Source organism: Synchiropus splendidus, unplaced genomic scaffold (genome assembly GCF_027744825.2).
Source record: "Synchiropus splendidus isolate RoL2022-P1 unplaced genomic scaffold, RoL_Sspl_1.0 HiC_scaffold_21, whole genome shotgun sequence".
Taxonomy (NCBI): Eukaryota; Metazoa; Chordata; class Actinopteri; order Syngnathiformes; family Callionymidae; genus Synchiropus; species Synchiropus splendidus.
In genome coordinates this window covers 768448-840536 of record NW_026527055.1, presented here as the reverse complement: position 1 = coordinate 840536, position 72089 = coordinate 768448, and the positions used below count along the sequence as shown (strand labels likewise).

Below are 72089 nucleotides of genomic sequence, written 5' to 3'. Positions count from 1 at the left end.
TGGCTAATTGTGGTCATCCATTTAGGGGTGCCACACACGCCCCAACAACAAAAGTGGCTCCCGACACAAACAATATCTAAACTTCAGGGAAACACTGGACTCAACACAAGACACAAACTACAATAACTGTATTTTAGGCATCCCTTAACTCAGCAAAGGGACTATGGAAAGTAAGAATAGAGTGTATGTGGTGTGTAAGGGAATGATGTATGGTATGACAGTGGGAATCTGGGATCACAGTATGGGCTGAGATGAGCACTAACAGCATTTACAGAGGGGTAAGGCTGATACATCGGTGTGCCAAGCGAGGGATTAGGTGAATGTCTCAGCCGGCCTTTTCTCTCTAGTGGACCTTCGCAGTGAGTTGTCAGTTGTCTAAAGTACCACCACTTTCTTGTGGGCATGACACTTCTAACTCCTTTCCAACCACATTCCCAATGTTTTCCCCTTCCAACTCGTTTTGACCATTGCCTCGCCCAACATTTTCATCAAACTCCATTTGCTCAGACTCTCCAAGATCTAACTCTGACTGTATTTCAACTGGTAATAGTCTCGCTTTCGGAGCATCTGGATTGAAATAGGATTGTCTGGCTTGGTGTTGTACCCCTACAGCGGCTCCTAAACTTGGACAGGATCTTTCCTCCACTTGGCCTATCCTGCCTGCTTGATGTCGCTGTTGATTCAATCCATTTGAAGTCTGGAATAACACAGGGGTTATAGAAGTAGGTACACTTATTGACCTCTTTAACCAATATCCCCTTGGTCTCTCATCATTTGACTCAGATGTGTCAGCGTTATCCACTTGCGTTATGACAGAGTCTGTTTCTCTGTCACCATGTTTTCGCTTGTGATGTCTTTGCTGTGTCGGTGGCTGAACTGCAATTGGAAGATCATTCACTAGTAAAAGCAAGTTCCTGTGCAGCGTCTTGGTTTTTCCTGAGGCATTATTCTCTGGTTGTATCACATATACTGGGTTATCTGTCAGTTTTCTCTTCACCATATAAATTGTCTTTTCCCAATAAAAGCGCAGTTTTCCAGGCCCTCCACGTTCTCCGACATTCTTAACTAAAACTCTGTCACCTGGTTTTAGTACAACCCCTCTCATTTTCTGATCATAATAGGACTTTCCCTTAGCACTCGAAGCAAAACTGTTTTTGCTAGCAATATGGTATGCTTCAGTCATTCTTCTCTTCCATTTTTCAACATACCCGTTTTGAGTCTCATTTTCTGTCTTTTCTGATAATTGAAACAATAGATCCAAATGATATAAGAGAAAATGTGGAGAGTAACCTGTGGCTTCGTGGCGCGTACAGTTATATGCATGTACTACCTTTGCAAGGTGTTCTTTCCATGATTCTTTCTCTTTGTCTGTCAATGTACGAAGCATCTGAATAAGCGTTCGGTTCAATCGCTCAGCAGGGTTCCCTTGTGGGTGGTAGGGAGATGTTCGGGAATGTCCCACTCCAGTCAGCTGTCCCAGGGTCCTAAACAGCTCGTTTTCAAACTCCTGCCCCTGATCATGATGGAGTTTGTTAGGGAATCCAAAATGGGGAATTTTTGTATATCCTTTCCGCTGCAGTGCGACCAGCCTTATTTTTCGTCGGGTACGCTTGTGCAAATCTTGTGAAATGATCGACTATGACTAATATGTACTCATAACCCCCCTTGCTCTTCTCAAGGTGTAGGTAATCTATATAAATTAGTTCCAATGGTGAGTTGCTCATGGGGGCACGTATATGGGTCAACACAGCTTTTCTTTGAATCAGTTTAGCAACTGCTCTGCGCTTGGCACAAATTGACATGTCAGGCTGTTCATAGCTTTTGGTTTGCTTCTCAACAAAGGAGTCAGTTAGCGGAGGAGGTGATTGACATCCTGGTTGATGGTGATCCGTCTGGGGCATTCCTTGACTTCCGATCACTGGTTCCCCTGTTGCAGTGTCCGGCTCTCGTTTCCCTGGTTCTTTTGCCTTTTGAGACAACCAACGGCTCTGTGACCCTCCTCTCCACACACAAAGCAGTGATTACAGTCCCGTCTGTTACGTTCACGACATGTCTGGCAGTCGACCTCTCTCTCTCTCTCTCTCTCTCTCTCTGGCGTTGTTCTGGGGTTGGCGATTCACAGTGGTCGGCTGGGATAATGCTTGTGGTTGTTGAGACTTTACCAGGTTCGTCAGTTCTTCCACCTTAGCCGTTAGCTCTTTAACAGGATGTGGTTTTGTTTTGACTTCTTGTCAGCTTGGCTGTGTTACTGCGAGAAGACCCTATTCTCCTCTGTCGTTCACTTTCTTCACTGGTGATCTGTGTTACTAGGCGCAAAATTGCCTCATCACTGACATCACAGTTTGTCAGGAGGGGTTTCAACTCAGAATGTAGGCTGCTGTGTTTCGCTCCTAGACCCTGATAAACCGTGTGTAGGAACACATCCTGAACTGTGGCAGCGGTGTATTTAATGCCTGCATCTGACAACTTGGACGTAAATAAGACCCTCTGTTTCAACCCAATGACTCTATAGAGAAATTGTTGAGGCGCTTCACCATCTTCTTGTTTAGCACACATTAACTCTTGAAATAATTCAGTACTGTTTTCCTCCCTCAGGTGTGCTTGCAGGAACCCCTTCAGCTCCACTACAGTCAAGTCATCCTTATCAATAAGCATGTCTTTGAAAATCCCTGGTTTCACTATTCGCAGTACCCCGCGAACGTTTCTCTGTATCAGAAAACCCTTCTTTTACTCCTTCCTCAATCTGTTTACAAATGTTATTGTAACTAATATCAGAGGAATGGTCTCCAAATTGACCACCTTGAATCTTGAACTCTTTTCTTTGAAAGTATGCCATGTCTCGAAGGGAGAAGCTTCCCTCACACCCTGGTTGAGGAGCAGATGGGGTTTGTGGCCCATTAAAGCCAGGCTCACAAGTCTGTGCTGATGACATAATAGTCTCTCTCAACCTCTGTCCCAGTTGCTCATAATTATTTATCATGTTCACCAACTCGTACCATCAGGCACACCCACTGTGACAGGACTAGCTCCGGCAACACCACTGTGAATGCTGGACATGGTCAAGCTAGTTGGTATAGTATTGTCTGTAGCCAGCATCATATGAGATTCCTTCGCATTTACATTTACAATAACATTTCCTTGGTTCTGAGTAAGAGTCACACAAGATGTCTCAGAATCATTCCTTCCACTCTTAAGGGCATCAATAGTATCATTGAGTATCAACAATTTGACCATCCCGCTATCTTCTAAGTCAAGTAATTGCTTACTGTGCAAATATGAACTGATGAAGTCCAAACACCCTTCATGATCAGTCGACGAGAGTTCGGGTTGGTCCTGTCCCACCTCCGTACTGACGTCCTTGGCAATATGGAACAGCTCCTGTGCCGAGAGGGTGAGAAGACTTTTCCCAATGTCCCACAATAGGCTCTTCCTCTCGTTCTGCGACATCATAGCAACTCTTCCACTCTTGAAATGGGTCACAGCTTCAGCAATGACAACTCAACAGCCCACAACAGCTCACCGCTCCAACCACAGCAATTTTCTGGCAGTGTCTTGTCTTGCTCCCAGGTATGATGAATGGATCCGCAATACCGCCTCTGGTTAGGAGATGGCGCTAGATTCCGGACGAGCCCCCAAGATTTGTTACGGGTCCCAGGACGGTCAACCGTCGCAAATACTGTGTGCAGATGAAAGAAGACAACACGATATAAACAGGTGTCTCGTATGGAGTCCAAGTAGCGTCTGATGAAACGTGTTCCCAGAGCGCAGTAACACTTTGTGTCCCCCTCGCAACTCCGACCCCAGATAATAGTTCCGCTTCACCGTCTTATATCAGTAATTAAAAAAAAAAACACTCGCAAAACTCCAAGAGAACACAATAGCCAAATGATCAACATAAATAACATATTACATTTTTGGCAGATTGTGGTCATCCATTTAGGGATGCCACATTGACGGGATACATTGTACGACTGAACAATTTATATCCCACTAGTACGCATTATTGTTAATTATGGGGGTATTGTGAGTTGTATTTGTTGGCAATATAGGAATATTGCAGTTGCATAACATTTTGTGAAAAAAGAAATGATCGTGAATACTTTCCAGATCTTTCATTCATCATCATCATAGTTTTTTTGGAATTGCAGTTATGAACATGATGGCAGCTGACGTGTGTAGCCACGTCAAGGTGGTGGTACGAGTAAGGCCTGCCACTGAAAATGAGAAACGCCGGAACGTGATCCAGGTCGTCGATAACCACATGCTCGTATTTGACCCCAAAGAAGAGTACCAGTCATGCTTTGGCACACAAAGAGTCCGAAACAGGAATATTAACAAGAGGGCTAACAAAGACCTCAAGTTTGTTTTTGACAATATTTTTGATGAGTACTCGACACAACAAGATCATTTTGAGAATACTGCCAAAGGTGTTCTAGATGGTGTGATGAACGGCTTCAACTGCACAGGTAGTTAAATGACTCTTAGTCAACCGTGGTACTCTGATGGATTTTGTCTTCCATTGACATATAGCTTTAAGTATATGTTGATACATATTCATTGTGGAAGATTTTTTTAGTAATTTCAAAATAGGTTAAATATCTTCGTTTATCATATGAATCCAGCTGTGCATTAAATGGTTTTAAAACACAAATACACTGTGCTGTTTCCATGAGAGCTGCTCATCTATACTGAAATTTCACCTCTGACCCTCGATCTGATCTCTTTCCATGAATTGTCAAGGACAAGTTAGCATCCATTTCAATAGAAAACACCATTGGATTTTTTTTATTTTCAACATTTATTTTAAGTAATATATTATATGTATAATCTTAATGCATTATGATGGCGGAAATGGGATTGAATAAGTATAACGCTGGTTAATAGCCGACCATTCTGACTGAAAAGTTTCAGTTGGAATTTTTCTTCAAACTAACAAGTGAAACATCAGTTTCTTACTCGATATCAGGAAACGATGGCTCGCGAGCCGGATGTGGCTCTTTTGACAACCGCATCCAACTTGTAAATGGGAATAGCACGAGGTGTCATCACTCTAAAGCTCAGTGAGAACTTCCTATGATGTTGTTTTTCTTGAAAAAATCTCCAGGGTAGAATATCCTGGAATAAAAGGCCAAGTTGTGTTGTCAAGGAAGGCGGCCCTAGGCAAGGCCCTATTTCAGGGTTTCTTGGACATTTAAGTTTTCTAGGCGTGTTTGGGACGTTTAGGATGAGGAGAGTGACGCCACGTGAAGACATGCTGTTGTCTGGCGTGCTCGGCAGTAAGTCGAGCGGAAGTAACATCACGCCATACCTCTGGGCGACGGAGTGCTGTTGCTACATGACCTTTTCTTTGCTTTGCCATCTGCACCTATGGACAGTGGATTAGCAAAACAAAAACACAACACCAAAATGTCCAAATAAGTGCACAGTCACTGCAGGGCAAATTCTCGTGGTCCATGAGACGAGAAAAAGATAGGAGCGGTGCCAGATCCATGACACTCCCACCTCCTCTACTGTCATCCAAGTTCCTTGGTCTGTCACATGTCATGTCAGCATCCCGTTCCTCCCACTGGTCGGCGCCAGCCACCTCTGTCATGTGCAGGACCATTTTCTTCAGCTCCTGGTGCTCCAGCTCCTCCACTGCTCTCAGGGACCCGGCATCATGCTCTGATGTGAATCGCTGAGTGTAAGTATGCAGCAAGATGTTGACCATTCTGGTGGGGCAAAGGGCGGTTCGTTGAATCAAACACACACACACACACACACACACACACACACACACACACACACACACACACACACACACACACACACACACACACACACGACCGCACAGCAGAATGTGAAATCCTCAAGGCAACACACTTTTGCTTGCGCTTGTTCTCCTGGTCCTGCAGCGTGGTGGGTCGGATCGTGGATGGGTCGGGAAACTGAAACTCACTGACTGCCCAAAATTAATCCATGGTTCAATTCAAAGGCTCAATATAAAGAATATAAATAGTATCTTATTGTGAGCCAATCAGAGGAAAGTCATGTGTCATTAAAAAGTAGAATTCTGTTCTTTTTGGATAATGGAAAATGTGTTAACTGCCTTTCCAGTATTTTCGTTGGCACACAAATATTGGATGTGCATTCTGTCGTCCTCGCAGTAGCGCTGGCACAGCTCCGTCTCCTTCAGCTGTCTCTCTAGTTGCAGATGCTCTCTCCTGATTTGGGCACGGCATGAGAATATTTCATGCAGAGCCTCTGCAGCGGTAACATCACACGGTTAATATCCAAAAAGGATATGACGGCAAAACTGAGACAAACAAAATGCGTTTAACAACTGACCACTAGAGAACACGAGCCATGTTTCACTTGCTGGTGGTGGTGGTGGGGATGGCGTAGCTTTCAGTCAGATTCTGTGCAACCTGACTCTGTTTTAAAATCATTGTTAAATATGCATTCAGAGACAAGACATTTGCACTTAACATTGCTATTGGTAGCTTGAAAGGACTTGTGATGTCATTTCCTCAAAGCAAATCAAACTGATCCTGCATTTGAGGACTAAAATCAGGACAGCGCAAAGGTGAGCGGAGCCTGAAGCAACACACTTGCGTCATCACAATCCACACCACCACTCATACTGTATTAGGGCTGCAACTGGGGACCATTTGGATAGTTATTTGGAGCAACCGCCAAGATCTAAAAAAAGCAGCTTGCTTTTTTTAGATTCACACGTCTACTGACTTCTGGTACGTCTCACCGTTTTATCTCTGCTTGTTGCTGAGATGGGAGGGTGTTGGCGGTGCAAGGTACAGTTCCCCTCTCTTCATACTGTTTAAGTTTCTGCTTTAATTGCACAATCTGGAAGACCAAATTCAAAGTTAAAAGAATAGACATGCGAGACATTTGTGACAAATGCATCTGTGAGTTTCACTAGATAAAGAGAGTAATAAAACATTTTTATTATTTTAACTATTAACACTCGTGAAAAATTACAGAGAAGTAGCCCAGTAAAAGCTTGGGAAACAACATCAGGAATTAGCACAAGAAATCACTTTAAAAAAATAAAAATAAAATCGAGATTTTGACATCACGCCATTTACCTCTTGCCACTGCTTCTCACATATCACTGCGCACTGGCCGATGTGACTGTCCAGACTCGTAACATTCCTCTTAAGCTGCTGGATGAAAGGGTGACGAGAGAGAGAGAAGAAGGAAACTCCAAAATGTCAAACCTGTATTGATTTATGGCCCCCTGGAGGTAATAAAACCCCCTCCCCTTCCGGAGGTAATAAAACCCCCTTGCCCCCTTTTTTATGTGAACAAGAAATTAAAATAATAACCCTCCCCTTTTTTTATATCAACAGGAAATTAAAATAATAACCATCCCCCTTGTTTTATGATAGGAAGGGAAATAATTAACCTTATCCTCCCTTGTTTTATAACAGGAAGGAAAATAACGAAGGGAGGGGTTCGGATAGCTGTATAAACATCACCCTGTGTGTATATATATGTACCCTTCAGACTGTTGCAAGCAGCAAGGAACCGTCGAACACAAGCAACTTGCAATGTTTGTCCCGACACTGAAGCGTGGATCACCAGTGATCAGCGACACGGCTGTGACTGTTATCAAGGACCCGTGGATGGGTGCTGGGGCTCCCTGTAAATCTATAATGTACCTACGGCGTACGCAGGCACCACCCGGGGAATCATTGCAGAATGAGTGGTCTCTAGAGCCTTACAGACGCCGAGGGAGATGGGGGTACACGTTCAAGTATGAAACAGCTGAAATGTACATTTATCAGTTGGGCGATGACGAAACCTTGAATGCCTATACGGAGATGGCTGTTATCGTCTAACGACTGGGGTGTGCTGAGCCGGAAAATCTTCCAAGGGCTGAAGAAGAACAACAACAACAACGTCAGAAGCCTGGAGCCGTGACTAACAAACCTGATCGAATGGAGAGCAAGCCGTCCTTCATGGCTATATGGCTGGCTAAAATCTCAGGATCAGGATGATGGTCCTTCAGGGCCATCCATAAAGTATCAACAGGAGTCACGGGTGAAGAAGAAGATTTCGTCCTGGAGTATTTTAATTCTGATTGCGGTGTATTTCGTACTCCGTTAGCAACACCGATGGATGCTTGGAGTAATAAAATTCAGGAGATTTCTCCGAAAATCGACGGCCTCTTCGACCATAGCCGCTTATGGAATGATGCCCTTGTGCTGAAAAAAGCACTGACCTTTTAGTCCTGCCCCCTTTGGACCGCCTACTCGCTGATGGCTGCTATAGAGAGGATTTTTTCCAGAGCGACACCCTGCAGATGTACCCTTTGGAACAAGCACGTCCAAGACAACAATGAGGACAGAAGGTATTATGAGACGTATCGCCAATATCTTCCTCGGAGCTGCTACAGGCGGCACTGGGTACGGAATGAACAACTCCTCGACGACCCCTCTATTTACTGTGGAACACGTTACGGGTGATGGTCATGAGTACGTCGGTTCTAACAACGACACGACAGCCGGAGCCTGACCTTCGTTGACCATCAAAGACGACACAGACGACTCTGATGCAACTGAAATGGATGAAGTGGGTGATGAGGAGGAACCTGTAGGGAGAGCAACAACCTCCTACCCCAAGAACGAAACTGTCGGCGTGTATCCGCCTGCTTCATCCTCAGCTTCTCAAGACCAAGAACCAGCAGCTCATGATGAAACGGATGGCTGGAAAAGCGGTTTCTTCCTGAAAGCTGTAAAGACAGTTGTATTTCATCTACTAGGTAAAACCATGCGCAGGTATTGGAGGGAGATCTGCTGCGGTTGCCAAGTAGATCATCCCAGCCAACTACAACACAGCTGTCTTGAAGAGGTGGAGGATGTTTTCTACAGTCTTAACTTCCACCCGTTGATGAAGAGACTCTGTAACAAGAACTTTCTGCCTGCTATACAACACTACTTGACCCTGAATGACATACAACCGGAGAAAATGAGAACCAAGGCTACGGCTGAGACAGTCATGCTCGAAATGAGGTCTCCAAAGTCAAGTGTCTGGAATGAATACATCAAACATGAGCCAGAGGATCCTCTAATTGAACGTCTGGAATCAACAAGTAGAATCTGGAATAGAACGCCGGTCCTGGTCCATGTCACAAACACGAGATTCCCTCGTATGTGATACTTTTTTTTTTTCTCTTTGTATAACATTACGTTTGAATCCTGACATAACCTGTTTAATAAAAAACATTAAGAGGCATATTCGGATCTCAGCTCTTTCATTTCTCGTTTAACATGTCGGTGAAACACATCATTAAAGAGTTTCTTACAATCCTCTTCACCCCGGGAGCTATGGAGGTGTGGATCGCCTTCGTGGAGGGGTGCAGGTTGAGACTGGAAAACCAGTCAGTTCTAAATCTATTAAAGTTTTTTATCAAAACAGGATGCTTTGCATAACACCTTGCATAAACCAGCGAGAGTAAACTTTCCGAGAAACAGAGTATTTGTTCACAGGCCTCTTCAACAATTCCAGGCCGACCTATGCAACATGCAGGCATTGGCTAGATATAACGTCGATCAAAATTACTTCGATTGAGATTGAGACAGTGAAGGCGTTTGAATCAGTGCTGGAGGAGAGCTGGACGCCTGCAAAGCTACAGAGGATGACGGGAAATAATTTTTCAACAAGAGTCTCCGGGCTTTGATGGAAAGGATGGGTATTAATCATTTTTCAACAGCGAGTGACGTTACGGCCTCTGTGGTTGAGAGATTTAACCGCACTCTAAAAAATCGGATGTGGAGATATTTTACAGTTAAAAACACCCTACGTTACATCAAGGTTTTACAGGATATAGCAAAGAGTTATAATCACAGCTATCACAGTAGTATAAAAATGACACCGATGGAAGTAACTAAAGAAAATACTCTGTTTGACAATCTTTACAAGCCAAAATTTAAGGAGGGCGATCATGTTAGGATATCAAAACTACGAGGTGTATTTGACAAAAAGTATGAGCAGATTTTTACAGACGAGATATTTACGATAACTGAACATATTCACTGCAACCCGCCTGTGTATAAATTGAAAGATTTCGATCACAAACCCATCCAAGTATTTCACGTTGAAAAGATTCTCAAGGAACCCGTCGTTAAAGGAGGTGACAGAACTGGCCTGAAAAATTCAACAGCTGGGTAAAAGCTTCAGATATAAAAAATATATAAGACGATCGTTCTTTACACCAGGCATCATATCATTATGTACGGCTCAAAGAACGCTGGCTTCTATGTGACTTTACCATCAAACGCCAGTGCAAGAGTTTTTAAAGACAACTCGATTGGTACTTTCCGTGTTGATTTCGCATAACATATCGATTTAAACGGAAAATGGGAGGTTGCTTTGACGGAGATTACATGCCCTCACACATGGCATAATATTCCAGAGGATGCGGCGTCATTTTACTGGACACCGAACCCTGGAGGACCTGATTCCAACACAAACACGGTTCCCACGAGAGGTTCAGATTTAGATGCTAACACGTCGCCGCGGCATAAAGATGAATTTCATACAGCCATGGCGAGACTTAGGGCTCCGGATCCTGACGCCAGCGCCTCAGCTCAGAGGAAAAAAGACAAATCGCGAGGGGTTGATTGACATTTCAAAACTGCGGGAACAGATATTTCCAAACTGAAGTTCAAGGGTGGATATTACAGCTCGGTCAGAACCTAGTGCTTTTTAACTCTCCTTTGGCTTACATGCTAGGTGTAGAGCCTGGTAACTGGATCCATTTTTGCGAGTTCAGAGCGCCCCGTCCAGTTGATTTAAAAGCGGGGTTTTACCATCTCTTCTGTTACAGCGACGTTGTAAAGAGACGCCCTCCAGGACGACGTGTAACACAGAGCTCTAATAAACGTACAAACAAAAAAAGAAAGAAGTCAGTTGACAGAAGCAAACGGGCCAAGAGGAAGTCCAGAGGGAGCTCTGATATATTTTAAAAAACCTTATATACAGTAACATGGCACTCATACACCAGAAATCTGCTGAATGCACATTGGCAGAACTGGATTTATTCACGCCGCCGGTGACGCAGCTTTCCATCGAGGACAAAGTTTACACTGAAATTGCTCCAGTAGCCGCTATCAGCGATGGAGGACCGATTGAGTTTTTTATATCGGGAGACGGCGAAAAGTATCTAGACCTAAATGACACCCTTCTGCACGTGCGTGCAAGATTTACTAACGCCGATGGCACACCGCTGGCTAATGACGCAGCAGTCAGTCTCATCAATTACCCTCTAAACACAATCTTTGAGCAGTGCGAATGATTTCGCAGTCCAGTTCCACTCACTCATACAGAGCTATGATCGAAACACTCAACTTTTCAGGCGATACTCTTAAAACACAGTTTAGCGCCGGTCTTTTTTACCAAGACACACTTGGGTCAGTTGACTTGATCATCACTGTAAACGGTCCCAACACTGGCCTTAATAAAGGGCCAGAATTCACGAGAAGATCCAGAGAAGTACATCTTCTCGGTCCTCTCCACAGCGACATATTTTTCTGTGAGAGACTGTTATTAAACTCGGTCGATTTAAGAATTAAACTCACCAGGGCGAATGATGCCTTCTGCCTGACCGGACCCCGCGATTCCAACTTTCTTCTGAAAATCCTCGGCGCCTCTCTGTTTGTGAAGAAAGTCACTGTTTCACCAGCTGTGGGAATAGGTCATGCAGCGGGTTTGTTAAAAGGAAATGCTCTCTACCTTCTCTCACGAGTCAATGTAAAAACATACTCCATTCCAGAAAACTCAAGAATATGCACCCAGGATAATTTATTTCTGGGTTCAATACCTAAATACATGGTTTTAGGGATGGTGCATCATGAGGCATTTAACGGTAGGAAGATCTCTCCCCGTTTTTCATCATTACGATACTGAATATCTAGCACTCTGTCAGGATGGCCGACTGATCCCCGCAAAAGCTTTTCAACCTCAGTTTAATAACAGTATAGCGGTCAGAGAGTTTTATAACATGATTGTAGCTACAGGAAGAAATTTGAAGGATCTACCCTTAAGCACTGACCGCAAAGGTTTTAACGGTGGTTATTCACTGTTTGCATTTAATCTCAATCCAGCCGACGGCAACGACGCTCTCTCCCCTGTGTCAAATGGGAATTTAATACTGGAGATGAGATTCAGAGTACCCTTACCAAACACCCTAACACAAAATGTGTACGCTTGTTATGATTCCATTCTGGAGATTGATGCGAAAAGACAAGTGCTGGTGGACTACTATTAAAAAATTATGGATAGTCTCCAGTTACAGAGGCTGCTGAGAGGTCTTTTGGGCGACACATTTTATGGTGTATGACCGTCGGATAAGTTGCCTCAATTGACACACCCCCTCAGACTGCCTGCATATTTCATTGTCAACACACATCCGGCACATAAACCAGGAGAGCAGTGGCTGGCTTTAAGTCTCGAAGAAGACGGTAGAACAACTTTCTTTGACTCATTTGGAATGGGACCCTACTTTGCACATTACCCTGAAAATATTTTAAAGTTTCTCAAGAAACATTCAGGCGACATCAAGTACAACAATGGTCAACTACAGCACCCTCTATCGTTTGTATGTGGTCATCATTGCGTCTTCTACCTCTGTTATCGTGCTTGAGGGCTGTCTATCGAAGAAGTATTATGTCTTTACAGTGACGATACCAAAATGACCTCTTGGTAAACAACTTTGTGAAAGGACATCAACAATGTCTAAAAAGATGTGCACACTTTCCGTGGAAACAACAAAACTGTTCTCTTCTGTATTTTAAAGACTATTGTAACGTGTGACTAATCTTATTTTGTTTGTGCGTGTGTTTAAAAAAAAATCTGTAATCTCATAGTAATTCAATAAAACATTTTATTGATGAAAAGACAATAACTGTGTACAAGACAATTATTCAGGAAACCCATCGATGTGTTAGAGACAATTTCTTCCCTTTGGTCATTACTCGCATCAAGCGTCGTTGAGGTGTCACTTTAGGGTCCTTTGGGTCGGGAGACCAGCTCTCAGCTATACTTTTCTTTCGCGAGATAGACTTCGATTTAAGTCTCTGATATTGAGCCCTCGCTTCAGGATTGGACAGCAGTGTGAGAGGGATGTTTAGCTTTAATAATGAGATGAGAAACTTGGACCATCCCTCAGGTAATGATGAACTTGTTTTCTTATACGGTTGGGAAAGGTACTTGAATATATCACACGAGACCCTTTTACAGCATTTCCTTCATACATAAATTGGCCATTCATATTCCAACCATCACCGTTTTTGGATATCCTCAGGATAATGTAATGTATATGATAACGCATATATACTTTTGACGGAAGGCTATTTAGAATATCCTTACCCAAGTCATCTGTAACAGAGGGTGTTTTTAGAACACTTTCGACACGACTGTCAGAGTCGTGGGGATGATCGCTGACTCCGTCTCGTTTTAAAGTCAGAGTTACTCTCCTTTGGTCTCTCTGATCCTGTTTTGTAAAGGTTAAATATCTCTGCAATAGAGCATCATACTTTTTAATCTTCTCATACGAGTTTAACTGAGAATCATTTAGAATGGTCCTCATCTTCTCATTCAGTTCGTCTTCGGCAGTTTCACGGATGTGGGAGGTTGGAGGTTGGTGATAACTGGTTAATTTGCTGAGGAGAGACGAGATACATTTTCTGGATAGTCTTCATAGTGTTTTACTTCTTTACAAGTCCTCCTATTAGATTCCCAATGATTGGAACGGCAGCCGATAGCAACGGCAACAGGGATCCTCCCGATTGCTTTTTAAGAATCCTTCATTTACGCTTCACGCACGCCTTTTTATTAGCCAAGAGTCTGATGTTTTTCTTCTGTTTTTTTCAGTTTTTTGAACTGAGCCTGCGACAACGGTAAAAAAGAAAAAAAAAAAAAAAAAATCTGTCAAATCTGCCGAGGCCTGCCTCCAATTATCCGCCCACCACGCTGGAATCCCAGGCAGCCTTAGTCCAGCCGAGCATTTGATGTTGCCACTCAACATTTGATGGAGAACAGGGTGGCTTTGAAAATTGAGTGTAAACTTGCCTGCCAAGTTTGACGTGAAGAAGGAGGGGACGGCGCTGGTGGGGAAGAGGAAAAGTGGGGAGACAAGGAAAAAGCCGCTGGATGGAAAGCAGCTGCTGACGGCTGGAAAACATCATTTTAAACGGACCCAAATGTGGCACTGGAAACCGGTGCCAAGTAGTCAGCGTTTCATTTTGCTGATGCATAGTAGAGCTGGAGACGATGTTTAGAAGAAGGCATAAACCTCCATTATTCTGAGGAAATAACCTGGAGTCTCCCTCAAACGTGACTCAGTTAAGCTTTCTTCATTCACACTGGAGCTGAGGCAGTGGGCAAAATCATGCTATCAGTCCTGTAGCTGTGAGGACCGACAACAGAGAGGATTCTGACAAACATGACGAATGAGTTCCTGCACTCGGCTTCTCCTCGCTCGCGAGAACCATGAAGCAGCCACACTGTACTGGCGCCTTGCGTCATTATTCAAAGGCAACATGATGGAATGCGTCAACTTTTTACCCTCATGTTGGCTTCTGACAAGTTCTGACAACTTAAATTAGGGTTTGCTTGTTATTCTACACTTTGAGTCGCTGAAAATCTAAGCAAAAAGCTGAAACATCAGAAGGTACAACAGGAATGTACGCGATTGCTTGTCAGTCTACCTGTGTCCTGCGTGTCATTTTGCAGTAACTAAGGTACACAGCTACAGCAAATCCTGCTGCCTTTGATCTTTGGCGTATGTTTCTGTTTAGCCCAGAATTTCATTCAAAAATTAAGAAGTGCAAGAGGGAGCAGCTGAGCTTGAAGCTTGGGAATCTAAACACACTCTGAAGGCATTAAATAGTAACCATGCAGCTCGAGGTGACACTGAAGTCAGCATGTCCCGTGGCACATCCTGATGTCCTGAGCACTGTGTCATGTGGAGGAAGATGGAGGTTGAGGCTATGCCATGGGGTGGCACTTTAAGTCTAAATACTCTCATGTCACCAGGACTTTGTGATGTGTTTAAGTCTTGAGGAGATATTTGAGTAAAGAGAGAACCAGGTCTCAAGACTCAATCAAAATAAAGTAATCAATCACTCGTCCATACTCTTCCATTTCAGCATCAGAACCTTGGGATAGTAGTGGGATAAGTCACTCACCACCCCATTATTTAAAACAGCGGAGAAGTTTATGAATCCAAAGTATTTTGAATGAAAGACAGAACAAAGTGAGAAGCCTATTCATCAGCCCCTATTTACCTCTGAGTCATATTCATGAATATACTACTTGTTATTTAGAAACAATACAATACAAGGGACCTGCCATGATGTATGGTTGAGAGACTGCTACACAGGCAGACAAGCAGAGTCACATGTGTCTGAATTGATGGCCTGGTTTTCATAGGCGGAGTGAGCATCTAAGATCAAGATGGAGGTCGCCGATTTGTGATGGCTACTAGTGAGGAACAGATAAAATGTCATACATTGAAGATTTTGCAAGCTACTCACAAACATTCAACATAAATATTTGCCTGCATTCACCACCCCATTATTTAAAACAGCGGAGAAGTTTATGAATCCAAAGTATTTTGAATGAAAGACAGAACAAAGTGAGAAGCCTATTCATCAGCCCCTATTTACATCTGAGTCATATTCATGAAAAGCAATGACCTCACTCCTTGTTGGCTCAGGCAACAGGTAAGTGAAGAGGCTGAACCGGTCGTGTTCAAACTAATGACTGCTGAGGGCAGACCGATGACGGTAAAGTGAAACTTTTTTTTCAAAACATTCAGGGTGATCTCACCGAGAGCTTGAATAAAGTCTAAAGTTAAGGAGAACTATGCATCAAAATGTCTTTACGTTTCTTTGATGGAGCATGGTATTATTCCTTCAGTAAACCTGCGTTTCTTTTTTTACGCGCTGACATAACTTAAGCAGACGTTTTTGGTATGTACACAGTGTGACGTTGATGAGGAAGTATCCCAGTCCTTAGTCTGTAGCGTTCTGGACATGAGGGTGTTAGATCAACAATTAAGTGCCTGTGAGCGCCAGCTGTAGTGTCTTCAATGCTTTCTAGAAAGAAAGCTCTTTGAGACGGTTAAACCTGTTGAGCAAGAACTTTCATCTGCATTTTATTGCTATTCTTAAACAATACAAAGTAATTGCCATTCAGACTAATAGTACGACTATATTGACCACGATGAAATAAGTTTTGCGTCAGCATTATAACACTCGTATTTTTATGTTGTCTGTACTGGGTAAAAATTCGAACAACCTCAGGGTTTTCAGAAGCTTCAAAAAAACATTGTCAAGAATAATCAAATGTTTTCTATCAGAAGGAAATACATCTTCATTTTCAAAAGATTCATGTAAACCTTCAATGAATTTGACATTTTTATTCATCTTTTGCAATTCACTGTACATAGGTTGAAAAGAAGTATAAATCCATACAATATTTACATTGACATCATCCATGACATGTTCACAATTTTCAAGTATACATTTTACAAAATGGGTCTTTCCTGACCCTGATGGTCCCACCCCAACGTGGATCGAAATTAATTTATTCCATAATGACCCCTCATCCACTCAAAACTCAGAACCCAAAAGGTTTGGTTGTGCCGTCCGATAACAATCGCCTCTTATCGTACACGACCCGGAGTTTTTTCGTAACTGATCTGTTTTTTAAAGTGATGTTCTTTTTATCCCTCACAATGATGTGTTGACGGGTCTCAAGCACGCCGTCAGGAGAATACTCTAAAAACAAGTCATCCAGTGTCACCACAAACAACGGGGAACCCTTTACACATGACTGTTAGATTGTGGATGAAAGGTTTGAGGCCATCCTGAAAGAGGGATCATTGTTCAAGTTTTTTGATCCTCAGATTATCAATTAATGTGTTAATATTCTTCTGCGAGACGTACAGTTACTCTCTCCTCACTGGCATCAACAAGAAATATCTGTAAGGTCTCCTGCTGGTCCAGAACTCAATCATTGTTTCTCTGAATGAGCACCTTTGAACACATGTGTAACTTGTTGAATCGCCCAGGTTCTAGGTCTAAACTGAGGATACCACATATTGTTGTACTTGTTATTTAGAAACAATACAATACAAGGGACCTGCCATGATGTATGGTTGAGAGACTGCTACACAGGCAGACAAGCAGAGTCACATGTGTCTGAATTGATGGCCTGGTTTTCATAGGCGGAGTGAGCATCTAAGATCAAGATGGAGGTCGCCGATTTGTGATGGCTACTAGTGAGGAACAGATAAAATGTCATACATTGAAGATTTTGCAAGCTACTCACAAACATTCAACATAAATATTTGCCTGCATTCAACTTTTAATTTTCAATTTTTATCATTTCTATCTTTTGCAGGAGATAACTATTCCATCACTTATGTTTAAACCACATCATAGTGAGAATATATTCCAACAGCATTAGATTTAGCTCTTTCAAAATTTCAGATTTTGTTCAAGGATATTGTCGATATCCATTTGCCTTTGGAATTAATTGAGATTCCTTGCAAAAGTATCCTATTGACGCAAATGTTGACAGTAACGTTTGAAAATCGTAACATGGTCCTAGAAATTGCAGCACCTTCAAGAGTTTCTCCACAACCAACAGAAACACTACATCATTACAAAATATAACCCAAAAAGTACTGTAGTAACATGCAAACATGAACGTCAGTCTACACTTTGACTCCAAAGATCCAGTGGAAAAGCCTCATAGAACTTCATATCCAATATGTGTTCCTTCCTTCCGTTTAAAGTTCTTAAAGATGTTGATGAGATGTTTATGAGATGTTCATACAAATTCTACCAAGAAGAACACACCCAAACCAATGACAAGCATTGTCTAGGAGTTGTAAGTGATATGTTCATCAATTCCGCATTTACCTACGGATGCGTAGATCCAACAAGTCCAACATTTCCCCGCTGTGGGACAAATAAGGGGCACTCTGTGCTCAAGATTCAAGATTGTATTAATCACCGTGGTCACCCTCGACATTTTGGGTCCTCTCATTTGAAATGATATTTTCTATGTTCATATTTCGTCGTATGCAGTTACACTTTAAAACTTAACTGACTGATGGATGGATAGGTAGATGCAAGTTCATAAAAAGGAATAAAAGCCTTCTGCAGGATTCAGTGCCTCATTGAGAGACTACTAGCGTAAAAAAAAAAAAAAAAAAATGCTTCCACGCAATTCGTACACCTTGTGAATGTAAACAGATAGAAGATAAAATACTATCCAGCTTGAAGATATGTAAAGAAAATGTAAGTCTAGGACGATTAAAAATGAAAAAACTGAACGTATGTCAGAAACTACAATGTCAACCCTGTGATTTGTTGTTTGTCAGTTAAAATTGGCAGTGATTAGTAAAAAGTTTTACTTGTAAAAAAAAAAATATATATATATATATATATATATATATATATATATATATATATATATATATATATATATATTTCATACTATTTCGTGAAAAAAGCGGGGGTTTGTGACTGGTAGCGAAAATAAAAAGTTCTTGACATCTCAAAAGTTATACATCTTTTATGTTTTTCAAATTTGACAAATGGCTGAACAAATGAAAAAAGTTTGTCAAAATTTTTAAATAAAGTATATCTAGTTTCTAATAATATTTCTAATAATATTCATCTATTTATCCTATCGTAGATGGTTGTACAAAAACGTCAGGCTTTAATTCAGGATTACTAATACAATTTGTGTAAACAGACAGTTTCAGGTACATGAAAAGATTAAGAAGATTGGGAACATGCCAACACGTTTGTACATACTAAAATGGCTTGTTGTCTTATAGTGAGAATGGAATGTCTTAAATTTGATGCACGTGTGTGTGTGTGTGTGTGTGTTGAGAATCTAATGGATGGAGAAAAGCTTGAAGTAAAAGGAAAAATGTACTTACAGACTTCGGTGCTGCGATTATATTTTATAAGATGAACAGCCAGCCTACCAAAACTATTCTTTTATGGTTACTTGAGAACACAGACAAAACAGACAAGACAAAACCAGTTTCACAAACCTACAATGTCAACCAGTTTAACAAACAACTGGCAAAGTTGTTTGTTTTTAAAACACTGAAAAAAAAGTTTTAATATTTGAGACACAGGTGATAAATAATAACTGAGAATACACCTGTAACTTGTGAAAAAAATATGAAAATACAACATCTGAATTTGTTCACAAGCTTTACTTCAGCATTAAAATTTTGTGAAAATGAACAACAGAAACACTATTTTTTAAAATGGAAAGATTTAATCTAAACACTCGGGTTACTTTTTTATAATTCTCAATTCATACATTCAAAGTTTCACCTCAGCTCGAAGCAGGTTAGTCTCTGGATCTGATCTAACTATCACATATGATGTTGGAGTAATTGCGTCATTGAGTTTCCTCCGCAGGGTGGCTGAGTGCACCCTTAGAGATAGGGTGAGGAGTTCGGTCATCCGGGAGGAGCTCGGGGTGCAGCCGCTGCTCCTCCACGTCTAGAAGAACCAGTTGAGGTGGCTCGGGCATCTGATCCGGATGCCCCCTGGACGCCTCCCTGGGGAGGTGTTCCGGACATGTCCTACCTTGAGGAGACCCCGGGGAAGACCCAGGTCTCGCTGGAGAGATTATGTCTCCGGTCTGGCCTGGGAACGCCTAGGATCCCCCGGGAGGAGCTGGAGGAGGTTTGTGTGGACCGGGAAGTTTGGGCTTCCCTGCTCCAAATGCTGCCTCCACGACCCGACCCCGATAAGCGGTAGAAGAAGGTGAAGGTGAAGGTAATTGCGTAATGCATGCATAATTGGTTGATTCATCCTGATAATACAAACTATGATATTTGTTTTTATCCTTTGGTGCAACTTTTAAAGAGTTAAAACATTGAATTACTTCTACACTTGTTGCCTGGTTTTGAATAGATTTTTTAATTTTTTTTTTTTTAATTAGCATTTTTAAAAATGCTAAACACAAAATGCACACTACAAAACTAACATGTCGCACCGTACTGCTCCCGCATTTGGCTATTTTCACCTGAAAATAAAGAATGAAGACACATTTAAATCAATGAAAAGCATGGCTTGTAATATACACATTTTAGCCACTTGTAAGGCAAAAAAATAAAATAAAATAAAATTAAGGGTTAACATACTTTGGATATTTCTACACTACTTGTCTTACTAGCGATAGCATCAAGTATAAATGAATGTTCATTCAATGAATGTTCTGTCCCTCCTACATTGTAGATGTGTTACATGACAAGTTATAGGACGTTTGTATAGCTATTGTATCGCATTGCTTCACAATTGTTACATTGCAGGAACACATTCAGTCATTTCATCTTGCATGATATAGGGACTGAAAAGAAGCAGAATGAAGAACAGTTCTTGTAACTTATTCTCACTTTCCCTCATTTTTGCCACAGTGTTTGCGTGTCGCTGTGTGAGTGTTAAGTTTGTTGTGTGTTAAGGTCTATTTTGCGCTCTCGAAGGCTCAAACGTTGTGTTGCTCAGTCTGGTCTGATCTAAATGTCACAGCTAATGATGAAGTAATTTTGTACTGCTCGCACGTTTGATCGTTTTACCCTTAAATTACAGGGTACAGTGCAAACTAAAAGTAGTCCATTTTTTTTTTTTACCTTTAGTGTGACTAGATTTTTTTTGAAAAGCATGACTCAGTCAAGCAACGACTGATGAAAATAGAATGTTTCTATATTTTATCGTCTGACTTGAAACAGCATCATGTAACTTTAAAATAATAAAATCTCTCTTTGTTCCAGCTCCAGAGGTCCTTCCATCGCCACCAGAAGGTTATCGGCTGACTCGAATCTAATATTAGAAGTGACAATGCATCTAGTACATAATATCATGAGATATTAACAGAAGCTTATAAATGATTAAATATATTTACCTGTATCACTCTGCGTTAATTATTACCCAGAGGGGTAATAATTCCTATAAAAGAAGAGATGAATATGATAAACCAACATGACAAAGTTTCTATAATAGTTTTTTATATTCACCTATAAAGCATCCGTGGCTAGACTGGTATCTATTGAAGGGAGCACTGCAGTCGGATCCGCGTGTACGCCACCGTCTTCAAAAGTTGGTCGCATTATTGCTCGAATAATGAAATCTTTTTACTTGTATCACTCTGCGTTAAATGAATGTCACACAGATGGGTGACGACATCTGTGAATGAAAAGAGATGTGATAAACATGACATAACGTTTTATATAATACTTATAATACTTGTATATGTAGATACACAGATATACTGTATATATATATAGATATATTCACCTATGGCGTGCAGAGGAAGAGGCATCCATAGCGAGACTGGAGTCCGTTTGAAAAGGAGTCCGATGAAGTTCTGGCAGGCCTGGTCAACAGCAAAGGTTACCCCTGAACTGATGTAAAATGTGGTCAGAATCAGGGTCATCGAAATACTCCATTTGTGTTAGGTCTATTGTTGATTTTGGATAAAACAATGTTGGAAGAGCTCAGCATTTGCTAGATAGCTCAGAGGTGTGAACTTTTTCCCCTGTCAAATGATGCTATTTGGAAAGGAGGTGTGTGTGTGTGTGTGTGTGTGTGTGTGTGTGTGTGTGTGTGTGTGTGTGTGTGTGTGTGTGTGTGTGTGTGTGTTGTCTGAAGACAGCGAGGTTTGCCTTCAGACAGACCTCTCTGTCTTCAGATTGTCTCTTTTGAAGATTCAACCGGCCGGGAAAGAACTCACATCTCCTCAGCAAATTAACCCGTATCATGGACTCTGTTTCAGTGTCTGAGAAAGAGTCAGGCCTAGTGACTGTTGTTCCCCCACTGTTTGACCTCATTTTTGAAAGTATTTCCTGAGTAAGTAAAAAATCACTCACACAGGGTATAAAATTAAATAGACCGATTCAACAGAAACTCATATGAGTCGGATAGCTGTGTCATTTGAACTAATGCTGAAAACTAAAAGTATTTCTTTCTTTTGTTTTATCCCTGTTCACTCAACCTTATTTTCTGAAAAACTAAAAATATTTCTTTCTTTTGTTTTATCCTTTCATCGCTTTACCCTAGTTTCTGAAATCTAAAAGTTTTTCTCTCTTTTGTTTTATCCTTGTTCACTCAACCTTATTTTTTTGAAAACTAAAAGTATTTCTTTCATTTGTTTTATCCTTTCATTGCTTGACCCTAGTTTCTGAAAACTAAAAGTATTCCTCCCTTTTGTTTTATCCTTGTTCACTGAATGTTATTTTCTGAAAAACTAAAAGTATTTCTCAAACAAGTAGAAATTATCTGTTTTAAACACATTTTGAAAAAATGGTGCATGAGTTGGGTAGCTGTGTCATTTGAACTATTAGTGAAGACTAAAAAAGTGTTTTGTTTCTCCTGTGTTATCTTTAAGAAATATTTCAAGAATGAAAAACTGTTTCATAAGATGTTAAATAACTTCTAAAATGTTTAAACCAGAAATAATATTGTAGCTACTAACACTGTGAGGATGCAGCTGACCCCTCCCATGCATCACACAGGATGTAGCATCCGCCCTCGACCTTCATTATTTTCCTTCCTGTCATAAAACAAGGGGAATGGTTATTATTTTAATTTCCTGTTGATATAAAAAAGGGGGAGGGTTATTATTTTAACTTCTTGTTGATAGAAACAAAGGGGGAGGGGTTTTATTACCTCCGGAAGGGGAAGGGTTTATTACCTCCGGGGGCCATAAATCAATACAGGTTTGACATTTTGTGGTTTCCTTCTTCTCTCTGATGATGGATATACCCCCACAGCTCCACTCCCTATGACTTATCCTGAGAGTTTTCAATCGTTCCTTATTATTATTATCCTTATTATTTCTCTTTGACTGTAGTCCGAGCGTAGCGGAGATGGGAGAACCTTGGGCTAATGTGGAGATGAACTCGCCGGGGCTCCGCCCTTAACTCCAGGTCCGCCATGCAGGTCAACTTGAGTAGGTGGAGAGAGTATCCTCACCACATAGTCTGACCTGAGATAAACCATGTGGAGTGCAAACAGGACAGAACTTCAACGTCCAGACCTCACGCCTTAAAGATTGCAGCCGAACCGTGGTGGCCACCACTGCGGATAAGTGCGCAGGAGAAGCGTCGCCAAAGTAGGTGAAGATTGACCGGTGGCCTGTCTCATATCAAAGAGGGGTGGCGTGCCAAGAGACCTGCTGCTATCTCCACACGCCAGGTCTCACGCCAGTCCTGCCTACTAGACGTCTTGCGCCAACGACCTCACCCCCAAGGTCCCTGCTCTGGCAACTACACAGGGGAACCTAAAGCCATCCCATAGCCACAGCACTTGTTTGAGACCAACGTGGATGAACACATTTGGCACAAATTAAACGTCCACATTTGAAGGGAAAACTCGCCAGTGGAGAAACGTTTGGCCCATGACGAAGCGCTGCGGAAGAGAATGATTCTTTCATCTATTGACCAGAGCTGCTGGAAGTACCTGTAAACAGGACAACATGAGGCAAAGAAGAAGCTGCTACGTCAGACAAATAGAAATCTGCAAAAGTTGAGGCGGAACCCGAGGAGGCTGCTCGGCCGGTTTCTGCCAAAGAAACTCCTCAGAAGGCAGCTATGGATGTTGCCCCTTTTTACCACCTGCCAGAGCCACCCACATCTTATCTGTTTTCCCGACGGCCTTGACTCCATTCAGACTAGCTCTCGATCTCACGGGACACACCTTGTGCAAGTGCCAGTGGTTCTCATCCGGGTGGGGGGTAGGACAGAAAGCCTTCACCGAAAAATTGCTGACCTCAGAAGAGGCACAAAGAAATTTGGGAAAAAAGACTAATCGAGAAGACACGTAGTTCTCCAAACCCTCCTGATGGAGGGCAGGACAAGTAGGAGAGCTGCTTTGTAAGCCACCAGCTCCAAAGGAGCCTGATCAAGTGGCTCGAAGGGAGCTTCAAAGAGAGACTTTAATACCAATTCAAGATCCCAATAGGGGCAGATGTGTCTGGAGGTGGGTCTTAACTGGACTAACAGTGGATGTTTACCCAACGGACAGCAGTCCACACCCATTGAGCATTATATACTTTGAGTGTTGCGGGTGCTTCAGCATTTCGAATAGTGAACTGCACCTCAGGGGGGCAGAGGACTGCCTGCTAGCCTTGAAGTAGCCATGCTTTGTTGGGGACACCCCTGGATCGGCGGACCCCTCATAATTTCTGCCCCCTGCTGCTGGACTGTTTGCAGGACTTGAACAGGTTGCAGCACACCCTCGTGTGAGTACTCCAGAACATCTCCCAGGACTCTGGAACTCCTATGAGGTCATCTTGACCACAAAGCTTAACCCCCAGCCTTGCAGTGTGGCCTGACCTGAGAACCATGGGCAATTACCATGGCCGTCCATACCGGACGTCTCACTGGCACCGCCGGCTCCATTGTCAGACGGCTGTCAAGGAGATGCACGTTTTGCTGCACTAAACCGCCTGCAATGTCACCGGCTTTTCACTCCTCATGAAACGGCTCACTAGACGATGCTCGCCGACGGGGTGACCGTCCAGACCATTGTGTAGCATGGAAAGGGCTGCTACATATACCCATAATGTAGCACTGCACCGATGTTCATTAACCAGATGTTGGAGAAAAGAGAGGATTAGAGAATAGGTGCCGATTTTGGGGAGGCTGACAGGGTTCCACACCACTGGGGAAACAATGTCCATTTAGCATTGTATGCTCTGAGGGTTGACAGAGCTTTAGCGTTCTGAAGAATCAATGGGACATCCGGCATGTGACTGATTGTTAAGCCTGGAGAAGTCAAATCTTGAAGGGTCGTCCTTGTATTGGGGGAGCCCTCGGGGTTCCTGATGCTTGCAGAAGCGCTGACCTCGATGGAGGGAACTCCCAGGGGCCTTTGATCCGCATCTGACACATCTCCAGATACCAGCTGGAGCTGTCTGGAGCCACGAGAATCATTCTCACAGTCGGCAGCTGAATTCTCCTCATCAGAGAAAGAAGAAGGCAAGGAGGAGGAAGGGCAAACAGGAGGCCTTCTGAGTCCAGACTGAGTCCAGCATGACCCCACGAACGTCGTGCTCTGTCTGGCACTGGGACTCTGACTGGGAGTGCGCTTTTCAGGAGGTTTACTCTGTGTCTCAATAGCACGATGTGCTCCAACACCAAGCTGGTGTGCGCTCATGACTCCTGTTTCGACCTGGCTAGAATCAACCAGTACTCCAAGTACGTCAGAATTCGCAGACCTTGTCTCCTTAATGGATCGAGCCCCACCTCCACGCACTTTGCGAAAGTGCGAGGCACTAGAGTGCTGTATTAAACCTGACCCTCGAGCCCAAACCGAAAAAACTTTCTGTGACTCGGCCAAACCGTGTTGTGGAAGTTGGAGTGTGCAAGATCAAGATCCACTCTCACACTCTGACGCACTCCAGGAGTCTCGTGGTAGTCCAGAACCACTGTCTGGTCACGAATTGGTTGAGGACACTGAGGTCCAGAACAGTTCTCCACTCTCCTGTCTTCTTGGGTTCCAGAAAGTACCAGGAGTAAAACCCAGTGTAAGAGGATCGCTTTGGCACTAGCTCGATTACTTCCTTTGACAGGAGAGCGCGGACCTCCTCCATCAGAAATGACCGCTGGTTCTCTGAGTTGACCCAGGTCCACTTGAAGTCGCGGAACCTGGGATTTGACTGTGAAACTGAAGGGCGTGTCAATGACCGAGTGTCTTCTCGATCCATATGGGCAGGTGGGGAGACATGCGCTTTCAATTCGGAAGATACTCTGTCAAGACAGGCGCCCTGAGCACAGGAACGTACCCGGCCTCCGGGGCAGGTCCAGGTCGAAAAGGCCATCGGTGCTCAGCGCCCAATGTTCTTCAAAAACAGACTCGCTTTTGTCAGCTGGGGAAGTAGGGTCCCAAACTTGCAGTGTACCTTGATCTGACACTGCAATTCTCCTAAGATGGACACCCGAGGGACCGGCCCAATCATCCTCAGAAAGAGATGACTCTCTCGATGACGATGTCTTGCTTGCCTACGAGAGGTTTGGAGTGCTGCAGAGAAAAGAATCACAGACAGACATCGGATCAGACATCGCACGAGGGAGCTGAGAACAGAACCGGTCTGGCATGCAGCGCCTACTGTGTGATGAAGTGGTGGCTTTCGCGGTCCTGTGGCGACCCCTGCTGGAAACTGGCAAGTCTGAATAATAAGAAGAGTTAATGGCAAAATTGAAACTCTCCCGACTTTTGGCAAGAACCGGGATCTGTTGAGAGACGGGAAAGAGTTATTTGACGCCTATGCTTCTTATTGTGGCGAAGCTGAAAAAAAACATAACTTCTTGGCTCCAGAAACTTCCCCGTCTCTAGAGACGATATCAAACAAAAACACATTTTGAAGCAGGATTCCGCATTGACTGGAACCGGAAGAGAACTTGGAGGGTGATAAACCCTAATTTTGGGCGGAGAAGAAACAGACCAAATACCAAAGTCATGCATCTTTTTTTTTTTTTTTTTGAGTTAGACTTTGGTTCAGATGCATACTTTTAGATACAAAGTTTTCTTCCTTCGCATTTGGAGGGTGCAGAGCTGAGAGACCGACTGGTCCCTCCAAGAGGAGCAGTGATGATCAGCGCGGCGATGATCCGGACGGCTGGGCTCACCCCTCCCCTTCGACCAGCGACGGTGTTCCCCCTGGGCGGCGGCTGTGTGAGGAGGCGCTGCGAGCAGAGCACCGACGGACTGTTGAATCTCCAAAATCTCTGGTGGAGTCAGAGAGGTTCTGCGATGGATGAGCCTGTCCACAGAGCTCATGAAGAGCCAGATCTCAAGCGCTATGAGCCGGTTGCAGACGGCGTAGACACCATTCCACTGCGCAATAGTGGCTCTGTCAGCGCCGGGTGGGAAGGTCACTCCTCAGGGGAGTAGTCGAGCTCCAGGGGCGAGGGTATCGCGCATCGCACATCGCGCATGACGGCTAAGCGAGATGAAACGCGGCGCCGCATATCCAAACCCTCCACCTGGCAGTAAGCTCTGTACCTGACCACGTGCGGTGCTATATATATATATATATATACTGGGTGAAGAACTAATTCAACCTGTCTGAAGTGAGAGTGAGAGTTGAGAGTTAGTAACATTTTTTTATTTTTGTCGGTCTGTAAACCATCTTTACTTTTCACTAACTACAAGCCACGTGCCCCCCACACTCTGAACAACCTTGCTCTTGCACAGGACCAGAACAACTTCTATTGTCGCTTTGAGCAGCCATTTTGCACCAACACCTCTGTGGTCTCTCCAGCCCCATGTTCCACTTTACAACAAAGGACTATGCTGTCTCTTAGTGACACAACTAAGATGAACGATGTCACTGAGACAGCAACGTCGATCACAGACACTTTTGATGAGCCACCCCCTCACCTCCCCCCTCTTCCTCTTTCTCTTGACATCATGGAGCAGGACGTGCGCACTCAGCTCAGGAGGCTGAACCTTCGGAAGGCGGCAGGTCCGGACAGAGTTTCCCCTGCCATCCTGAAGCATTGTGCTGCTGAGCTGGCTCCAGTGTTCACTGACATCTTCAATGCTTCCTTGGTGTCCTGTCATGTACCTGCCAGCTTTGAGTCCTCCAATACCATCCCTGTTCCCAAGAAGGCCAGGATCACAGGACTGAATGACTACAGACCGGTGGCACTGACGTCTGTGGTCATGAAGTCCTTTGAGCGCCTGGTTCTCTCTCACCTGAAATCTATCACTGCTTCTCACCTGGACTCATTGCAGTTTGCCTACAGAGCCAACAGATCTGTGGACGATGCAGTGAACCAGGCCCTTCATTTTGTTATGGAGCATCTGGACTGCCCAGGAACCTATGGCAGGATCCTGTTTATGGACTTAAGCTCTGCCTTTAACAAAATTCTTCCAGCTCTGCTTGAATACAAGCTTCGCCAGCTTGACGTGCCTGACTCCCTCTGTAGATGGATTACAGACTTCCTGACCAGCCGAAGTCAGTGTGTGCGGCTGGGGACGACTGTCTCCGACACTCGGACCCTCATCATCGGGTCTCCTCAGGGCTGTGTTCTCTCTCCGTGGCTCTTCTCTATGTACACTAACTGCTGCACCTCCAGCCACGAGTCCATGAAGCTGATCAAGTTTGCGGATGACACCACCATCATCAGGCTCATCTCAGATGGAGATGAGTCGGCTTACAGGAGGGAGGTGGAGCGGCTAATGTCCTGGTGCAGCTACAACAACCTGGAGCTCAACGCCCAGAAGACAGTGGAGATGTTCATAGACTTCAGGAGAGTAACAGTTTCTCTGTCCCCTCTCATGTTGGCTGGTTTACCTATTCCTATTGTGGACTCCTTCTGCTTCCTGGGAACCACCATCACTGAGGACCTCAAATGGGAGCCAACCATCAGGTCCCTCATCAGGAAGGCCCAGCAGAGAATGTTCTTTCTGAGGCAGCGACGGAAACTACAACTGCCGACGAAGTTGCTGGTGGAGTTCTACACAGCCATCATCCAGTCCATCCTCACCTACTCTATCACCGTCTGGTACAACAGCGCCACCTCCTGAAAATGTGTTTCATGCACCGTTCACTCACTGCTCTGGGATGCCTGAGAACATGAAAATTTCACCTGCAAATATTGGAAAAACAGTCTTTCTAAAAAAAATTAATACTAAACCTATATTTCTGAACTGTATTTCAAAGGGTTATCAACATTTTTTTTTTTTTCCTGGTCAGAAACCGAGCTTGTCTCGGGCTGAAAACGCATTTTCTGTACTGTACATTCTCTGCTCAGGGAATGCCTCAGAACATGAAAATCTCACCTGAATTTACAGCAGAAGCGGTCTTTCTAGTAGCTGCAGAATTAATTCAACATATCTGAAGTGGTTTCAGAGCGATAACATTTTTATGTTTGTCAATTCTGAAAACCACTGTCACTCCTGCTGGAAACGCAATATCTGCACTGTTCAGTCACTGCTCAGGGTTGCCTGAGAAGATGAAAATTTCTCCTGCATGTATAGGAAAAACACTCTTTCTAATATATTTAACACTAAACCTACATTTCTGAAATGTTTTTAGAGGGTTATCAAGAATTTTATTTTTGACGGTCCCAAACCCACTTTCTCTTCTCTCAGGCATACCACAGAACATGAAAATTTCACCTCCCACTAAAAGCAGAAGGGATCTTTCTAGTAGGTGCCAAACAAGTTCAACATGTCTGAAGTGGTTTCAGAGTGATAACATTTTTATGTTTGTCGGTCTGAACACCACCGTCACTCGGGCTGAAAAACGGTTTACTGCACTGTTTACTCACTAATCAGAATAGCCTCAGAACATGAAAATATCACCTGCCACTATAGGAAAAACACTCTTTCTGGTACATTCAACACTAAACCTACATTTCTGAACTTTCCTAAGAGGGTTATCAACGATCTAATTTTTGCCGATTGTTGGGAAATACACCTTTAATGTATCTTCCGCGTTTTCATTTACTCGTGACAATGACTACCAAAAACCTACAAGTTAAAATCAAAAAGAATTTATTCCTTGCCAGCGGAGTCTATTCACCTACTCAGGGCCCTGGGTCATCAACTATCTCTGCCTTAGCCTCAGCTCAAGTAGAATACTGTGACAAAACGTATCTGGGCCTGACCCTTTTTATATGCTTTCAGCCCATCTTGGGGTGTAGTCTCCACTGATTGGTCCTGGTCTTCTTATGGTCCTAGTCGTCATGGGTCAAATTCAACATGTTGTATTGACTCCACTCAGTCTGGAGCGATGTTGATGAATCCTCCCAAATGTTGCCTATAATAGGTGGTAGCTGAGAACCCGATCCATTCTTCTGATTGGCTTGCTTCTGTCATCTCATCCGTTCTCCATCTGGTCATTTGGTTTACGACCCCCATGGATGATCAAGTCCCATGACAATTGCCATTCCTGCCATTTAACACACACCATTTTTAGTCCACATATTCTTCCATGGATACAGGGTCAACTTGATGATACCTTACCCTTACTCACCGCATCTGTTGAATGCAATCTTTTTATTATTATTTAACAAAACATTCTAAAGTAATTCAATTCAATGATATATCTTTTTTTAATATATTTATTTAGTAATATATCATTATTCCTATACGGTCCGAAACCCACTTTCTCTGTGGCCGAAAACGCGTTTTCTGTGCTGTTCACTCACTGCTCAGCAATGCCACAGAAGATTAAAATTTCACCTCCCACTATAGCAGAAAAGGTATTCCTCATTGGTTCAGAACTAATTCAACCTGTCTAAAGTGATTTAAGAGAGTTATCAACATTTTTATTTTTGTCGGTTTGTAACCACCTTTTCTTGGGCTGAAAACGCGTTTTCTGCACTGTTCACTCACTGATCAGAATAGAAAGCATTGAAGCCATGGATATCATTAGGGAGATTACCAAGCAATGTGGAAAGCTGGCGTCTCTGCGTCCTATTGGGGAAAATAAATATGAAATGACCATGAAAACTATTGAAGGAATGGAGCAAACTAAGGAAGGATTTACCTGTAGATACTGGCGACAAAAGACTTGGTCTGCAGGGAAATGGTTGTTTCCTTCCTTTATATGGCATCTTATATACCCGACGAGATAATCCTGCAGAAATTGGAATCATGGGGAGTGGAACCACTCTCCCCCATCAAGAGACGACTTTGGCCTGGAACAGATGTCGCCGATGGAACTAGATTTCTACAGGTTATATTCAACAAAGAGACAATTTCTTTACCTTATTCGACCAAGTTCGAGACAGAAACAGGTCCCCAATATATACGAGTATTACATGACTGACAGGTCAGGGTCTGCATGTCATGCATTAAGCTGGGGCACGTTTACCGCAATTGTCCAGAGCTGTCTTGCTTTCAATGTGGCAAAAAGGGACATTATAAAAGAGACTGCAACAAAAACATAGTATTAAGAAGACTTAAGGAAAGGAAGAAAGGAGCGATGAATAATATAGAAATGCAGGACCAAGATAGTGCTATACATACTGACTCCAGCGAAGAGGAAAGACAAACGGAAGAGGCGGGACAAACAATGGAGAAGAGACAGAAACAGGAAGACATGCCAGAGCAAACAACTAGCTGAAAGGAGATTGGAGAGAAAACGGAACTGACACAGCAAAGGGGGGTTTCTGAAGATATCCAGCAGATGTATGCAATGAAGATAACAAAAGCCAAGATAAAGATGCCTATTGAGAACCACCAGTGGAGAGCAAATGTGATGAAAGTGAAGATGAAGAAAGAACTGGAGCGGAAAAAAGATATTGATATTGATGGAAAAACGAAAAAAAAAAATAAAAAGATGTACAACCAAAGACAAGAAAAAAAACATGCCAGAAGAAAAACATGAAAAGAATATGTCTGATCAAGAAAAAGCAAGATCTGAGATGGACATGGACAAAATACATGACAAAATGCATGAGGAAGTAATGAGTGGAAAAATAGGAAATGGCTATAAACGAGTGAAGAAGAAAGTGAGATGAGTGAGATCTCTGGTGATGAATTGATGGTAGATATTGATGAGGAAAATCTCAATAAATATTAAAAAACCTACTGTGAAAAATAGAAGAGAGAAAGATGAGGAGAGAAAAATAATTTCTAAAATACCAACAAAGACATCAAGAAGATGATAGAAAGAATGCTTTTGTTTGAAATGTTTAGTCATCAAATACATTCAAGTGATTAAAACTTTTATTTTTTATCATTTTGGCGATTGATTTTGGGATTTATTTATTTTTTGTTATTTGGTCTTATGAATCCTCCTTTTTAAATTTCGGTACAATGACTACCATAATATCCTTTCACGTAAATGGCCTAGAAAGTAGTAAAAGAATGGAGAAAGCTATACAATTACTAAATGCGGAAATTATTTGTTTACGAGAAACACATTGGGATTCAGAGAAAATGGAATGTTTTAGAAAATAATGTGTTTTTTGTTTGTTTTTTAATGTTTTTTGTAGTAATGGAGACACGAGAACAAAAGGATATTTCCAAGGGTGCAGGAATGTGAAAAAGATGAAGTAAGAATTGTAGGCATCAAAATCATGAATGATAATACAGAATGGAAAATCTTTTCGATATATGCGCGAAATGATAAAGAAGAAAAGGTATTATTTTTTGAAAAACTGGATAAGAAATGTCATGGAAATTGTATTGTGATGGCTGATTTTAATGTATGGTGTGGAACAATAGATGTTGCTGCGAATATGGCTTTTAAAAATGATATATCAAGTAAAGTCTTAATGAATGTAATGAAAAAAAAGGATTGATTGATGTATGGAGATCAAAATTGAAAGGAAATATTCAAGGCATCAAATAGTAAATGGAGCATTAAAACAAAGTAGAATTGACTTTATTTTATGTAAAGAGGAAATGGCAAAAGATTTTAGAAATTTTAAATATATTCAAACCAAATTAAGTGACCATGTGATTTTCAAATGTGTATGGGGTAAAAAGGAAATAATCAAAGAAGGTGGGATATGGTGTATGAATGAGGACATTTTAAAGGATGAAAATTATCGAAACCCAATTACCCAAAATGTAATTGTAATTGCTATGGATTTTAAAACTGACGTGTTGAGCTGGTGGAAGAAATGTAAAGAATTGATAAAGTAAACATCAATAGAATATAGTAAAAAAAAGAACCATGAAAGAAAAAAAGATGACTGATGAAAAAGACTAAATGAAGAGAGTAAGCTAATTGAAGAAAATAAAACAAATGAAATAGAAAGATATTTAGAAATTAAAAGATCAATTAGATAAAATGGAAGAGAGTAAATGTCAAGGAGCAATATTAAGGAGCAGAGCAAGATGTCTTGTGGGTGGGGAAAATGTACAGGATATTTTTTGAAAATTGAAAAGATAATGAGGCAAATCCACGATAAGAACGGGTAAAAAAAAACAGCAAAAAAATTAGACTGCATGTACAAGAATACTATGCAAATTCATTTCAAAAGGCAGAAGAGAAAGAGGAAGATATGAATAAAGTCTTGAAACATATAGAATGTGAATTAAACCAAGAAGAGAAGGAAAACTGTAATGAAAACGTAACTATGGAAGGGATAGAAATCGCAATAAGTGACCTATATAAAAATAAGGGTCCAGGAATAAATGGACTAGGAATAGAATTTGTTGTTTTTAAAGATTAAATGTCCCAATAATTCTAAAAAGAGTTTTCGATGAAATGGAAGAAAAAAATCAGATGGTTGAAGAAATGAACACTGGATGAACTCCCTCTTGGACATCAACAAGACTCGCCTCACTCGGAGAGCCCTGAGGATTACAAGAGACCCCACCTACCCGTCACACCGCCTCTTCACGCTGCTGCCATCAGGGCGAAGGTTCCAGAGTCACCGTGCATGAACTAGCAGACTGAAAGACAACTTCGTCCACCAGGCTGTCATGATGCTGAACTCCCTTCCTGCTCTGCCCCCGGGTCTGCACCAGGCACTTTTGGCTCCATCCATTGCACGTCTGCCCGTCCTGGGTGGGGGACCCCTCCTCTGACGCTCACCCTGAGGTTTCTCAGTTTTCCTCCCGATAGGGTTTTTTTCTGTTTCTGAGTGTTTCCTTAGCCAATGCGAGGGTTTAGGGTAAAGGATATGCAATGCTGCCCATGCTGTCATGAGCCATGTGCTCCCCCCGGTGGTTGATGGACTGATGTGAGGATGATTTTTGTTGCCATGTATCCTGCTGTGTATTTATCAATTCTTTATATTTGTTCCTGTCTGTGATTTTTATGCCATGCGTCCAGGTCTGAGAGAACAGATATTTCATCCATGCTGTATGTCTTGTACTGTAGCATATTTGACAATAAAGTTACCTAAATACCTAAATAGCTGGAAAATACGGAAACTAGGAATAAAAGGAAAAATATTTGTGACTAACGCACTATTAATAAGTAAAATTATTTATATTAGGAATGTTGTTCCCATTAATGAAAGAGTGTTAAAGCAAATTGACATTTTAATAAGAGATTTTATTTGGGAAGACAAAGGAGTAAGAATTAGTAAAGATATATCAGAAAATAGATATGAGGATGGGGGTTTAAAACTAGTCAATCTAAGGATTAAAAAAATGCACTAAGAGTTAAAACTATGTCGAATTACTTAAATAACAAGAATGATCAAATATGGAAAATGTTTTTGGGAAAAGCAATAAGTAAATATGCAGCGAATGAAAATACAGGAATTTTAATGATTTTTAGACGAAGTCTCATGGAAGATATATCGGAATACTATCAAGAGGTTCTGGAGGGATGGGGAGAAGCTCTTAATGAGCTTCATTATGATTGCAGAACACGAAAACAAATACTAATCCAACCGATCTTTCTTCACAATCAAATACGGACACTTGGGAAGGTGTTATTCAACATGAAAATGTGCAAAAGCACATTCAACACTAAACATACATTTCTGAACTGTTTTTAGAAGGTTGTCAACAATTTTATTTTTGCAGGTTCGAAACCCACTTTCTCTCTGGTTGAAAACATGTTATCCGCACTGTTCATTCACTGCTCACCGATGCCTCAGAACATCACAATATCACCTGGAACTATAGCAGAAGGGGTGTTTCTCGTAAGTGCCGAACTAATTCAACATCTCTGAAGTGGTTTGAGGTAGTTAACATTTTAATGCTTGTTGGTCTGAAAACCACAGTCCCTCGGGCTGAAAACGCGTTTTCTGCACTGTTCATTCAGTGCTCAGGGATGCCTGAAAATTTGACCTGCCAGAACAGCAGTCAAGGTCTTTCTAGAAGGTGCAGAACTAATTCAATCTGTCTTAAGTGCTTTAAGTGAGTTATCAACATTTTTATATTTGTCGGTCTGTAAACCACCTTTTCTTGGGCTGAAAACGCATTTAGTCATTGATCAGAATAGCCTCATGAAAATATCACCTGCAACTACTGGCAAAACGTTCTTTCTAGTATATTCGGCACTAAATCTACCTATCTGAACCGTTTTTCAGGGGGTTATCAACAATTTAATTTTTGCCAGTCCGAAACCCACTTTCCCTTTGGCCGAAAACGGGTTTTCTGCACTGTTCACTCACTGCTCAGCGATGCCTCAGAAGAAAATTTCAGCCGTCATGGGCGATACGTGATGCGCTCGCCCCGGGAGCTCAACCTCACCCCGAGGAGTGACCATCCCACCCGCCGCTGACAGAGCCACCATCGTGCAGTGGATTCGTGTTTATGCCGTTGGCAACCAGCTCACAGCGCTTGAGAACATCATCGCGCTCTTTATGAGCTCCGTGGACAGGCTCATCCATTGCAGAACCTCGCTCACTCCACCAGAGATTTTGGAGTTTCAACAGTCCGTCAGCGTGGTGCCCCGCTCGTGGCGCCTCTTCCACACACAGCCGCTGCCTGGGGGGAACACCGTCACTGGTCGAAGGGGCGGGGTGATCCCAGCCGTCAAATCATAGCCGTGCTGATCATCGCTGCTCATCTTGGAGAGACCAGTCAGCTGCTCTGACCTCTGCTCCCTAAGCGTAGGATGAAAACTTTGTATCTAAAACTATGCATCTGTAACAGGTCTGAATACTGTGGCCTTGTCTACAGTTAAAAAGTGGTGTCTTAATGTGGTCAGTAGAACGCCGTCTGAAACAATACGTGGAGTCACATGAGGCTTCCACATTTGTCGATGGTGAGAAAAGTAATCTTTATTTGACATTCTGTTTTTTCATTGCGGTAACCCACGCCATAATTCGATGTCTTACTGAAACATCACTCACAAACATCTCACTTTGTCATACAACAACTGTCAGACATCATGAACCACATGCATAATTCCTTTTCATCTGAATGTATAATTCTGCCATTAAACCTTTTGGCTAGTGTTGAGAAATAATAAAACTTTACTTTTCCCCAAACATCGTTATTCACCACAAGCAAACCCAAGTCCACACAACTCAATCACCCGTGCCATGTCATCGTAGGTTGTCAGTATTAGCTTACAAGCGGCACATCCACACAGAGCGAACTCAACGTACAAAGGAAACACAGTATACTTAAAAAACGCGTCACCATCCACACACTTAGATCCCAAATCAGTCAACCCCAAGTGGAACAAACAAGTAAGTAGTTATGAACAAATTTATTTGACTAACCTGAAACAAAATGTGGACAGAGTCACACGAGGCTTCCACATTTGTCGGTGGTGAGAAAAGTAATGAAAAAAACTTCACTTCCTTTTTACCCACACATCTTCAATGCCCAGCCTCTGTCCTACCCTGCCCTCTACTTACTTAATCAACTCCATGTTGAACAATTAAATGACATCTAACACACACTCTGTGACCACACATAAGTGGGCGTCACACACTCCCCAACAAACAAATGACTCCTGACGTCATTAAGTTGATGAAATATGAACTTAAATACTATTCAAAAGACCTGTGTAATATAACCGCTAGGTGTAAACACACAGCAGGGAAACCACTGGTACATCGACAAGTAAGATAGGTGGTTTGGGTTGTGCTGTATTTCCCACACTGTCCTATGTGACACACTAAAGACACTTACTGCATTTACTTCCTTTTTCGATTGGTAGGAAGGCTCACCCATAGAATCCTACGTTAACCTCACAGCTGGCTTTCTGTCACGTCCTGATTTCCTGAGTGTCGGACTAGAATCAGTGTGAAGGTCTTGGGTGTCTGACTGACATGAAGGTGAAATATATGAATCACGCTCTTGTGAAGAACCTTCCAACTGTGTATTGTGTCATTCCTAATATCCCGTTCAATGTGTTCGATTATTATTTGTTTCTAACATTAGTATGCATTTTTAACTGCTTACAAAGTGTTTGCTTGTAGTACTCATTATATGCTGTGTTTTATTCAACCATGTTCACCTCAATCTCATGAATTTCACTCTTTAATTACATAAGGTTTAATCTTTATTGGCACATATGACTATTTGTATCAGTGCTACTTCGTGCTGTTTTTTTCTTGTATGTTGTTTTCAACTACTCATGTTTTTAGTTGACATTAAGGAAAAGATTGCTGTTTTTAGGTGGAACTAACTTTAAAAGCCAATATCATAGCTGTTTATATCACAAAACAAATTATTATATACACATTTTAAGAATGACTGTTTTCACAGTTATCAAGAATGGCGAGTCATGATCCTGGCCGACTGGCAGCAATCGTGGTGTCTGTCATCTTCTTTGCAGTAAGTTTGGTGTTCAACGCCCTGGCTGCGGTGGGAACAGATACGTCAAACTAACCATTCAAATAAAGAAGAGGCGATGGATGAAATTACGACACCATTATTAAGATGAATTGCTATAGGTCCGTACACAACAACCACTGCCAACGTGTCGGAGGTGTTCCACACCGAGATCACTCCTTCAGGTTGGGCCTTTAACATCTGGAGCGTCATCTACGTCTGACTTCTGCTGACGTTTATCTACATCGTAGCAGGCCTTTGCAGAAAGCAAGTTATTTTCTCCCCTTGTTGAATAGCAGAACAGTGCACAAGCCACTCCCAAAATATGGATGCCTTGCACTGTTGTTTTCTTGCTTTCATAAATAGATAATATGATTTCACATCAGTACTGATGATATAACTTTATGTCAATGTTTTTGGACTAAAGGAAAAGAAAGAATTTCCTATCCAATTAAGATTATAGTTCCAAAAAGCCCATCCCAGCAAGAAGCAGGGAGCAGATTGCTGGTCCACTGGTTGCACAGAGAGAGATCAGCATCCCTTATATACCATTGTTATGACAGCATGATAGCATGATTTGCTTCATAGACAGCGAAACAGTCGTAAGTTCTTCTGCAGTTGGTCAAATGGTTTCCTGCAAGCTGATATCCTTCCACATTCGATCCATGAGAGATTTATTCAAGTGCCCACCTATGTATGAGCAGTTAAAAATAGAGAGGCATTAATTCAGGTCTTTCATCATTTTTGTTTCATTTTATTTTGTGTAGTAATTTGTACAATGGTAACCAATGTATTAAAAAGGTGTAAATAGTTAACAGTCAATTTTCTTGACTTTTTTTCCATTCAATCAGGACCGGCTATGGCTACGTCTACTATTGTATCAAAGATGGCGCCGAGGAAGGCTGGCCTGGAATTATCGTGCATGTTATTTTGTTTATTTTTGTGTTTTGATGGAGCATCTGCGTGTTCTTACACACGAGATCAATTGATGAACATCAGGGCTATGACTCCGTCTGACTTACTACCAGTATTTTTGGTGTCAGTTGCGGAGTTAGTTCATCTTTTGGCTGGGCGGAAGAAACTGAGGAGTAGAGGGAAACGTGCCGGTGCGCTCGTTCGCCTTCGTCGAAGAGGATCGCGCACTCCGCTTCCCAGGATAACCCTCCCCAACGTCCGCTCGCTCAGCAATAAGATGGATGAACTGGCGCTGATGTTGAGACGGAACAGAGACTTCTCCTCCTCTTGTGTTTTGTGTTTCATGGAGACGTGGTTGAGCGATCTCATCCCGGACACTGTGCTTCATCTGGAGGGTTTCCAGCTTCACCGCGCGGACCGGGTTCCGGAGCTCACCGGCAAGACCAGAGGCGGAGGACTGTGTTTCTACATCAACAGTCGCTGGTGTACGGACGTGACGATGATCTTTCAGCACTGCTCTCCCTCTCTGGAATGTCTGATCGTCAACTGTAAGCCGTTTTACTCCCCACGTGAGTTCGCTTCATTCATTCTGGCTGCCGTATATATCCCGCCCAGCGCGGATGTATGTGAGGCTCAGAGTGCGCTCGCGGATCAGGTTCTGCATGTGGAGCGAACTTTCCCGGACTGTCCTGTGATTGTGCTTGGTGACTTCAACAAGGCAAATCTGAGTGAGGAGCTTCCCAGATACAGGCAGGTTGTAAAATGTCCCACCAGAGAGCAGAGCGTGCTGGATCACTGTTACTCATCGCTCCGCAACTCTTATACCGCCCTCCCTCGAGCTGCACTGGGTCTCTCTGAACACTTGATGGTTCATCTTGTTCCCACATACAAGCAGAAGCTAAAGCTGGCAAAGCCTGTTGTGAGGAGCATGAAGATCTGGACAAGTGAAGCTAAAGAGGAGCTGCAGTCTTGCATGGAGACCACAGACTGGGAGGTGTTCAGGGCTGCCACCAACAATCTGGAAGAGTATACAGACACTGTGACTTCATGGATCAGCTACTGTGAAGAGTGCATAGTTCCAACGCGCACCAAGGTGAGTTATGCAACTGACAAACCTTGGTTCACAACTAAACTCAGCCAGATCAGACGGGAGAAGGAGGCAGCTCGCAAGAGTGGGGACAGGAACTGCTACAAAGAGCTGAAGTATCGGTTTCAGAGGGAGCTGAAGAAAGCTAAGGCCGCATACTCTGACAAACTCACGCAGCAGTTCTCAGCCAATGACTCGGCTGCGGTGTGGAGAGGGCTCAAGGTGCTCACTAACTACAAGCCACGTGCCCCCCACACTCTGAACAACCTCGCTCTTGCACAGGACCTGAACAACTTCTATTGTCGCTTTGAGCAGCCATTTTGCACCAACACCTCTGTGGTCTCTCCAGCCCCATGTTCCACTTTACAACAAAGGACTATGCTGTCTCTTAGTGACACTACTAAGACCAACGATGTCACTGAGACAGCAAAGATCACAGTCACTTTTGATGAGGCACCCTCTCACCTCCCCCCTCTTCCTCTTTCTCTTGACATCATGGAGCAGGACGTGGTCACTCAGTTCAGGAGGCTGAACCTTCGGAAGGCGGCGGGTCCGGACAGAGTTTCCCCTGCCATCCTAAAGCATTGTGCTGCAGAGCTGGCTCCAGTGTTCACGGACATCTTCAATGCTTCCTTGGTGTCCTGTCATGTACCTGCCTGCTTTAAGTCCTCCACTATCATCCCTGTTCCCAAGAAGGCCAGGATCACAGGACTGAATGACTACAGACCGGTGGCACTGACGTCTGTGGTCATGAAGTCCTTTGAGCGCCTGGTTCTCTCTCACCTGAAATCTATCACTGCTTCTCTCCTGGACTCATTGCAGTTTGCCTACAGAGCCAACAGATCTGTGGACGATGCAGTGAACCAGGCCCTTCATTTCGTTCTGGACCATCTGGACTGGCCAGGAACCTATGCCAGGATCCTGTTTGTGGACTTAAGCTCTGCCTTTAACACAATTCTTCCAGCTCTGCTTGAAGACAAGCTTGGCCAGCTCGACGTGCCTGACTCCCTCTGTAGATGGATTACAGACTTCCTGACCAGCCGAAGTCAGCGTGTGCGGCTGGGGACGACTGTCTCTGACACTCGGACCCTCAAAATTGGGTCTCCTCAGGGCTGTGTTCTCTCTCCATGGCTATTCTCTCTGTACACTAACTGCTGCACCTCCAGCCACGAGTCCGTGAAGCTGATCAAGTTTGCGGATGACACCACCATCATCGGGCTCATCTCAGATGGAGATGAGTCGGCTTACAGGAGGGAGGTGGAGCGGCTAGTGTCCTGGTGCAGCCACAACAACCTGGAGCTCAAGGCCCAGAAGACAGTGGAGATCGTCATAGACTTCAGGAGAGTAACAGTTTCTCTGTCCCCTCTCATGTTGGCTGGTTTAGCCATTCCTATTGTGGACTCCTTCTGCTTCCTGGGAACCACCATCACTGAGGACCTCAAATGGGAGCCAACCATCAGGTCCCTCATCAGGAAGGCCCAGCAGAGAATGTTCTTTCTGAGGCAGCTACGGAAACTACGACTGCCGACGAAGTTGCTGGTGGAGTTCTACACGGCCATCATCCAGTCCATCCTCACCTCCTCTATCACCGTCTGGTACAACAGCGCCACCTCCAGGGACAAGAGCCGACTGCAGCGCATCGTACGTTCTGCTGAGAAGGTGATCGGTTGCAGCCTGCCACCTCTTCAGGACCTGTATGCCTCTAGGACCCAGAGATGTGCAGGTCGGATCAGAGCCGACCCCTCTCACCCTGGACATGGACTGTTTGTTCCTCTTCCCTCTGGCAGGAGGCTACGGTCCATCCAGACCAGAACCTCCCGTCACAGGAACAGCTTCTTCCCCTCGGCCATCAGACTGTTAAATTTGTGAACAGCCTTGTTGTTATGTTATTCTATTTATTTTATTTTATTTTATTTTATTTGTTTTTTGTTGCACTTTGTTTCAAGACACTTTCCTAGTCAGTGGGCTCCCCACTGACCATGGCAATAAATCTCATTCTGATTCTGATTCTGATTCTGATTCTACTGCAGCCCTCCTGTCCTGCCATATGGCGTCATCATCAGTTGGTGCTTCAATATCTGTTTTAACATCGGCTAGCTGCTGGTCTGGGACCGAGGGTGATGAGCTCATCTTTTTCTAAAAAGTGATACGTTTCAACACAGTAAAGGCATCACAATAGTTTGTGTTGTTTTCTTCAACGCAACAGAATAATGAATGCTGCCCTGGTGTTTCTCATCCTGGTCATCCTCACAAACTACTCAATGGTCTTCTTCATCTGCCATGGACTTAAAACCTATGGAGCATGGCTCAACAAATACCACAAGGTGGACCTGTGGCTTCTGCGTATCATTGTGAGTATGATGGCTTATGATAAGGATGATACTGATACAACATTTTAGAAATGTATAGGTTGAGGTGATGATTGCCATGTTTCAACATTGGGAACATAAGCTTAAACAACAAATTCTCGATTTTTCACAGGTTCAGAATGGAATTACGATTTACACAACCTGGACAACGCTTGCAACCCTCATCAACCTGGCTATTGTTCTCCAATATGAAGCTGAATTGTCTTCAACCTGTCTGCAACCGTGTCATACTCAATCCTGGCCTGTGTGTTACTTGTGTGGTAAGTAATGTCAACTTAAAATGTACATGCTCATTCATGAGCACGAGCTAGCCTACTATAACTGCGTTGTCTCTTCGACCCATTGCCTTTCATCTACAGTATAAGGTGATTTGTCTGCATGCCGTTATTTCCACTGTTGTGTTCATTGACCATTGACTTTGAGTATCTTGGAAGGGTATTATATTTAAAATGTGTTAATTATTTCGTACTATTCTTGTAACTTGACCAGGTTTCTTTTGGAGAACATAGTACTTGAAAAACACATGAGATACGTCCTCATCATATACCCTGCTGTGATCTTTGCACTGGCTGGCAATATGGACAAAAACTATGATAACATATCACCAAAGCAGAATGGCATTTTCATTCGTAAGAGTTGCACAGAATATTTTTTTTCCATTTCCATCCCTCCAGTCATACATGTTTGTTCATCTGTAACCCTGTGTGTCCTTCGGATTGTTTTGGTGATTTGGAGACAATTGAAGCGGCCTCTGTACGCGCATGCTAAGGTGGGGGACTTGTAGCCAATTGACATCAATGAGAGGCAGAAAAAGATATTTCGCTAAACATTTTGTCATTCACCTGGATATGTGTTGAGTTGATCTCATGTCATCTTTTTGCGTTGTGTTATTTTTACATGGACAGATTTATTTGGTCGGACAATTATCATCTGTATCACTGTACCAGTATATGTGACCCTTATAGTGACCTTTAAAATTATTAACTTCGCTCACCTGTTAATGGGCTCCAATCAAGCCAGTTACTTGTGAAACAAGGTATTAAAGTATAGTAAATGCTTGGAAGTAATTCTGACAGTTTAAAAAATTGAAAAACTTCTTTGTATATATGCATTATAGTATTATTTATTATGATTGCAGGAATCCACCTGGTTATGGTTGAATAAAAGGCAAAACTGACACACAAATATTGATGCTTGGCATGAGGCGAAATAACATTCTGTATACTTAATTATATATATATATATATATATATATATATATATATATATATATATATATATATATATATATATATATATATATATATATATATATATATATATATATATATAGTATATAATATATACAAATAATATACACATCTAAAACCTATATGGAGCTATTGGTCCATGTATTCGTATTACGGTAAGAGAGACATTGCTGGTCCTATTTAGAGCCAGAAATGGACAGCGACCAGATGATCTCCAAAGACTGCTTCAACTAACTCGTGATGAGGAGGACCAAAGAAGAAGAGGGAACCTCTATCAACTATATGATCGAACCACAATGATGTAAACGAACACTGCAACAGTGGGAGTGAAAATGTGGAACCCAAACAGCAAGGTTTTAAATACAAAGTATCTGACACAGAAACTGCAACACTACTCTCTGGTAGAGAACAGACTTCAAAGACCAATAGCAGCTGCCTGACAGTAACACACAATGCAAAATAGTGGACATAACGCGCACACACGAATATCGCACACAGTCACCTATAACCACTGTTCAGGACAGAATCATTCAGCAGCATAGTGTGAGGAGTCCTGATCGCATCATTGGAGCCCCTCTGACCTCAAGCCAGGACTTTTTTTTTGCGACTGCGCGGAGCAAAGCTGCGTATGACGCGTGCAGATGCGTTTTACGCAAGTCTACACACTACCGAGAGAGGGAGCTGTAGGAATTTAGTCATCGCACTTCTTCGATTATCAAATCTTTTTTTGGCCGATAAATAATCTTCCAGGCAAGTAGACTTGACGAGGAATTAAAACTTCCATCCGATTACAATTTTCGAATTGACAGTTTAACATATTGTGAAAGCTAAATAAGAATTGGGACTATTGAAGAGAACAATATGCAAATGCCCAGAGTGTGCACTGTTCCTTACAAGCAAAACACTGGGAGTAAGAGGCCCGGTCAAAGAGTGCGGTTTTTTTTTTTTTTTTTTTTTTTACAGCAGTGTTGTTTTGTTTTCTGGTTGATTTTACGCAAGAAAGCGTAAATTCAACAACGCTGACCTCTGCGCCTGGCATGTAATTCAAAGCTTTGTTCCATTCACTCTTTTCTAAAGCAAATAAAACTACTACTGCTTTGTAGTAAGTGTAAGCTTCTTTTCATTTCGAGAGATGTAGCGGGCTAAGCTACTATTAGCTGGCTGCATTTACGTAGTAAAGGAACAGGCGTCACAGACAAACACCAGCTTTGTTTAAAGGATCATAAAATGGCACAGAAATACCCCTCAGTGGTAAGTGACTGTTTCGAGTTGGTGTTATGTGCATAAACGAGTAAATACAGTGACCGTGTCCGACTGCGCGACGATGAAAATGTCAACAAGAAGGAAAAAAAGTCATCGTCATCCAGTCCCTTGCTTACAGCTTAAGTACAGTTTGCTTTTGTGTGTTTTGTGGCTTCTACGAGAATGGAAGGCCGTTTTTTACAGTGTGGTCAGTATGTTTATGTACGAGCTGATATCAGATACATTCTCTTGTACTTCTTACTGTAATATGTAGCATTTATTATTTTTCAATTCTTGATATAGTGGTATATTTTATGCTCCCCTATATGTTTTTGTATTTCCGGTGCCTGCTGTTTTCACATTGTATGCATATTTCACTCATTTAAATTAAAGCGTATTAAATTAAAGAGTATTTGCAGATTACTTTACTGTCTTCATTCTCTTCATTCCGTTTATTTCCTGCGGAAATGCGTCGGTGTGTGGGTTCTAATTATTTCAAACTCTTTCCAGAAAAGGCCAAGAAGAAAACTGTGGAACGTGGAAAAGTGGTATTTTTCATGATTTAGTGCACACTGTCAAATCCATCAATTGAATTTCAATTATTACAACACCATCACCCAAATGTGGACATCTTGTAGTAAACTTTTAAGGAGACTGCTCTTCAATTTAGCAGGTTGAGTGGTATATAAAATGGTAAATTGCTCTTACTCATATCACGCTTTTATGCTTTTATGTCAAAAGAACAAGGCAGCAATCTCTTTGTTTTCTATTTCAGTGATAGTGTTTTTTTGTTATCTGAGGTTGTGTTCTGGACATTTGTGTGTATTCCTCTGCAGGACTGAAACTCCCGTGGTCCAACAAGAAACATCCGAAAATCAATAAAAGTCCCTATCAACAAAAACAGAAAGGTAAATGACTGTCTAATACCAAATATCGTTGTCATTGTGGTTGCTTTACAAGTTATATTTATTTTAAATCTGTGTCCGTCTATGAGGTGATATTCTAACAGATTCTGTAATGACCATAAAAACAAATTATTGTACTCATTTTTTTTTTCAGTGGGCCAAGTTCAGAAGAGTCCAAGAGCCTGAGCATCGAGAAAACACCTGTGAAGACATCGCATCTAGGAAGAGAAACAACTCCCTTTCTACAGAAACTCAAAGAAGTTGGACAGACCAAAATGACAAGGTACGTTTGAGTTAGAGCAACTTAAATTGATTGCTGTTGTGACATTTGAAGGTAGTGTTGTATGAACGTATCAAAGGTGTGTTCTTGAACATATACATCGTAGACTTGCAGGGCTTAAAACATGTGACCTTATTCAGACATTGTCTTTCAGAGTAGGGGTGAGTTGTCCGGATTTGGAGAAGATTATAATCTATATGATGTCATGCAATTTATTTCCTTGGAAATGTTCAAGTCCCAAAATATTTGCGCATGAAATATAAGCATTTGTATTTAATATAGATGCTTTGGGTTTTAAGCATGTATTTTTTTCTCAGGTCGAGGAAGCAGTTGACACCTGTGAAAATACCACCACAGCCCAGACCTGAGCCTGATGATGATTTTTTGATTCTGGATCTAGATGATCCACTTTGGATTACCATCCCAAAGAAAAACACAGCACAGTTGAAAGAAGGAGTTCGCCAGAGACTGCACCAAAGGAAGAGGCCCCTAAGGCGGTCATGCATAGTCTGAAAAGGAAGGAAAAATTGTCAGAGGCAATCTACTCCAGTGGAAAGTGTTGATGATGTTATTGTTAACAATGACAAACCAAATAAGAAGCAAAAACAACCCCTCATGAAGACGTCCTCTAAAGAGACTAAAACAGTGGAAGATCCCGTTGGTGGCAAGCGAGACAAAGTGCACTCCCCAGAGACCAAGAAATTAGCTAAAATGAAAGTGACACACACAAATGAGTCATTGACAAAGACACGGAAAGAAAAACACACATTTGAAGGAGAAAAAAATATCTCTGACGACGCTGTGGGAAACAATCATGATCCACAGAGTGGCATGCATCGAGAAGACCTGGATTCTGTTCGGGTAAGAATGTTATTTTGTGTCATTCTGGTAAAAGACATGCTGAGTTACCTATTGTAACTTCAGTTCTATGAATACAAGCGATGCAACCAATAGCGAATCCCGTTAGACGGCAGAGCACGTATGACAGAATTGAAATGTTTTACCCGCCATTCACCATCTGCTTTAAAGTGTTAGTTTAAAGTCATTTTTACAACCACCAAAATGTAATACAAGTAACATCCGACTTATGACCGGGATCGGTTCCGACCAACCGGTTGTAAGTCAGATTGGACGTAAGTCGAATGCCATTCAAAATGGCCAACGCTATGCTGGGATACTGTGCTGCCGTAACTGTCGTACACGATGCCGGGCTGCAACAGGTTGCGGTGCCAGACATTGAATAAAAAAATTAAATAAGCATCTGCTGGCTGTGGTCATGCGTGTGGGTGGACGTAAGTCGAGCAGGTTGTAAGTCGGATCTTACTTGTAAATATATTTGTAAAACACATAAGCACTTTTAACTAGGGCTGAACGATTTTGGAAAATAATCTAATTGCGTTTTTTTTCTCTCAATATTGCGATTGCGATTAAATGTGCGATTGTTTGAGGTCCTCTTCTCATGTATTTTACAGCAAACACAACTAATAAATCAATCTGTATTGTAATAAACCACATGTGATTCAGTATATATAATTGTTCTTCCTTATAGGCTATTCTTATGTTAAGATAAAGGCAAATGAAGCATGAATTAAAATGAAAGATGGTTTATTTGTCTACTTCAGTTTCAACTGTAGACTTACTAAACTGATAAATCACACAAACTAAAGTGCATATTACAACAATAACGGAAACCAATATGTGGCTTTACCACTCTAACACGTCCAACTCTTCATGTAAACGTAGATTGCACGTTTTAAGCACTGTCTGAACATAAACATAATTAGTAATAAAAAAATAGCCGATTGGACAATAGACGTCACATGACTACCGGAAATGCGCATGGAGTAACAGGCACATATTGCCGCCACTTCTACGAGAGCGCATCAGTTTTATTTACAGGTGCGAGAAGAGGTGCAAAAGGGTACACGCTCATATGAATCGTGTTTTACGAGTATGTGGAACTTATGCACCCGTTTTGGCTGTTGTTGAGGTGGAAAACTTGGCAATGTGTCACAATTGCATTTGCAAGAGCTCGTGTTTAGCTACTTGTATCTGTGCACTTAGAAAATGAAGGCGAAATTACTTTTCGTGTTTGTATGAATGTAACTCTTTTTACACGCACGTGCCACGGGGTTTACAGATGCAAAACGGCAGTTACGCGTATGTGCCTCTGACACATGGATACGAGTCTTGTGTTACGGGTATGTGCCACTTTTGCACCCATTTTACCTTCATAGGCTAAAGCCGTAATTTACAGCTCAATGGCTAAAGCTCACCGTTGCGCTGCACCACCAACGTGAAAGTCACATGACCAGTCAAATTGCAGCCTTACGGTTAGAAAATCACGTTTTATCATACTGCGGTATAATCGCAAATCCAATTAATCGTTCAGCCCTACTTTTAACTTGAATCGTACCACTTAACAACTCAGTCACCAAATCGGTGATAAAAACAATAAAGGAGAAACCATTCTAAAAGGTACAAATGCAGTACTTTGTTGTTGATGTAATTCTTTTGTTTACCTTTTTATTTTAAACAGAGGAGGAGCTCATGATATCCCCGACAAACAAAGGTGGAAGACCAACCAAGTCATCATCTGCTCCAGATGGAAATCACATTGAGAGTTGTCAAATCCTTGGGAAGAGGAAAGGAAATCCTCCCAAAGAGTTTTGGTTGGCTTCACCTCAGGATACCCCAGAGCCAGAATCCAAAGATGAATCGCCGGTTGCAATGTCTAAACAAAACACAGCCAAACCTAGTTCACCTGTGAAAAAATCTCAAGCTGTCTTGAAGAGGGGGAAAAATGGAACCGTTTCAGAGAATCTGAGTTGTGATAAAAAGGATAATAAAAGAAGTAAAAACAAAAGAATCAAGAATTCACTGATTCAGGATCGAGTCCAGGAACAAAAATATCTCGTACTACCAAGCCCCTCACAGCCATCTGACCACAGCACACACTTGGGTAAGTTAAACGCATTATTATTTTTAGTCGTAGTTGTAGTCGAATAATTTGTTGTATTTGTATTATTATTATCACACACACAGTACATTTTCATTAAAATAATTGCTTATTCATTTTTTTCTAGCTTTTTAGCATATTCATTTTGTTCTTCTTAGAACTGGCTTTGTCCTGCACCTGTTGTTTCATTTAGTTGTGTTTAGTTTGTATTTGTATTTACCATTAGCTCGGCAGAGAGACGGTGATCTGCAGTTAGATTTTGGTTGCTGAGGAAGCAAGTTTTTGATTGTATGTACATGGGAGGAAATGCATGTTCAGCATTAAGCGCTCCTTTAACCTGTGGGCCACAAAGGATGATGGAGGTTTCACACTTTGTGCCTGGGTATTTTTGTATTTTTCAAAACAAGACGGTAACATTTGTTCATTTTCACAGGACACCAAGAAGCCAACTCTCATCAGCTTTTATCACCAAGCAGAGATAAACGCAGAAGGAAACCTCTGGGTGAATGGTGGAAAGTTGACGCCTTAGAGGAAGCAGAGACGTTGCCACCTGATCTGCCGTCGTCCACTACAATTAAACCTTCAAAAGAAAGAGAAGCTCATCCCAAAAAAATTGGAGGATCTGGACATCTGACTGTTAAGAGTCGTAGAAGAGCATCAAAGCCTGTTGGGGGAGCTCTTGTGTCTCGCTTGAACCAAAGCAGGAAAACCCTTAAATCAATCCCCAAATCAACCACGAAGACCCCCAGTGGAGCACATCAGAGACAGTAGGAGCAAAACATCCTCTTTTGTTTGTTTCTTCATTTAGCCAATATTAGTCATTGTTTTACAGCAGATACCAAGATGAAGCTGAGTTGCCTGCTTCAGGCTCCAAAGTTACACTCATACAGAAGAATGGCTGGAGTGCATGCAAAGTCATTATGCAGGATGAGAGCTCAGGCCATGAGGGGCTGAACAGCACGTAAGCAAGCGCTCAGTCTTCATTACTAACTCATGCTTTTCATTTTATCTTATTTTTTTTAACAATTCATTTGCTTCCAGGTTTGATGTCTGTCTGAGTGGACCATCATCCAGGATTGATCTGGACGTGTGTGAGGACTCGGGTATGTTGTTAAAGCTTGTTTATAAACCTGAGCGTTCTCTCAGGCCCTGCACACCCTTTACACTTGCTAAACACAGTCCATTCTCTCTACCTCACTCTTCCCCTTTCCCACTGAACCAATTGGTCAAACTGGGTTGCAGCCTTGGATGAATTCAATTTATTTACTGTTTCACGGCTAAGCGTTGCCTCGTCTGAAGTGCCTCAATTATAGTTGAGAAGTTCAAATTTCAGGAACTTGTAAATTCTTTTATCCCTTCTCAGGGATTTTAATTTTTACTTCCTGTGCTCTAGATTTGTCATCATCCCAAATGCCTCCCGCTGAGCTGTCGATGTCTGACCTGTGTGCTCCCCCTCTCAAACCTATGGCGCTCCAGCCCGTGAACAGAACTAACCTGACTCGCTGCATGATGAGTCTTTGGTCCTCTCCTGCTGTTGGTATGATTCTTTTGTGTCTGTTTTTGTTTGGTTCAGTGCTGTGTGCACAGCGTTGTTTCTTTCACAAGTTTCTAAAAAGTCTCGAAAGGTTATTTTGTATATGGTTCTTTTTAAATAGCAGAAGAAAAGGAAGTGTTAGTATGAGAGGTAATCAAAAAGGCCATTTTCATAATAAGAACATTACTATTATAGTCGTATGATTTAATATTTAATAATTAAGTATTTCAAACTGACACTTCATAAATTTGGGAAGCTGGAGAAAATTCATTATCAGACATTTATTGCTCTATGCTTTTAAATAATTAACGTTAGGAACAGAAACTAGAAAACACAGCATTAAACATCATCCAGTTCCAGTGTTGGGCGTCGACCCCAGTCCCAGATCCGCTTTAACCAGAGTGAAAGCCTTGACTTCACTGGTGTGACTGGAACCGTCGTCGTCATATTTTGGCAAGACACGCACGCCGTTGTGGCTCCTTCACTGCAATAGTAATCAATCACACAAATGTGTCTTTTGCTAATTGAAATGTAAAGTTTGGCTGTTCTGTGAGTGATGAATAGCACCATTTGATCCCTTTGACAAGTGATTTATCTCTTTTCTCCCAGTTTCCATTAAGAAAGGTTCTGAACTTCCCAAAATCAAAGTCCTAGCTCATCCGTCTCAATAGCAATAGACAAATGGCAAACACAATGTTCTTTTCAGTTGCTGGTGTCGAGACACTCAAGTGTGAAGCTGAACTCTGCAGTTGTCTTTATGAATCCACTCCCTCAGAGCGTTGGGCATCATGGAGGACAGCAACAATGGAACGGTTTCAAGTGGGATGTTCATTCTCGGCTCCTACATGAAGAAACCTGTCTGTGTGGATCACAGCGCCACCACAGTCAGTCACTCTTCTACCTCCTGTTTTTCCAAAATGTTTGATTTTTTGTTTCAAATAACAAAAAAAGTTTCGTTTTATTTCATCACTGTAAAGGTGTTCCACTTGTCAACAAGTACTTTGAAGGTGACCATCAATCTACAAGAGTCTTGCTTCATACCGGGTCACTCCTTCATCGTGCCATGTGGTAAGGACCTCTGCCACAAAATACATTCTGGTGAAACCAAAGTCAAAATGATCTGTATTGACTTGAAGAGTTTTTCCCACTGCTGATAAAATATATTATACTAATACAGAAGAGTTGTGGCAGCCATGTGGGAAAGTGGTTCTCTGATGTGGCTGGGACCAGCTGCAGCCCCACTGAGACCCTCGAAGGAAAGAACTGTAGATAATGAATGAGTCCTGGGATTGCACTGTAAACTCCTTCACTTCTCTGCTGAACGTTTTCCTGAGAGGGATTGACTTTTTTCAACAGCATCAATAAATTAAACTTTTTTTTTATGTCACTTTTCATACAAAATGCAACAAACGCTTTTCTCAAGAGGTTCGGTCCACTCTCATGGAAGATAAAGACTGTGGACCGTACGCATGCCCTCACGCTCACAGACATCTCGATACATATGTGCAACACAAACAGATGACCCATCATTTTCTCAGCGCTCACTTGTCTTTTCTCCACCAGGCCACACCTACAGCATTCACAACCTCACCACTCTGCCTGCAGCCCTCTTCTTCACCAGGATACAAGTCCAGGCTGATGGAGACGTATGCAGATGTACATTTTGTGTATCTTTGGTGACTACAGTTGTTTAGTTTTGTCATAGTTTTGTAAATAGTTCACTTTTCTGTGAAGCAGTTCTGTCTTTCAGTGTTGTGTTTATACAGAATAGGACTTTTTACTGCATATCATTTTGGTAAAAGTCAAGGTTTTATTGTTATTAAGTTGTCAAAAACGTTTTTTGGGTCGCAACGCCCTCATGACTTCAGTAAAATTCTTTGTTCACTTTGCTTCCAGTATGATTTGATTAATTTTCAAGTTGTATGTACTTATGTCAGTGAAGCAGGTTTGAAAACCACCTGTTGCCAAACTCTATTTTTGGTCCTTAATTATAACTCACTGGCATGTTGACATCTGATGTATCAGCACAAGAACAAATAACAGACTGTGCCCAAGCACTGGTTGCACATGTCCCTTGACCATGCAAGCTCATATCATATTAACAGTCTTGAGGAAGCGTTGTCACTTCCAGAATGTCCAAATGATAGTCATGTTTGGCCTGGTACAGATGCTGCATTTGACCAGTGACAGAGCTTTATCTGTCCAATGTCAAACCCTTGCTGCATGCTATTGCAGACATCGGGACTCTGGAAGACCTTAGTAGTGTGAGTGCTTCCCATATTTCCAAATGTTGCCTCCACGCTTAACTTGTTACCAAGACAGTTGTAGAGATCTGGGAACAACTGACCAATGAAGCCACTGATGTGATGGTGATGGATATACCCCCACAGGTCCACTCCCTATGACCTATCCTGGAAGTTTTCAATCGTTCCTTTTTTCCATCTCTCTTTGACCATAGTCCGAGTGCAGCAGAGATGGGAGGAATATTGTGGTCAGAGGGCAAAGCCCTCGCTTCACCTGCTGGTCTCTCACACGGACCAAGAACTTGACCGAGCAGTAGAAGTAGTAGAAGAGGAGGCCACATGGTGATGGATGCACCTCCGCCAGGCACCTCGCATGACCCAGCTGGAGGGCTCCGTCGCCTGTCCCATCCCTCAATGACCAAAGTTCGGGTGTAGCAGAGATGGGAGAACCTGAGGCTAACGTAGAGATGAGCTAGTCGGGGCTCCGCCCGTAACTCCAGGTTCGCCAGGCAGGTCAACTTGACTAGAGAAGCGTCACGAAAGTAGGTGAAGATTGACCGTAGGTGAAGATTGAGTGGCCTGTCTCTAATCACAGAGTGGTGGCGTGCCAAGAGACCTGCTGCTATCTCCAAACGCCAGGTCTCACGCCAGTCCGGCCTACTCAATGTCTTGCACCAACGACCTCACCCCCAAGGTCGCGCAAAATGTTGTTAGTCCGAATGTAGTGAAGTGGCACCAATAACCCTCCATACAGTGGGTCTGGACATCCCCCTGGGGCCCTCTCGTTGCCAAATCAGGTGCTTCCCTTCTCCGGCAACTACACAGGGGAACCTGACGCCATCCCACAGCCACAGCACTAGTTTGAGCCCAACGTGGAAGAACTAGGCACTAATAACCGTCCATATTTGGAGGGAGAAACCGCCAGTGGAGAAACGTTTGGCCCATGACGAAGCGCTGCGGAAGAGAATGATTCTTTCATCTATTGGCCAGAGCTGCTGGAAGCACCTGTTAACAGGACAACGTGAGGCAAAGAAGAAGCTGCTACGTCAGACAAATAGAAATCTGCAAAAGTTGAGGCGGAAGTCCCGGAGGCTGCTTGGTAGGTTTCTGCCAAAGAAACTCCTCTGAAGGCTGCTATCGATGTTGCCCCTTTTCACCACCTGTCAGAGTCACCCATAGCTGATTTGTTTTCCTGAAGGCCTTGACTCCATTCAGACTAGCTCTCAGTGCACTCACGGGCCACACCTTGTACAAGCTCCAGTGGTTCTCATCATTCATTTGTTACCTCAGAAGACGCACAAAGAAATTTGGGAAAAACGACTAATCGAGAAGGCCCATAGTTGTCCAAACCATCCTGATGGAGGCCAGGACCAGGAGGAGAGCTGCTTTGCCAGCCACCAGCTCCAAAGCTGTCTGATCAAGTGGCTCGAAGGGAGCTTCAGAGAGAGACTTTAATGCCAATTGAAGATCCCAATAGGGCCAGATGCATCTGGAAGTGGGTCTGAGTCTTCAAGATCCCTGCAAGAACTGGACTAGCAGTGGATGTTTACCCAACGGATAGCAGTCCACACCCATTGAGCATTATATGCTTTGAGTGTTGCGGGTGATTTAGCATTTCGAATAGTGAACTGCACCTCGGGGGCAGAGGACTGCCTGCTAGCCTTGAAGTAGCCATGCTTTGAGGGGACGGCCCAGGATCGGCGGTCCCCTCATAATTTCTGCCCACTGATGCAGGACTGTTTGCAGGACTTGAACAGGTTGCAGCACACCCTCGTGTGAGTACTCCAGAACACCTCCCGGGACTCTGGAACACCTATGAGGTCATCTTGACCACAAGGCTTAACCGCCAGCCTTGCAATGTGGCCTGACCTGAGAACCATGGGCAATTACCATGGCCGTCCATACCGGACGTCTGACTGGCACCGCCGGCTCCTTTGCCAGACGGCCGTCAAGGAGATCCACATTTTGCTGCACGAAACGAATGTTGCTTTGGTATGATGGAAGGTGGTGTGCCCAGGGTATTGTCGATATCTCGGATGGCCAGGGCCTCACACCGGACCTGTTTATGAGAGTTGCTGCGCCACCGCCACGCCCAGGGTCTATCCAGCCAGAATGAATGGGTTGTGGAGATGGAGCATTAACAACCCCTCATACATGGGGTGTAATTTTACACTCTGGGTGGCAGGAGCTGCTGCCTCGCCTTTGCCACCTTAAGCTGAAATAAAAGTGGCATTAACAACCCCTCATATATGGAGTGTAACTTACACTCTGGATCAGCAGGAACTGCGTTGCCCTCTTTTAGCCACTATACGGCTGAAATAGATAGTGGCATTAACAATCCTCCATACAGAGAGAAAAAAATATTTACTGAGCAGCTACAGTCAGGGTTCTAGTCTGAGGTGAGCAAGAAAGAGGGAGTTTATTCACAAATGAACAGATAGTGATGCAGGAATCCTGTGGATCTCGGCACGCTGCACACTCCACAGCACTGGAATGAAGCAGATACTGGTGTCCCCGAGCCAGTGCTGTGAAAGAGGGCCTACTGATCGCTGGGTTCGGCTGCTCCTGAAGACAGAAAGAAAAGAGGGAAGGAGGATGCAGACACATCAGAAAAATAGTGGTCAGCAAAAGTAGAGATTGATGACCAAGAAGCTGCCTGGCAGATTTCTGACAGAGATACTGCCTTGAAAGCAGCCACAGATGTTGCCTGGCCTCAGATCGACTGTGCTCTCAGGGATTCCTGTGACTGTTTTCCCGCTGTCTCATAGGCTTTCATCATGGCAATTCTAAGCCAATGTGACAACCTGTGAGGGGACAGTGCCTGCCCCTTATTACCACCTGCGAGAGCCACCCACAGACTGTCCGTCTTTCTGAAGGGTGGGACTCAATCCAGTTTAGCTTTTTGCGCTCTAACCGGACACATTTTGTGTAAACGCTCATGCTCCTCGTGCTGCTAACTCATGCTAGCTCCTGGGAGGCCTGACCAAGTGGCTCAAAAGGGGCTTCAGACAGAGAATTGAGTACCAGCTGCAGGTACCAGTAGTGACATAAAGGTCTTGAGGTAGGTCTAAGCCTTTTCACACCTCTCATGAAACGGCTCACTAGACGATGCTCGCCGATGGGGTGGCCGTCCGGACCATTGTCTGGCATGGAAAGGGCTGCTACATGAACCCGTAATGTAGCTCTGCTCCGACCATTGTTAACCAGATGAAGGAGAAAATTAAGGGGCCGATTCTGGGGAGGCTGACTGGGTACCACACCACCGGGAAAAAAAATTGTCGAATTAGTATTGTATGCTCTGAGGGTTGACGGAGCTTTAGCGTTCTGAACAGTCTATTGGACATCAGGGGACGTGTGACTGATTGTTAACCCTGGTGAAGCCAAACCTTGAGGGGTCGTCCGAGTATTGGGGGAGCCCTCGGGGTTCCTGATGCTTGCAGAAGCGCTGACATCGATGGAGGGAACTCCCAGGGCCCTTTGATCCGGATTTGACACATCTCTGGATACCAGCTGGAGCTGTCTGGAGCTACGACAATCATTCTCACTCTCGGCAGCTGAATTCTCCTCATCAGAGAAAGAAGAAGGCAAGGAGGAGGAAGGGCAAACAGGAGGCCTTCTGAGTCCAGACTGAGTCCAGCATGACCCCCACAAACGTCATGCTCTGTCTGGGACTGGGACTCTGACTGGGAGTGCGCTTTTCAGGAGGTTTACTCTGAGCCTCAATAGCACGATGTGCTCCAACACCAAGCTGGTGTGCTCATGACTCCTGTTTCGACCTGGCTAGAATCAACAAGTAGTCCAAGTACGTCAGAATTCGCAGACCTTGTCTTCTTAATGGATCGAGCCCCGCCTCCACGCACTTTGCGAAGGTGCGAGGCACTAGAGTGCTGTATTATACCTGACCCTCGAGCCCAAACCGGAAAAACTTCCTCTGACTCTGCCAAACCGTGTTGTGGAGGTAGGCGTCTGCAAGATCAAGATCCACTGAGGTCCAGAACAGTTCTCCACTCTCCTGTCTTCTTGGGTTTCAGAAAGTACCAGGAGTAAAACCCAGTGTAAGAAGATCGCTTTGGCACTAGCTCGATTACTTCCTTTGACAGGAGAGCGCGGACCTCCTCCATCAGAAATGACCGCTGGTTCTCTGAGTTCACCCACGTCCACGTGGTCTCGCAGAACCTGGGGTTTGACTGTGAAACTGAAGGGCGTGTCAATAACCGAGTATCTTCTCGATCCAAATGGGCAGATGAGGAGACAGGCACGTTCAATTCGGAAGATACACTGTCAAGACAGGCGCCCTGAGCACAGGAGCGGACCCGGCCTCCGGGGCAGGTCCTGGTCGAAAGGGCCATCGGTGCTCAGCGCCCAATGTTCTTCAAAAACAGACTCGCTTTTGTCAGCTGGGGAAGTAGGGTCCCAAACTTGCAGTGTACCTTTATCTGACACTGCAACTCTCCTAAGATTGAGAGCCGAGGGACCGGCCCACTCATCCTCAGAAAGAGATGACTCTGTAGATGATGATGTCCTGCCTGGCTCTGTGAGGTTTGGAGGGCTGCAGAGAACAGAATCACAGACAGACATCGCATAAGACATCATACAAGGGAGCTGAGAACAGAACATGTCTGGCATGCAGCTCCTACTGTGTGATCCTCTGAAGTGGTGGCTTTCATGGTCCTGTGGCGACCCCTGCTGGAAACTGCCGAGTCTGAGGAATAAAAAGAGTTAATGGCAGAATAGAAACTCTCCCAACTTTCGGCTGGAACCGGGATCTGTTGAGAGACGGGAAAGAGTTATTTGACGCCTATGCTTCTTATTGTGGCGAAGCTGAAGAAAAACATAACTTCTTGGCTCCAGAAACTTCCCCAGGGACAGTTCTGTCGTCAGGGATAGAGACCGTTACTATAATGCTCTGTCTCCTGAGATCATGTCAAAAAAAAACGAATTTTTGAAGCGGGAGTTCACACTGACTGGAACCAGGAGAAAACTTGACGGGTGATAAACCCTAATTTTGGGCAGAGAAGAAACAGACCCGATACCAAAGTAATGGATCTTATTTTTTATTCAAGTTAGACTTTGGTTTCGATGCATAGTTTTAGATACAAAGTTCTTCCTACGCTTTTGGAGAGAGCAGAGGTGAGAGCAGCTAACTGGTCTCTCCAAGAGGAGCAGCAATGATCAGCGCAGCTATTATACGGCTGCTGCCTCCGGGCGGCGCCTTTGTGTGGAGGAGGCGGTGCGAGCAGAGCACCATGCCGACGGACTGTTGAATCTCCAAAATCTGTTGGAAACTGGTGAGTCTGCGGAATAATAAGAGTTAATGCCAGACTTGAAACTCTCCTGACCTTTGGCTGGAACCGGGATCTGTTGAGAGACAGGAAAGAGTTCTTTGACGCCTATGCTTCTTATTGTGGCAAAATTGAGGAAAAACTAAACTCACTGGCTCCAGAAACTTCCCCAGGCACAGTTCTGGCCTGAGGGATAAGGAGGCAGAGAGACCGTTACTATACTGCTTGGTCTCCTGATGTCAACCAAAAACACATTTTTGAAGCCGGAGAGCTGCCACTCGAGTTCGCACTGACTGGAACTGGAACCGGAAGACAACTTGGCAGGACCCGATACCAAAATAATGCATCTTATTTTTATTCAAGTTAGACTTTGGTTTAGATGCATACTTTTAGATACAAAGTTTTCTTCCTACGGTTTTGGAGGGAGCAGAGGTGAGAGCAGCCGACTGGTCTCTCCAAGAGGTGCAGCGATGATCAGCGCGGCTGTGATCCGGACGGCTGAGCTCAACCCGGCCCTTTTGACCAGCGACGCTGCAAATCCAAACCTTCCACCTGGCAGTAAGCTCTGTACCTGACCACGTGCGGTCCTAGTGCCAGTGGAGTGTCAGAACTGCGCCAGGAATAGTCCGGAATGAATTGGACGAGCAGTGGATGTTTACCCAACAGACGACGGTCCACACCCTTTTGGCATTATATGCTTTGAATGTTGCGGTTGCTTTAGCATTTCGAATAGTGAACTGCACTTCGGGGGGCAGAGGACTGCCTGCTAGCCTTGAAGTAGCCACGCTTTGAGGAGACGCCCCAGGATCGGAGGTCCGCTCATAATTTCTTCCCCCTGCTGCAGGACTGTTTGGGAGGGAGGCAGGCTCCAGGGACAGCTGGACACAAACATATTCTAGGAATGTTACACAAGCCTTTCTACTTCACTGGAAGTGCCAGGGCACTCCGCAAAATGTGATTGTGAAATTACAGAGGCGTGAGTGAGTGACTCTGTAATTGTGAAATTACAAAGGCGTGAGTGAGTGACTCTGTAATTGTGAAATTACAGCCGGAGCTGGGGCATCTGGCACATCAAGAGATGAAGCTTGAGACCTGAAGACGAGCGGAGCGCCTCGTCTGGACCATGAAAACTTCAGGCAGGACTGAGGTCTCATCGCAGTCAGGGGAGAACGAGTGTTGCCCGTCCTGACGCACCGGTCTTTCATAGCTAGTGATGCCGACATCCTCCTATTCACGGGAGCAACGCCGTTTAGCTTCAGTCGAGCACCGAGGCATGTCAGACTTTATCCGGTAAACTGCAGTGGCGCCGTCTGCCTGTAAATTCTTACCTGTCACATGCGGCGAATCTGGCACACCAAGCGAAGAAGCTTGAGACTTGAAGAGGTGCGGAGCGGCTCATCTGGACGACGGAAACTTCAGGTAGGACTGAGGTCTCGTTGCAGTCACGGCAGAGACTTGTCGCATCCGCGCAGGAACGGATTTAATCGCAGGAAACTCAGCGCTTGTCGCGCTCCGTGCGTGGACGTCGGGCAGCAGCTTCTCCCAGGGCAGTCGGCTGACTGGAGGAAATTTCTGTTTGTGTGGAAAATGTGTTTTAAATAAAACCATTGCTTGAAGCATAGTATTTGCGTTTTTTTTTTTTTTTTTTCTGATTGAATTTGCTCCTTCCAGCGCCTCGGCCTCGAGCGCTCCTGTCCGCGAACCTGGCAACACTGCTCAATGATGGTCGGGACATTTGATTCGTTCTCCCAAGTGGGTTGAAGAGACACGCCCTCTGATAGCCAAAGCTGAAAGGAAAACACACAGGAGGTATCAGCACAGCAGGTTTTTTTCACGGTTCCAACTTCCAACAAATCGGATGATGACACGGCAACATAACAAGAGCGCCCCCAAGTTGTGACCCCAAATAAGCCCATGACACATGATAACATCTCCTGCCCCTCAAATTATTCACGTCTTCCAACTTCTCTCCCAAAGTCCATGTCCCCAAAACCACCATAAACACTTCGAGTCTAAAACTTAATAAAACAAAAAAATAGTCATAAAACAGAATGGAACTTAAACGACTAACCCTAAACAAAACTAAACAAAAACATAGAAAGAATAAGAAAATAGCAAGCACCTTGGTCCAAAACTCCTCTTCCACTTTTTGAACATAGTCTTTCAGATACACTGGGGGATTCCTGGTCCTTTTTGGTCGTACTCTTCCTTGAGACGGTGAGCCTACCATGTCACTGTCTGTCTGCTTTTTTTTTTGTTTAAAACTGACTTCTTCACTGTTCCCTTCACTTGTCTCAGTCTCCAGTGAGATCCCAACCCCAAGTGGATTCTCCACTTCGACATCCTCCACAGTGGGTGCGGGTCTCTGTCCTTTTAAAATGGACCGACTGAAAACCTGGTCTACGTGTCTTCTTACAGTTTTCCCATTTCCCAGCGCCACTGTGTAGGCGACTGGTCCTGTGCATTCCTGTATTAACCCTGGAATCCACTTAGGCCCATAACCATAGTTAATCGTAAACACCCGGTCACCTGTCTGAAAACTTCTGAACTGAGCATGTTGATCATGCTGAACTTTCTGGTTTGCCTGTTTCGGTTCCATTTTCTTCTTCATATTTGGGTGTATCAGATACAACATGCACCTCAATTTCCTCCCCATAAACATTTCTGCAGGAGACAGTCCTGTGGTTGACTGTGAAGTAATCCAATAACTGAATAAAGCTCTACTCAGTTTGGTTTCCAGAGAATCACCCGATGTTTTTTTCATCAACTGTTTGAACGTTTGTATCACTCTCTCTGCCATCCCAATAGAAGAAGGATGATGCGGTGCAGATGTGACATGAGTGATCCCATTGCGTGCCAAAAACTCTTTAGTGTGTTCACTCACAAAACACTGGGCATTATCTGACACTATCATTTTTGGGATACCATTAGTGCTGAAAGTGGCCCTCAAGCAGTTCATAGTAGCCACTGCAGATGCTGACGAAACAGGGTAGACCTCCAACCACTTTGGATGTGCATCAATCACCACCAAGAACATCTTTCCCATGGACGCCCCAGCATAATCAACATGAAGTCGTCGTCACGGTTTTCAGGCCACTCCCACGGGTGCAGCGGTGCACAGGCCGAAGCGTTCTGGTGTTCCTGACAAGTGGAACACGATTTGACCAGACTTTCATATCACTGTCTATATTAGGCCACCACATGTAGCTACGAGCCAAACCCTTCATTTGACTCATTTCAGGGTGCAATTGATGCTGCTTCAACATCAGACCACATCCTTTTTCCGGAATCACCACACGACACGCCCACAGTACACACCCATCTTGTTCACTCGGCTCCTGTTGCTTCATAGTGGGCAAGTACGAGGTCTTTACTGGTTCACTTACGAAGCTCTTCCGAGTTGACCACTGAACTCTGATCCTGCTCTACCATCAATTCCTGGTCTTCTGAGTCTGGATCCCCAGGTTTCTCTGGAAGTGGAAGTCTACTCAGAGCATCTGCGTTTGCATTGTCCTGTCCACGTCGGTACACCATGGCATATTTATATGTTCTTAAAATAATAGCCCGTCTCATGATCCTCTGAGAACTAATGTGTGGCACAGCTTTTCCTTCATGAAACAGACTGATTAAGGGCTTACGGTCTGTGTACAAATCACAAATTTACGTTAAGTACTGCACCCCAAAAATGACTTCTAAGCCCTCTTTATCCAACTGCGAATAGTTTTTTTCTGCTGCTGTGGGTGTGCGCGAGGCATAACCCATAGGCCTTTCTGCTCCCCCTTCCAGCCTGTGTGCCAAGACTGCCCCCACCCCATAAGGTGAGGTATCACATGACAGTACCAGTTGTTTTTGTTCATCGTAATGAACCAACACTTGACTGCTTTGTCGTAACTTCTTTGCCTGTTAAAAAGCCTTTTCTTGCTCAATCTCCCACCTCCATTTCTCATCTTTCCTCAGTAACTTGTGTAATGGAGCCAGCACAGTAGACAAGTTCGGCAAGAATTTGTTATAAAAGTTTAGCAGACCTAAAAAAGCTTTCACCCTCGTATTATGCTAAGGGTCAATTTGACCCATATCCGTTTTTGTGTTAAAAAAAAGTAGTGGTTATCCTTACTTTTTCTTCATTAAATTTTGTGACTTTTCCTCATCAAGGATCATGAACAGGTGTGTAAAATCTGGACACTTTGATGTCTAGTGACATGTCTGTACAGAGTTTGTATACAAAGATGATATTGCGGGTCATTTTGACCCGGATTCTTTAATGTGGGTAAGTGGCTGTTCAGATCAAAAATAAACACGTCTTTATGATATACCTATTTAGACTGCCCAGCTATGTGTATTTTGATTGCCTCTGAATAGCCATTTGGACCCAGCTGTGTGTAGAGGAGAAACTTTCTCTCCCTTCTTCTTGTCAGTGTTCTCATGTATTCTTTTTGACAAACACACCAAAAATGAGCTACAGAGGGTTTACAGTACATGCCCAACAAGCCCGCCAAGTATGGCATCAAAATATGGGTGGCCCTGTGATGCAAAATCTGGCTATGTCTGGAAAATGCAAGTATACACTGTAAAGCTACCTGGAGAAGCACCCGAGAAGAATCAGGGGATGCGTGTGGTGATGAGTGGAAGGTCATAACATCACATGTGACGTCACATTTACATTTACATCCTATCTCCTTGGAAATTAACTTCAGAGGAGAAAGCTGAACAGTGGGAACAGTCAGAAGAAATAAGCCAGACCTTCCCAAAGAAATTCTGAAGGTGCAGGGCAGACCTCTGCATTCCTCAATATTTGCTTTCAGTGACAAAGCAACAGTTGTTTCACACTGCCCAAAGACAAACAAGAATGTTCTTGTAATGAGCAAAATGCACAGAGATGCATCTCTCAGCATAAGAGAAGACATGAAGCAACAAATGATCCTGGACAACAACTCCACCAAAAAAGGAGTTGACAATCTGGACAAAGTCACAGCAACATACAGCTGCCAGCGCAAGACTGCCCATTGGCCCTTGGTGATTTTCTACAACATCGTGGATGTGTCTGCTTACAATGCCTATGTCCCATGGACTGAAATCAACCAGCAGGTGAATGCCAGCAAACTGTACCAACGTCGGCTTTTCCTGGAAGAACTTGGCAAAGCACTTGTCACTCCCAAGATGCAGAGTCGAGCAAGGCCACCTCGATGCCCAGCAGCTGCCACTGTCATCGAAAAGGTCAAGCTCACATCACCCAACCAATCTGCAATGGATGCATTGGATACAGGTGTGAAGAAACGGAAAAGATGCCAGATCTGTGCGTCCCGAGATGAGAGAAAAACAAGTACCTGTTTTGTGAAATGCAATAATTACATCTTTAAAACGCACACAGTTACATTCTGTCCATCATGTGGAGAGCATTGAACATGTTGAACATTAAAAAATGGGGCAAGTTAAATGAAAATAAAAGTGTTCGTGAGGAGGGAAAAACTTAAATTGCTCTTAAATATAGTGTTGAAATTGAAAATGTGTTCTATGTCTCTTTTACAAATGTTTATATATTCTAAAATGAAGATGTTATTGGTTCAATCTTTTTTTTTGACTGTTTTGAGTGGATTTACACAGTGTGTGTCAAAATGACCCGCAACAGAATCAATGTAATTTTTTTTCAACATAATACGAGGGTTAAGTTCGCTCACAGAACGTGCTACCAGAGCTTCTTGGACTGCTTTGACCTTCGCTGACATTGGATGCAGGCCTGTCCTGTCCACCTGATGACCCAAGAATGTTAATTTGTTTTCCATGAACTGACATTTGCTCCGTTTCAACCGCAGCCCTTTATCCTCCAACCTCTGCAGCACTTCGTTGAGTGTTTGCAGATGAGAGCTGTCATCTTTTCCTCTCAATATAATGTCGTCTAAATACACTGCCACATTTGCCATACCTTGGAGTACATTCTCCATGGTGCGTTATAGAATAGAATAGCCTTTATTGTCCTTGTACAGTGTACAACGAAATTTGAGCGCTACTCCCTTGGTGCAAACAATGTACAAAAGAATATATATAAAAAAAAAAAAAAAAAAACAATCAAGCATGCACTAAAAATTAAATAAAAAGTATATACACAAAATAGCAGGACTGGAGCTTAGTCCAAAAGGCAGACGTTTATATGTAAAAAGACCTCTGTGAGTGTTGACGCTCACAAACGTCCTTGATTTCTCTTCAATGACTATTTGCTGATATGCATGGCTCATATCGAGTTTTGTGAACTTCTGCCGCCCTGCCAGGCTTGCCATCATATCCTCCATTGTTGGAATCGGATACTGTTTGGTCGTGGAGACTTTGTTCACTGTTAATTTATAAACTCCACAAATCCTCGCGCTACCATCAGGTTTGAACACAGGCACAATAGGTGCTGCCCATTCAGAGAACTTCACAGGTTCCAATATTCTTTCCTCTACTAGTCTCTGAAGTTCCATTTCCATTTAATTAATTAAATGGAAATTAAAAATTAAATTAAATAATTAATTAATTCAAGATGGCGCCGACGAAGGCTGGCCTGGAATTACCGTGCATGTTATTTTGTTTATTTTTGGGTTTTGATGGAGCATCTGCGTGTTCTTACACACGAGATCAGTTGATGAACATCAGGGCTATGACTCCGTCTGACTTACTACCAGTATTTTTGGTGTCAGTTGCGGAGTTAGTTCATCTTTTGGCGGGGCGGAAGAAACTGAGGAGGAGAGGGAAACGTGCCGGTGCGCTCATTCGCCTTCGTCGAAGAGGATCGCGCACTCCACTTCCCGGGATAATCCTCTCCAACGTCCGCTCGCTCAGCAATAAGATGGATGAGCTGGCGCTGATGTTGAGACGGAACAGAGACTTCTCCTCCTCTTGTGTTTTGTGTTTCACGGAGACGTGGTTGAGCGATCTCATCCCGGACACTGCGCTTCATCTGGAGGGTTTCCAGCTTCACCGCGCGGACCGGGTTCCGGAGCTCACCGGCAAAACCAAAGGCGGAGGACTGTGTTTCTACATCAACAATCGCTGGTGTACGGACGTGACGGTGATCTTCCAGCACTGCTCTCCCTCTCTGGAATGTCTGATCGTAAACTGTAAGCCGTTTTACTCCCCACGTGAGTTCGCTTCATTCATTCTGGCTGCCGTATATATCCCGCCCAGCGCGGATGTACGTGAGGCTCAGAGTGCGCTCGCGGATCAGGTCCTGCATGTGGAGCGAACTTTCCCGGACTCTCCTGTGATTGTGCTTGGTGACTTCAACAAGGCAAATCTGAGTGAGGAGCTTCCCAGGTACAGGCAGGTTGTAAAATGTCCCACCAGAGAGCAGAGCGTGCTGGATCACTGTTACTCATCGCTCCGCAACTCCTATACCGCCCTCCCTCGAGCTGCACTGGGACTCTCTGACCACTTGATGGTTCATCTTGTTCCTACATACAAGCAGAAGCTGAAGCTGGCAAAGCCTGTTGTGAGGAGCATGAAGATCTGGACAAGTGAAGCTAAAGAGGAGCTGCAGTCTTGCATGGAGACCACAGACTGGGAGGTGTTCAGGGCTGCGACCAATAATCTGGATGAGTATACAGACACTGTGACTTCATGGATCAGCTACTGTGAAGAGTGCATAGTTCCAACGCGCACGAAGGTGAGTTATGCAAATGACAAACCTTGGTTCACAACTAAACTCAGCCAGATTAGACGGGAGAAGGAGGCAGCTCGCAAGAGTGGGGACAGGAACTGCTACAAAGAGCTGAAGTATCGGTTTCAGAGGGAGCTGAAGAAAGCTAAGGCCGTATACTCTGACAAACTCACGCAGCAGTTCTCAGCCAATGACTCGGCTGCGGTGTGGAGAGGGCTCAAGGTGATCACTAACTACAAGCCACGTGCCCCCCACAGTCTGAACAACCTCGCTCTTGCACAGGACCTGAACAACTTCTATTGTCGCTTTGAGCAGCCATTTTGCACCAACACCTCTGTGGTCTCTCCAGCCCCATGTTCCACTTTCAAACAAAGGACTGTGCTGTCTCTTAGTGACACAACTTAGACCAATGATGTCACTGAGACAGCAAAGATCACAGTCACTTTTGATGAGCCACCCCCTCACCTCCCCCCTCTTTCTCTTGACATCATGGAGCAAGACGTGCGCACTCAGTTCAGGAGGCTGAACCTTCGGAAGGCGGCAGGTCCGGACAGAGTTTCCCCTGCCATCCTGAATCATTGTGCTGCTGAGCTGGCTCCAGTGTTCACTGACATCTTCAATGCTTCCTTGGTGTCCTGTTATGTACCTGCCTGCTTTAAGTCCTCCACTATCATCCCTGTTCCCAAGAAGGCCAGGATCACAGGACTGAATGACTACAGACCGGTGGCACTGACGTCTGTGGTCATGAAGTCCTTTGAGCGCCTGGTTCTCTCTCACCTGAAGTCCATCACTGCTTCTCACCTGGACTCATTGCAGTTTGCCTACAGAGCCAACAGATCTGTGGACGATGCAGTGAACCAGGCCCTTCATTTTGTTCTGGAGCATCAGGACTGCCCAGGAACCTATGCCAGGATCTGCTTCCTACCACCATCACTGAGGACCTCAAATGGGAGCCAACCATCAGGTCCCTCATCAGGAAGGCCCAGCAGAGAATGTTCTTTCTGAGGCAGCTACGTAAACTACGACTGCCGACGAAGTTGCTGGTGGAGTTCTACACGGCCATCATCCAGTCCATCCTCACCTCCTCTATCACCGTCTGGTTCAACAGTGCCACCTCCAGGGACAAGAGCAGACTGCAGCGCATCGTAGGTTCTGCTGAGAAGGTGATCGGTTGCAGCCTGCCACCTCTTCATGACCTGTATGCCTCTAGGACCCAGAGACATGCAGGTCGGATCAGAGCCGACCCTTCTCACCCTGGACATAGACTGTTTGTTCCTCTTCCCTCTGGCAGGAGGCTACGGTCCATCCAGACCAGAACCTCCCGTCACAGGAACAGCTTCTTTCCCTCGGCCGTCAGACTGTTAAATTCATGAACAGCCTTGTGTAATGTTATTCTATTTATTTTATTTTATTTTATTTTATTTTATTTTATTTTATTTTTTTTTTTGTTGCACTTTATTCCAAGGCACATTCCTAGTCAGTGGGCTCCCCACTGACCATGGCAATAAATTTGATTCTGATTCTGATTCTGATTCTGATTCTGATTCTGATTCTGATTTTCTTTTAATGGCAAATGGAACCGACCTGGGTTTGTAAAGGGCGTGGCATTCTGAACCACATGAATCTTGGCTGTCGTCCCCCTTAATGACCCTAACTCTTCTTTGAATACCTTCTCATGTCGGGAGAAATCGGCAGGGAACTGTCCACCTCATCTGTTTTGTGGACAAACTGCCCCTCTATCTGGAATGCTTTCATCCAGCCTCTGGCCAGAAGACTTGCTCCTGAACCATTCACAACAATGACAGGCAGCCATTTGATCTTATCATCGTGTTCAACCTTGACCTTAATTGCCCCCACCACTGGAACCTGATGACCTCCATATGTTTTTAACTTTATCTTGCAATCCACTAGTTTAGTGTTAGTTCTGTTTTTCACTAACATGTCAACCATCTGTTGAGCCTTAATAGTGTAAGTGCAGCCGGTCTACCACAAAAACCACCTTCTTTCCATTTACCCTCAACACTTTTTTAATCGGCTCTACTCTAGGAATGTCCAGTTCCTCACTGCTGCGTCTTCTTTTATCTGTCACTGTAAACATCTCTTCATTTTCACTGTCATCCTTCTCCTGCATGAAATTTGTTCGATGCGTTGTACCTTTCCCCCTTTTTCTTGTTTGTTTTGTCTCCCTCACCTCTGTCATACTTTTACAGACTGTCTTTAAGTGACCCACTTTTCCACAGTTATGACATCTGACCTCCGCAAACCGGCAACCTTTGGCCAAGTGAGTCTCTCCACCACATATGTAGCACCTTCTCGACTCCATGGACATTGCCCGCGTCTCTTCCACTTTGTTGACCGGTGATGATCCACTTCCTTGGAGTGAGTCCTTCACACCTCGTAGGTTCACCAAGTCTCTATCTGCAGCGTCCATCACCAAGGCCACTTTGAATGCTATGTCAAATGTTAGTCCATCCTCCGACAGCAGCTTCCTCTTTATCCTGTCGTCGTTAATCCCACACACCAAGCGGTCTCTCAGCATCACGGTCAGTGTCTCACCATAGTGACAATCCTGAACCATTTCCTTAGCTCCGCCACGTAGTCAAAAACGGTCTCTTCAGTCCTTCCATTCCGAGAGTTAAACTTCCATCGTTGCATAATCTCACTCGGTTTCGGATGGAAATGATTCCTCAAAAGGATGACCAGATCAGCATACGAACGATCCCCTGTTTTTTCGGGACTCAACAGGTTCCTCATCACCGCATATGCCGGGTCGCTGTCACTGCTGAGCAACACTGAGCGCTGTTTATCGTCATCTTCAATGCCGTTCGCGATGAAAAAATGTTCCAAAATTTCACAATAGTCTTCCAATGAATGCGTACCGGCATCGAAAGGCGTCACTGTACCCACAGTAGCCGCCATGATTCTCGCTATGATGAAGAAAATACACAAAAACTTTGGAGTAAGTTACCGGTTGTAAGGTGAAAATTCCATGTTCTGAAGCGTCCCTGAAAAGTTATGGCACAATGCAGAAAACGCGATTTCAGAAATGTTGATAACTTTCGAAAAACAATTCAGACAGCTTAGATTTGATGTGCAACTACGAGAAAGACACTTTCTGCTATAGTGGGATTTGAAAATTTTATGTTCTGAAGTTTCGCTGAGAAGTTATGGTACATTGCACAAAATGCGTTTTCAGCCTGAGATAAGGTGGGTTTCGGAAAAGCAAACATAAAAATGTTGATAACTTTCAAAAAACACTTCAGACAGCTTAGATTTGATGTGCAACTACTAGAAAGACCATTTCTTCGATAGTGGGATGTGAATATTTCATGTTCTGAAGCTTCCATGAGAAGTTATGGCAAAATGCACAAAACGCGTTTTCAGCCTGAGATGAGGTGGGTTTTGGAACGCCAAACATAAAAATGTTGATAACTTTCGAAAAGCACTTCAGACTGCTTATATTTGTGATGCAACTACTAGAAAGACCCTTTCTGCAATAGCGGGAGGTGAAAATTTCATGATCTGAAGCTTCCCTGAGAAGTTATGGCACTATGCACAAAATGCGTTTTCACGCTTTGATAACGTGGGTTTCGGAACGCCAAACATAAAAATGAAGATAACTTTCGAAAAACACTTCACACTCCTTAGATTTGATTTGCAACTAGTAGAAAGACCCTTTCTGCGATAGTGGGTGGTGAAAATTTAATGTTCTGAAGCTTCACTGAGAAGTTGTGGCACAATGCACAATACGCGTTTTAAGCGTGAGACAAGGTGGGTTTCAGAACGCCAAACATAAAAACGTTGATAACTTTCGAAAAACACTTCAGACAGCTTAAACTTGATGTGCGACTACGAGAAAGACCCTTTCTGCTTTAGTGGGAGGTGAAAATTTCATGTTCTGAAGTTTGGCTAAGCAGTTATGGCACATTGCAAAAAAAGCGTTTTCAGCCTGAGAATTGGTGGGTTTCGGAATGCCAAACCAATATATTTTGATAACTTTCGAAAAACACTTCAAACAGCTTATATTTGATGTGCAACGACGAGAAAGAGCCTTTCGGCTATAGTGGGAGGTGAAATTTTCCATTTCTGAAGCTTCCCAGAGAAGTTATGGCACAAAGCACAAAACGCGTTTTAAGCCTGAGATAAGGTGGGTTTTGGAACGCCAAACATAAAAATGTTGATAACTTTCAAAAAACACTTCAGACAGCTTAGATTTGATCTGCTACTACTAGAAAGACCCTTTCCGCTATAGTGGGAGGTGAAATTTTCATGTTTTGAAGCTTCACTGAGAAGTTATGGCACAATGCATAAAACGCATTTTCAGCCTGAGATAAGGTGGGTTTCGGAAAGCCAAACATACAAATGTTGATAACTTTCGAAAAACACTTGAGACTGCTTCGATTTGATGTGCAATTAGTAAAAAGACCCTATCTGCTATAGTGGGTGGTGAAAATTTCATGTTCTGAAACTTCCCTGAGACGTGATGGCACAATGGACAAAACGCGTTTTAAGCCTGAGAAGCATTGGGTTTTGGAACGCCAAACATAAAAATGTTGATAACTTTCGAAAAACACTTCAGACTGCTTCGATTTTATGTGCAACTACTAGAAAAACCCTTTCTGCTATAGTGGGAGGTGAAAATTTCATTTTCTGAATCTTCCCTTAGAAGTTATGGCTCTATGCACAAAATGCGTTTTCACCCTTTGATAAAGTGGGTTTCGGATCGCCAAACATAAAAATGTTGATAACTTTCAAAAAAAACTTCAGACTGCTTAGATTTGATGTGCAACTACTCGCAAGAGCCTTTCTGCTATAGTGGGAGGTGAAAATTTCATGATCTCAAGCTTCCCTGAGAAGTTATGGCAAATACACAAAACACGTTTTCAGCCTGAGATAAGGTGGGTTTCGGAATGCCAAACACAAAAATGTTGATAACTCTTGAAAAACACTTCAGAATGCTTAGATTTGATGTGCAACTACTAGAAAACCCCTTTCTGCTATAGTGGGAGGTGAAATTGTCATGTTCTGAAGCTTCCCTGAGAAGTTATGGCACAATGCACAAAACACGTTTTCAGCCTGAGATAATGTGGGTTTCGGAAAGTCAAACATACAAATGTTGATAACTTTCGAAAACCACTTCAGACTGCTTAGATTTGATGTGCAATTAGTAAAAACACCCTTTCTGCTATAGTGGGTGGTGAAAATTTCATGTTCTATAGCTTCTCTGAGAAGTGATGGCACAATGGACAAAACGCCTTTTAAGCCTGAGAAGCGTTGGGTTTTAGAACGCCAAACATAAAAATGTTGATAACTTTCGAAAAACACTTCAGACTACTTCGATTTCATGTGCAACTACTACAAAAACCCTTTCTGCTATAGTGGGAGGTGAAATTTTCGTGTTCTGAAGCTTCCCTGAGAAGTTATGGCACAATGCACAAAGCACGTTTTCAGCCTGAGATAAGGTGGGTTTCGGAACGCCAAACATAAAAATGTTGACAACTTTCGAAAAACACTACAGACAGCTTAGAATTGATGTGCAACTACTAGATAGAGCCTTTCTGTAATAGTGGGAGGTGAAAATTTCATGTTCTGAAACTTCCCTGAGAAGTTATGGCACAATGCACGAAAGGCATTTTCAGCCTAAGACAGGGTGGGTTTCGGAACGCCAAACATAAAAATGTTGATAACTTTAGAAAAACACTTTAGACTGCTTCGATTTGATGTGTACCTACTAGAAAGACCCTTTCTGCTATAGTGGGTGGTGAAAATTTCATGTTCTGAAGCATCCCTGAGAAGTTATGGGACAATGCACAAAATGCGTTTTAAGCCTGACATACGGTGGGTTTTGGAATGCCAAACATAAATGTGTTGACAACTTTCGAAAAAAAAACTTCTGACAGCTTATATTGGATGTGCAACTATTAGAAAGACCCTTTCTGCTATAGTGGGAGGTGAAAATAACATGTTATGAAGCTTCCCTGCAAAGTTATGGCACTATGCACAAAATGCGCTTTCACCCTTTGATAAGGTGGGTTTCGAAACGCCAAACATAAAAATTTTGATAACTTTCGAAAAACACTTCAGACTGCTTAGATTTTATGTGCAACTAATAGAAAAACCCTTTCTGCTATAGTGGGAGGTGAAAATTTCATGTTCTGAAGCTTCCCAGAGAAGTTATGGCACAATGCATAAAAAACACGTCTAAAGCCTGAGATGCAGTGGGTTTTGGAACGCCAAGCATAAAAATGTTGATAACTTTCAAAAAACACTTCAGACTGCTTAGATTTGATGTGCAACTACTAGAAAGACCCTTTCTGCTATAGTGGGAGGTGAAAATGTCATGTTCTGAAGCTTCCTTGAGAAGGTATGGCACAATGCACAGATCACGTTTTCAGCCTGAGATAAAGTGGCATTCGGAACGCCAAGCATAAAAATGTTGATAACTTTCGAAAAACACTTCAGACAGCTTAGATTTGATGTGCAACTATGAGAAAGACCCTTTCTGCGATAGTGGGGTGTGAAAATTTCATGTTCTGATGTTTTGCTGAGAAGTTATGGCACATTGCACCAAATGCGTTTTCAGCCTGGGATAAGGTGGGTTTCGGAACGCCAAACCTATGAATGTTGATAAGTTTAGAAAAACACTTCCGACAGATTATATTTGATGTGCGACGACGAGAAAGAACCTTTCTGCTATAGTGGGAGGTGAAATTTTCATGTTCTGAAGCTTCCCTGAGAAGTTATGGCACAATGCACAAAACACGTTTTCAGCCTGAGATAAGGTGGGTTTCGAAACGCCAAACATAAAAATGTTGATAACTTTCGAAAAACACTTCAGACTGCTTCGATTTTATGTGCAACTACTAGAAAGACCTTTTCTGCTATAGTGGGAGGTGAACATTTCATGTTCTCAAGCTTCCCTGAGAAGTTATGGCACAAAGCACGAAAGGCATTTCAAGCCTGAGATACGGTGGGTTTTGGAACGCCAAACATAAAAATGTTGACAACTTTCGAAAAAAACTTCTGACAGCTTAGATTGGATGTGCAACTATTAGAAAGACCCTTCTGCTATAGTGGGAGGTGAAAATAACATGTTATGAAGCTTCCTTGCAAAGTTATGGCACTATGCACAAAATGCGTTTGACCCTTTGATAAGGTGGGTTTCAGAACGTCAAACAT

The 72089-nt window shown here is 43.3% G+C and overlaps 2 long non-coding RNA genes across 2 annotated transcripts; one reads left to right on the top strand and one right to left on the bottom strand.

The window, feature by feature from the left end:
* Nucleotides 1-21992: 21992 nt before the first annotated feature.
* LOC128751743 (uncharacterized) lies at nucleotides 21993-26459 on the bottom strand. Its single transcript, XR_008413290.1, has 3 exons — nucleotides 26158-26459; nucleotides 25951-26069; nucleotides 21993-22599 (listed from the first exon to the last, which is right to left on the bottom strand). It is a non-coding gene; the product is annotated as an uncharacterized LOC128751743 (long non-coding RNA).
* Nucleotides 26460-49729: 23270 nt separating this feature from the next.
* On the top strand, nucleotides 49730-51584 carry LOC128751745 (uncharacterized). Its single transcript, XR_008413291.1, has 4 exons — nucleotides 49730-49758; nucleotides 50531-50639; nucleotides 50733-50823; nucleotides 51319-51584. It is a non-coding gene; the product is annotated as an uncharacterized LOC128751745 (long non-coding RNA).
* Nucleotides 51585-72089: the final 20505 nt, after the last annotated feature.